Source organism: Protopterus annectens, chromosome 1.part1 (assembly GCF_019279795.1).
Source record: "Protopterus annectens isolate FY-2018-M chromosome 1.part1, PAN1.0, whole genome shotgun sequence".
Taxonomy (NCBI): Eukaryota; Metazoa; Chordata; order Ceratodontiformes; family Protopteridae; genus Protopterus; species Protopterus annectens.
In genome coordinates, this window is record NC_056726.1 from 1,813,985,640 (window position 1) to 1,814,057,728 (window position 72,089).

Genomic DNA, 72,089 nt, shown 5'->3' on the forward strand with positions numbered 1-72,089 from the left:
TAATCAATGGGGCGGCAAAAGCCGACACACTTTGGCTAGGCTTATAAATAACCTAGTACCTACCTATGAACCTATGAACCTATTCATTTGCAAATAGCAGCATTATACCTACAGTGTAAGCTAACTGCAAAGATACAGCACTGAGATAACATATTAGGATGTGAATCACACTTACCAGGTGGGACATCACTCTGCCCAGGCCATACACCCATATGGGGCTACTACCTTATTGAAATAATGACTGTGAAAACATTTGTATATCAACAGGGCATGTTTCATGACAAACCATAGTTCCATTTAGTTCCAATATTTTTCTGGTAATTATATGCTTTTTTAAATAAATAGAAACTTTCCTATAGTATGATATCAGGACAGACCATTTTAGCATACATTTTTTTTTCATCTCGATATTTTTAAGTAAATAGTAGACTTCACTGAATGTGACATCATAGTTGTGTTTTGCATATCTTCAAACTGTTGTGATATTCTGAAACTGATTCCTGCAAGACTAAGTTGTGGGAAGGACATGCCAAATGTCCACTGTGGTAGGGAATTTACAGGAGAGATAAGCTGAGGTCTAAAGACAACAGCCTGATACACTTGGGTTTGCCCTTAGACAATGTTATAAATGTGTACTTGCTATACATAAAGTGTAACATACTGGAGTGGGACTGAAGTGTGAATGGAGCTAATGACTGTTCATAAGCCAAGCGCGGCTTTTACACAGCAATCCAAATATATTTATACCTGTATGAGGGAATACCTGTGTGCACTATGATGCAATATATGCAACTGAACCTCATTTGCATACAAAGTTCTCAGGTCAGTCCCATCTTACACCAACCAGCCTCAGTCTGGCATTTTGAGCTTTGCTGTGCTCTGCAGTTCCATAAAAGTCCATGGAAAGCGTGAACAAACTAAAATCATTTATTAACACCAGGGATAACTACAAATTATTAGAAAAATGAAGCTATTAAAATAATTTACTGTGAGCTCTTCAGGAGTGGCCTATACTTAGTGGTAAGGCAAAGCATTTTATAGCATTTGTTTGATTAGTAATGAAATGGATTGGGATGTGTAAGGTGCCATTTTCAGTGTGCACATGAGTCAAGTGGCTTACTAGAGACATTGGTCTCTAATATGGGTAATGACCAGGACCAGACTACAGGTCTTCTTAATTTAATTAAGTACTGATATACACAATATACTATATGATATACTGAGTACCATAGCATCCCAACAAAAACATAAAGGTATATGTACTACTAATGCAATACAGGATTACAAAATACAGACAGTATTTGTAGCCAAACTCAAATTTATGACTCAGAGTTAATGTTTCAATATGATTATCACCCTTTCTCTTCATTTTTTTTAATACAGTGGCTTGCATGATCTGTATTCAATTAAAGTATCATATAAAGCAAGCTCTGGTCACTTTTCACAATATGTTATTGCAGGTTATAACATGATACAACAACTGGAAACAACACAGGCGAGACGACTTCAGTCCTGAGGAAAATCATATCTCCATGGATGCTCTGTGAAGATATGGGGAAGTGCCTTTTTGGAAAAGAGGAACCAAAACAGATACCTAAGGTGTGAATCAAGTAGTGGTTAACATTAATGTAGTCAGGGAAAGAAACTGCACCCCAGCACAGTGCAAAAAAGAGCCAATGACATGCTGAGATATGCTAGGACAAAACACCCCAACATTTAATAACAGATGTGAGGTACCATCTATCTAGGAGAGATGATGATTTGGATGCAGATGAGGATGCTACTGGAATCATTAGAGATGGTGTTGAAACTGCTTCTTTCAGACCCTTGCAACAACCACAGTCAGACAGTGCAGAGGATTAATGTGTAGCTTATTTTAATTTATTATGCTAAACTGTTTTTGGTATAGTACAGGTGAACATATCACCCTTCCATGTTTCATCAGCAGGTATGTCATCAAAATCAGATGCAGGTACAGAGTCTATAGACAATGCATGATAAGTTTGGTTATCCTAAGTATATGTAAGCATAATTCCACCTGTGGCATGTTACATAAGCTACATCTTGTCATGTTTCTATATAGGTTCAACACAAGAAACAACCTCATCATGTGCATTAACACTGTAGGCTGATGTTGTTAGCAGAATGGCTGTTAATGATGATGATGCTATAACATTTGTACTCATGACATAGCCTGAGGACAGTGGTACATAGCTCCAAAGTGTACTGATAGGGCCTCCTACATCACAGCAGATGAATAACTCTATAGTCAGTGGCACATGCTCACACACAGCACAATGAAGACACATCATTAGAGCATGGGGGAAGAGAGGCATCAAGTAGCTGAACACCTGCTTCTTGTACAGTTGGAATCTCTGGAAAATGAGACTACCATTTCTGTAGGTAGCAGTACCTACTGCCATATGTCCACACAGCCATCCCATGCAAAGACATATTTCACAATTAGCTTCAGAAACTCAAAAGGATTGACATCCAAGCACTACAGGTACTGGAACATATTTCAAGGTCAGTCTACTGCCACTAAGAGTCAGGTAGAGATAGTTATGGTATTGCAGGGAACAATTGAGAAATGTCACCAGTATGTGAAAATGGTGGAGGCCAGGGAGAATCATTTTCATGCACAGAACGGTTGCACACACAGCATCCATATCAGTCTCCATGTGTGCACTTGTGTTGTACAGAATGCAGCAGGCCATGAACATTCTGCATACAGTAGCAGATTTATACTGAAGTGGATTCCTAGACTCATTAAGGCAATGGAAACAAGCTTAAAGCAAGTGATGCACTCACTCTATGACTATCCCTGTCTGATTCAGAAAGGTATAAAAGCAGTTCACTGCATCTCCCAGGGAGCTTGTATCATTAACTACAGTTTAAGTAAGTAATTTGTGTCACCTACAAAACAAACCAGGAGAGGACATTTAACAAAAAGAGGGATGATTACAGACTGCATATACAACTCTACATTTACTGAAATATCTCTGGTTAGAAAGAGAAAAATGTTTTTGCACTTACCAACAAGATAAGTATGAGGAATCCTACCATGGAGTACGATGTGGCAGTGGCAGTGTGTTTGTCAGATTTGGGAATTGTGGACACTGCCAGGATGCTGGGCTGTGATGTACCAACATCCATCATGCATTACCTGGCAGTTGATGGAATGGTAGCCCTTACTGTTCAGGTACCACTTTTCCTGTGGTCCAGATGTGGCCATAATGACAACATTAGTGCAATCTGCTGGATCAAGCACCTCAGGAAAGCATGCCATTCCATAGAAGGCACACATGGCGCTGCTCAGTCCTGACTTGACACTGGGAAAAAGATGTACTGATCTGCTTGTGTCAAGAGTATGTCAAGGAACTGATGCAGTATCCCTGAGGCAGAAGCCTGGGAAATATCCAACATATCCCCACTTTGTCTGTAGAAGGTTCTTGTGGCAAATATACTGAGGGCTATACATACCTTAGTATCCATTGATATAGGAAGGCCACATATCTCCGAAATCCTCATCGGTGAGTCATACAAATTCACCAAATCACATACTATGAACCTGTCCATTCTAAATCTGTCCAAGAGCTCATGATCAGAAAGTCCATACTATGAACCTGCCCACTCTAAATCTGTCCAAGAGCTCATGATCAGCTAAGTTTTTTGCCTGTATTGTCTTCTTCTTCTTTTTGGTCAGTGAGTGCCAGTAAATGTTCCTGCTTTTGTCCCAGCTGAGACTAGTAGCTCAGAATGGGAAAAAACTAAGCTGGCAGGAAACATAAGCATCTCCACATATTAGAAAATAGATGAAAAAGCAGGAAATTTGCTTTTTATAAGCCTTATCTGCATGGAGCAGATGCACATAAAAAAGTGACTATGAATAACACAAAGAAGGGAAAAGCTCCTAATTTACATAACATAGTTACAAAGACATGCATCTGGAGCATTTCTCCCCAGGCCTTCACTGAAAATTGGCCTTGTTCCAAGTCAGACTTTCCCGGTAAACATGTTAAATAAAATAAAAATAAAATAAATAAATAGTCGCAGATTACTTTCTCAGACTGGCTGACTCAACCTCAGTACATAATCGCTTCTTAGTTGCACTCAGGCATAGCCAATGCAAATTTCTGCTATACCTAAATGCAATGCCTATAATTATTGCCCAAATTTTTATATCTTCCCTGCTCATAAAACCCATATTATACATTTAATACCTTTCCCAATTTTTAATTTATTCTTGTCAGTTTGAAAGCTATAAAAACTGTGTCTTGGTCAGAATAACCCTCTTCTTTGCTCGGCGTACTAGTACCCACCCAACAACTTTCTATACAGTATGTAATCATTTAGTAGGTAAGTATACATTTTAACTCCCTCTTTTGTTTACTTATTTCCAACCTTCTTGGTCATCTTTCCTAACTTATTACTACTGTTTTAGTATTTTTCCTTCTTACGATCAGCTGAACAAGTAGAACAAGAACACATATCCATCTACCTACTTAACTGAATAAACTACTGGAAACTTCAACAAGGTGTCTTTATTCTTCCCACAGGGAGAGTATCAGAGAGAGAGAGTCTCCTAGAAATGCTAGCGTAAGCGATTTTATCTGGACTAATCCTTTGTACTCTGTTTCTTGTTAGTCCTGTCACAGGCGGGATACCAGAATTCACTTAAGCCCTTTGTAATACCTCTATTTCGTGTTTTACAACTTTCTGATAGAGAATATACCTCTAAAATACAAAATCTGACCTAGCAAAATACAAATGCATTTACCAGACCTATTTTCTGCAAGATTTGAGTATCTGCTGTGTATAACAGAGATGGCATGCATTATAACTGATTGTAACTATAAAATAACAGATTTTTTTCAGTTTTAACATGAAATGTAAATAGCCTTGCAAGCAGAAAAAATCAAAGAGTACTGTACTGCTTTAAGAAATACTTTGTGCAGATCATAATTTTGCAGGAAATGTACTTAGATACATATGAACATATGTGTTTGATAAAAGATGATTTCAGTGTGGGTATTTGGCAGACTGTCAGGAAGAAAGGGGTGCTATTATATTCATAGAAAGGGGTGATCCGATTGCAGTAGAACGGGAAAAAAGACAGTAATGGGATGTTTGTGGCACTGAGGAGATAGTGACAGAGAACGACCTATGATTCTCCTAAAATTGCAGTTAGAGCACTTAGAAATATGTTTGAGAGAACAATGTGTTTTTAGCAGAAGCCCTAAAAGGGAAGCTAACTAGAGAAGGGAGATTTTTAAAGTATTTAGAAGTATTTGAAAATGGGCTGTTACTTCACTAGAAACAGTTCAGAGAAAGTTTATATATTATTGTCCTAGAACGAATAACTGGGCTGGTCTGGACAGAAACTATATATCACTGGAGAATGTGGATTTATTTGAAAGTGATGAGACTGAAAGAAGATATCTGACCATGCGCCTATAAGAGCTAAGAAAAGTACACAAGGAACTAAAATTAGAAAAAGGCATTGATATTTTCCTACATATTTGTTATCATTGGGTAATAAGTAAAGTTCAAGAGTTATTAGGGCAGAGACAAATCTTTCAAGAGGGTCTGGTTATGACGTGGGCTAAAATGAAGATGGATGTTAAATATATAGTGCAATTAAGTGAAAAGGAGATGCAAAGCAAAAGTAACAAAATTTATTTAGCAGGATTGGCACAGGTCAAAATTTGACAGAAAAGGGTAGATTATAAGTCAAGAACAGAAGCTGTTCTTGAGTGCTAAAAATAAAATAAGTGAGCATTCAGACAATCTGCATGAGTTTAGGAAATTTGTGGTTAGAGAATTTTACCCAGAGCATGCATCAAAATTTTAGAGCAACAGAAAATGGGAAGACCTGTGGCAAAACTCAGGTACCCTGTGACAAGAATGTTAACTAAATATCCTAAAGAAATAATGGAGATATTTTAACAGTTTTATGAATATCTTTATAGAGTACAGGACTAGAAAAATTATGAAAAGACACATTTGGTAGCATTTATGGACATATAACAAATTTCAAAGCTTAGTGAAAGGAAGCCTATCAATTAAAAGTTACAATAGATAAAGGAGAAGTATAAGTTTGATATATAACCAAGCAACTGGGAAATCTGCAGAATACATAGAGTTACTGTAGAAATTTGAAATTAGGAGAAAGAAGGTAGTTGAAAATGTGAAAATGTGAGAGGCGCTGTTCAGTAATGTTTTAACGGGAGGATACCTACATCACTGAAGACAGCAGTGGTAGTGGCAGTACTGCCAAAGAAGGGCAATAATTAATCCAGCTCATCTTTGTGTCATGTAGACCACTTTTAGTTCTAAATCATGATTTCAAAGTGTTTACGTCTAGATTAGTCTAACAGAATGACAACAATGTTACAAAGCCCATATATGTAGCTTAATGTGGTTTTCTGGAAGAAAGACAAACAGTTGATAAATGTATTAGAACAATGATGGTTCATAGGAAATTGAAACAAAAAGAACTCTGCTATTGTTGATTTGTTTAGGCGCTGTGTTTCATGAATAGGATAATGTTAGCCTTTTCATTTTCAAAGAATATAACAAAGTTAATAAGTAAATGATCTCATGGAAAAGTGACAAAAAATAAAGCTGGGAGGCATAATTTCTGACAAACTGAGTTTGAAAAGAGGGAGCAGGCAAGGATGTCCTCTTCCTCTCTCCTATTTGCTGCATACTCAGAGCGTTTAGCTTTGTGTGAGGATTATATGATTTTGCACTTGACAAACCTTCAATTTGGAGTTAGTGTTGTAGGATATTTTAAGGCAAAATAAAGGTAAAACAAAGATTAATACAGTAAACCATGTCCCTATGCATACATTAGTTCAACAATACCTGTATTTATGGGGAAATGAAAATATGAAGTGTTTAAGCTTATGGATTAAAAATAACCCTGCTATGGCAGTTAAGGATATGTGGGAAGAGACCAAGCAAAAAACTATTAAAAAAATAAGAGATTGGAAACTAATGCCCATAGGCATGGATACTAAGATATGGGTAGTGAAAATATTTTTTGGCTCCCTTGATCCTGTACTTTGGTCAAGAATAGTTTTATTAGCCAATGGAAAAGTGCTGTATGATAATTAATAAAGAGCTAAAGAAATTTATTTGGGATTAAAAGAGGGCAAGAGTAAAGTAGGAAATGATATAGAGCACCTATTAAACAAAAAGAGAACCTTTGAAAATACTGGGAGGGAAGATAAGAAAGACAATTTGCAAAAGTAAAAATGAGAGGAAATTTGTATGGCTTTTTATCATACTAAGAAACCCAGAAGATTTGGGATGTTTACATGAAAGTGTTTAAACAGGTACTTTTATAGTTAGACAAAGATGCTTCTTGTTAAAAAAAGTAGACTTCAGAGGATTTTCCCCTCAAGCTGATAGCAGATGTGGGAGATGTGAATGCAATGAGACAGGAAATAGGGAGCACATTTTCTGGATATGTGTAAAATTAATTACATTTAAGGGCACCCTGCAGAGTGCCCTGACATAGTTGTTGGAGAAACATATTAACAATGGAGATAATGCTGTTGTTTGATGTATTGGTTTAGAATTACATGCCTTTGATGTCTTGCTTTAGAACTGAATGGAGTAAGGCCTTATTAAGGCTAATGTGACTAGCAGCCAAAAAAAAAAATATGAAGGTGGCAATCAAAGATAAAACTCTTTGTAAATGAAGCGCTGAATATTGCAATGGAAATAAAACATCTAGAGCTCGAATCATTAAATGAGAGACGAAGTAATTTATATAAAAATAAATGGTGCACTTGGGAACGATATTGCAATCTAATATTCAAATGAATAAATAAAATAAGTAGGATGGTGGAAAATGAAAAGTATATCAATATGTTCTAATAATCAAGAGTAAAAGAACAGAGCAATGACTGAGCTATAATCAAAACTGCATGGATGCTGTAAGTATGGAATAATGGATGTGTCTAAGTTACTAACTGATAACTAAAATTGATTCACTGCTTGTAAATGCTGCATAAGGAGATGAGCTGTGGACTACTATATAATGTGGTATAGGTTTATGTTTCACTTTCTCTACAGCTGTACAACTGTAAATTAACTAGGGTGTGTGGAGCAGTCACCACCATATTGGGTGGTCCAGAAGAACAAAGCCACCCCTAACTAATGTACATTTTTAGATTTCTGTTTAATTGTGTTTTGCTAAAGCTACAGAAACCCTAATCTGTTTAACTGTTAGGGCTGAGTTTTCTTATGTTTGCTTGTTTTAGTGCAATGGTTTACATTGTGCTCACTTGAGATTTTGTCGCCTGCACAAATCACACACACACACACACACACACACACACACACACACACACACACACACACACACACACACACACACACACACACACACACACAGACATGCATTCCATCTTCTATCTTAGGACAATAGCATCTACATCAGTTATACTATTCAACAATAGAGCATGCAGTTTCTTATATCTATTTTTTTTCAGTTCATCCTTATAACTATTAATATGCAGTTTATTTGTTTTTTTTTTAGCTGATCCAAAATCATAGTGAATCAGGAAGATAAAATAGGCCAGGAGGGGTGGGTGAGAGAAAGGTGACTTTTGTCAGTGTACTTTTTGGGAGGGGGGGCTGTGGGTGGCTTCTCCTGCAGTGTTGACCTGGTGCTCTAAGGGAGTAAGGGAGTGCCAAAGGCTGTTCCCCACAGAACAGACCAAAACGGGAGAGGGACATTAGTGGATCTGCTAAATCCACTGTGGTAGCCCTAGTGGAAGCATGTCAAAGAGTAGTCACCTCTGTCTCATAGGCATAAAACAGAGCCCATCTCACCACCAGGTTGTGGATGCATTCAGAAAGTGCCCTAACAGCTCTCAGGATGATGGATCTATGATTGTCTCTCATCTCACAGGGAATGAATGGCTGGGAATAAGTCTTACACTATGAGGAATGAATAGCCCAATAGATTGCAGTCAGCTGAAGGTCAGCAGGCACAGGGGGTGCCAAAAAGTATAATTAACATAAAAAACAAGTATAGTGTATTCTTTGGATTTAGAGGATATAACGTCATAAAACTCAACCCTTTACTTTTTGGGAAATGTCAAATTCCATGGGATCTTAAGGATCATAATTGTTAAACCATGCCAACTATAGTTACTTTTATGGATGTACATTATGTACGATATGTTCTAATGGTAGAAGAAACAAGTTACACGAATGTAGGATATTTTCATTTTAGTGACTTTTGAAAAAATACAAAATGATGTTTTATGCATCCTGCCTGTATGCCTGACTGCGTATTATGTGTCCTGTATAGTTGTTTACTTGTAGATATTTAGTATGATTCCAGATTTAAGATGATAGGCTTTTTGTCTTACATTTTGCTAATAACTATAATGCTAAAAGACTGTTCATTAGATGACTGAGTATACTGAGTATGATTGAGTATAATTATGCTGATGATGTCAGGTTAATGACTGCTGCTTTTTAAGGAAATAAATATAAACATTTTAAAAATACTTGCCAAATGAATACATAAAATTTTAGTCAAACTCCTTTTCATATTTTTAATATATATAACAAAACTAAATCAAATGTATAAAGAAATGCAAAATTTCACTAAGAAAGTCAGAGTTTTAAATATTTTAAAAGATTCTTAGTGTAAAACAAATGAGTAGCAAAAAACATGATTACTACAAGCTATTTGGATAACCATTTTTCTACTGTGGTAGTGCAATTTATTTCAAATAAATGCATAATTTGTCACAAAGTTTTTACATATACACATATTTTCTGAAATGCATTGCTTTCTTTGAAAGTCCATGATGTTACATTTCAGAGCAGTATATTTATTTCTGTTAAAAGGGCGGCCACGGTGGTGCAGTGGTTAGCATTGCTGCCTCACAGCAAGAGGTTCTCCGGTTCGATCCTCACCTGGGGTGCCTTCTGTGTGGAGTCTGCATGTCCTCCCTGTGGTCGCGTGGGTTTCCTCCGGGTGCTCCGGTTTCCTCCCAAAGGCATGCTGCAGGTGGATTGGACACTCTAAATTGGCCCTAGGTGTGCGTGTGAGTGTGCCTTCTGTGGAAGGTTGGGCTCCGGGCTGGCAACTCGACACCGTAAAACTCCACTGCCATTCAATGTGCGGACAAGGTGATCCGCTGTGGCGACCCCTAACCGGGAAAAAGCCGAAAGAAGAAGATATTTATTTCTGTTAAACTGCAGACACTGCTAAGCATTGCATCTGAGCTACTAATGTATCTGTGGCAGTAAAACACATGGATTTATTTACTTGCATTGGGTAACTAGTTAGGTACACTGGATCTTGAAGCTTATTTTCAGTTAGTCAGGCAAAACAATTTCAAGTCACTTACATTTAATGGAATGCAAACAATACAAGAGGCACAGACATCAGAAAAGCATCAGAAACATCCTTGAGTGCTGCAGAAATTAACTTTCATCTAATGTAGCTGGAGATATTTGTAACTTCCTAGAGTTTGGGTGTTAACCTTGGAGTTTTACGATCATTTTTGATAAAACAACAAGCTTTGCAAGAATGTTAAAGTGAGAAATTGTTAATGATTGAAAAACATTTCTTAACACTTCTCATGCCAGAACACTCCTTAGTTCGCTATGTAGTTATGAAGAGCCCTCGGGATGCTGGATACCGCCTGATTTAATTTTCCTTATCTGAGAGACAGACTCTTCAATATGTGGTAGTGGTTTGATGGGCTGAGGTATAAGCTAAAGCAGAAGCAAAAAGAGTCACACAGCACAAGTGTCACTAATTCACTGCATAATGAGAAGTATTTCTCAGCATTCTTGCTTAATGATGGGAGGGTTATTGGAATCTTTGAGTAGCTCAGAGAGGATATTTTTTACCAAGATCAGCATCTATAAATATGTATACAGACTTTAAAATCATTATGTTCACAAACTACTACAAATCAACCCTGTTGTAACATGCTTTAGGTTACTGCATGCATTTTGTTTTGATTCTTGTAGAGAACAAGACTTGCCATATGTAATAAGATGTGTTGCTCTTAAATGAAGCAATATTAAAAAAATATTTAGAAAGGCATGAAAAACTGCCCGCATGCATTAGAAAGGAATAACAAAATATTAGTGTCAATTTCCCCACAGAGACACTTAACCGAACCAACTTATCTCTGATGGAATCAAGACACCAGCCATCATGAAAGAGCATGTGATGAAGTTACTCTTCAAAACAAAGAATTCTAAATCCGCGGGGCCTGGCAAAATCTGTGGAAATTTAATTCACAGTGCTAGGGAAGCACTAGCAGACCTACTCCTCAACTTCCTCATCATAAGCCTAGCAACTGACATTGTCCCATGGGAGGAGAATACAGCTGTTGTGATGCCACTCCACAAGGGTGGCCCTACCACAGACCCTAGGAGTTACAGACCAATCAGCCTAACAATATACAAAGCCATGGTATGCAGCATAACTGACATAATCAAATATGATATCAAAAATCTTATCAGACTCAACTCTCAGCGATTTGGCTTTGTCAGATATAGACACTGTATAATGAATCTTGTGAACATCTTTGATGGGGTTATTCAGGCTCTCGACTGTGGACAAGCCATCCACAAAGCGTATTCCGCATTCAATACAATATCACATGCAAATATAATAGGTAAGTTGAAGGGATCCCTATCACAACACCGACACTCCACAAAGCCGGCACCCAAAACACCGACACCAAAAGACCGAAAACGCACAAAACCGGCAACTCACAAAACCGAACACCATAACACCAACACCCAAAACACCGACACACAAAACGTAAACTACACATTACACACAACTATACATGCACTAACCATAACTCAAACCCTAACCCTAAGGTCCGACACTACTGCACACTTAGCCTACCCGCACCCTAACCCTAACTCACTTAACCCGCCACTAAACCTGCAGTCCGTCACTATCGCACACTTACCCTACCCACACTCTAACCCTAACTCACTTAACCCGCCACTAAACCTAAAGTCCGTCACTATCGCACACTTACCCTACCCACACCCTAACCCTAACTCACTTAACCCGCCCTTAAACCTAAACTCCGTCACTATCGCACACGTACCTTACCCGCACCCTAAGTCCGACACTATTGCACACTCACCTTTCCTGCACCCTAACCCTAAATCCCTCACTATCACACACTTACCTGCCCGCTCCCTAATGCTAAATCTCTAACTATTGCACACTTACCGAGTCGCACTCACACGTTGCCCATGTCGGTGTTTCGGCTGTCGGGATTTCACCTTGTCGATCATCTGTCTCGTCGGTCTTCTGGAGTCGGTCTTCTGAGCGTCTGTGTTTTGGCGTGTCGATCAAGTCAAGGGGAACCAGTTGAAGTGACTCCAAACTGACCTGTATGTGGTTATGTGGATATCCAACTGGCTTATGAACAGGATTCACACAGTAAGAGTAAGGAATGCATCCTTGAAGAGCAGGAAGGTGACCAGTGAAGTTCTGCAGGGATCTCTGTTGGGACCACTGCTGTTGAGCATATACTTCTATGATCTCCACTTATCAAATGAGGATCTTTGGTTAACAAAGTCTGCAGATTATTGTACGCTGGGAGTCATCCTCAAGTCTCCCTCTGACATACATGTACTCTAACAGGAGCTTACATTTTTCAATGGCTGGTGTAATAATAATGAAATCAAGCTCAGTGCAAAAAAGTGCAGTATTGTAACATTTGGTAAGCACCTCCAATTCCATCTTATAGCATATATAACACACCACTTGAAAATGAAAAGGTTGTGAGTGACCTGTGTACATGGGTAGACAATTATCTTAACATTTGTCCATAATTTTGGAACAGTGCCTAGAAAATTATTTTACTTTTTCACAGCTCATAACAAAAGATATTTTATTTAGATCATAAGAAGTTCTCACCTTCTTGTACTCTGCATCGATCAGAACCATCATGGATTGCAATGTCCCATTTGGGATGTACCTTACTAAGCATATCAAACAATCAGAAGGACCCCAGAAGTCTGTAACTAAAAAGGTAAGATTGGAGATTTTATCCCTATACTCACTTTCATATAGTCTCATTATGACTGACCTCTGTCATAAACATCCAGTTGTCCAAGAACTCCTAAATCTAACAGTCCAGCTAACAGTAGGGACAGAAATAATAAATCTACTTCAACATATAAATAAGACAGAGAAGGTGTCGATTTGTCACACAGTGCCTAATCCTTCACTGGAACAAGAGTTAAGCAGTGTGAAACACAGTCTACTTTTTAAAATGAGCTGGACAATGGATACATTTTCATAAACTCACACACAGTATGACTATCCTGGCCCTCCTTGAAATGAGTGGCAAGGCCAATGGGTGAGTACTAGCAAGGTGAAAATGGCCTTGACACTCAGTTGTCCTGCAACTCATATGAGCCTGTGAATGAACACACACACAGACACACACACACACACACACACACACACACACACACACACACACACACACACACACACACACACACGCACACATGAATGTGGCAAGACTGCAACTGAAGACAAAGATATTTTTCATTTACAGTTATATTTTTTATGAGAATAGACAGCCAGCACAATGCTATGTACTTAAGTAATCCAGTTAAAAAACTTAAATGTGGGTTATGCTTTCCATACATATTTCGACAAACAACAAGATTTTAATAATGATGTGTTTATGCTTTATCTTTTACGATTTGATCATTTGTTCTGTAAGCCTTTCTGCCAAGTCTCATAGTAAGACATTTACTGACACTAATGATGAGGTCATTGGTACTACGCCAGGTGTGTATTTTTCTTGATCATCATGGAAAACTTGGCACTTTTACTGAAGTAGTTATGCTGCCTAGTTTGCAATTGTCAGTATCTTTGTTTACCCATACCGTAGCTCATTTTCACTTTTACATCTGAGAATATTCTAAAAAGTAGTACTAAAACAGATCCCTATGGTACATTTAAATTAATATGGCAAAAACGAGATTCCTTTGAGGGTAGGTTGATTCACTCGCCATAAAAGATTGAGGAGATTGGTAATCTGTTAGGATCTCAGAGTGTAGCTACTTGTCTTTCATGTTGAGAGGAGTCAGTTAAAGTTGTTTGGGCACCTTGTGAGGATAATCCATGAAGTTAGACCTGACATGGCCACCCTAGAAGGATATCCTGGGGCATATCCCTGAAATGGTGAAGACATTTTATTTTTCATCTTGTCTGGGAATATCTATGGATCCCAAAGGATGGGGTAGTCACTGCTACTGGGGCTTGGGAAAATCATTTTAATTTGCTGTGCTTGGTACTGCAATGTCCTTCACCCAAACAAGTTATTTAAAAAAGGAATGCATGGAATGTGTGGATAAATGGATAAATGAAATACATGAAGGTGGATCTCGTGTCTAGGGAGTTTTCAGTTTTAAGGTACAAAGGTTGCATCTTTACTACTTGCATATGATATTGTCCTCTTTGTCTCAAGGGACTTTTATTTTGAAAGTTCATTGTTGAGTGTAAAGCAGCACATCAAATTCAGATGTCATGGTCCTACTGTAGTAGGAAATGCAGGAAAACATCTTGCCAAAGTGGAGGAGGTTAAGTGTTTTGGGAACATATGCACAAGTGAAGGTAGAGGAGCAGTGGGAGACTGACCAGATGACAGGTTCAGTGGCAGCAGCACTGGAGGTGTTGTACAGGACTGTGGCTGCAAAAGGGGACCTAAGACAAGAAAGATCTCAATTTGCAGGTGTCCTCATCCTCACCTGTGGTTATGAGCTTTGGCCAGTGACTGAAATGATAAGACTGCAGGTACAAGCGGCAGAAATTACATTCTTTATTAGAGGACTAGACTCACTTGTTAATAAATTGGGGAGTCTGGTGCTCTAAAAGGATCTCTAGCTGATAACACTGCTCCTCTGAGAGAGGCAGAGTTAGTTGATGTGGCTTGAGCACCTATATAATGATGGCAACTAGTTGCCTTGCAGGTCTGGCCTAGAGGAAAAACCATAAGATGCTAATGTTATTATATTTAAAAGCTTTCTTGGGAATGCCTAAAAAAACTTGCAAGACAGATTGGAATCTGTTGCAGTAGTTAAGTCTATCTTTCTCATCTTGACAGTGCTGTGAATCTTGTTACTTAAATGATGGACATATGGATGTATGGATGGATGAATGCATGCATTCATGGATTTAACATGATTTGTCAAATGTTTTGTCAAAATTCAATGTCCCTCCAAACCCGAAGAACACAGCAGCCTATTCTGAATGGCTCTCAGAAACTCTATACAACCATGTCAGTTCTGTAGCTACCAGATGTAAGTGCATAAATAACCCCCAAAACAAACCACCCTGGTGGCATCCCAAATTAAAAAGGATTTTCATCAAAAGGAAAACATTATGAAAAAAATCAGGAAAGGAAATTGCCATTATGATAAAAAAACTCTCTCATCGAACTAAATAGGCTACTAAGAGGGAAAATTAGGCCAACAAGGCCAACACTAAGGTTAAGATAGCCTCGCGGGTGAAAGATAATCAGAAGGCCTTGTTCAGCTATGTCAGAAACTTAACAGCAACACATAGCAATGTGCATAACTGGTACTTAATGGTGCCACATTCAGCAAGCCTGAATAGATTGCAAACCTGTTAGTAGACAAATTCAATTTCAACTTTACCTCCCTCTCACGCAAACAAATCCCCCAACAATTCCTCAAACATAACCCCTCTAGCTATAACTAGACAGTATGCACTGGCTGCCAAAAACACAGCTGCATTGGGCCTTGAAAACATCCTGGATGCTTTCAGAGCAGTCATAAACATGACTTATCAGGACCCCTGGAGGCATTACTTAACTATAGTCCTAAAACAGACTTTGTGCCACATGGATGGGGGACTGCAACAGTCATTCCCCTTCATAAGAGAGGACCTTCAACAGATCCTGGATACTTCATACCCATTAATCTGACTAGTCTTATCTGCAAAACCATGGAAAGAACTATCATGGGAATTATCAGCAGGACATAAGAGACCTCCAGACACTGCATCCATCCCAATTTGGCTTTGTCATAGGAATGCCATACTTACTGAATCTGGTGGGCTTCTTTGAAGAGGTCAGTAAAGCAAGGGATGAGGGGAAAACTGTGCATACAGCCTACCTAGATCTAGTTAAAACATTTGATACAATACCCCACTCCAACATTTTCAACAAACTTATGGAACTTGGTATAAACACCTTTATAACACACAGGATGGCTAGCTGGTTCACTGATAGGACCCGGGAGGTGAGACTCTGTGAGGCCATCTGCACAAAGAGGTCAGTCAGTGAAGTCCCCCAACGCTCTGTATTAGGTGCATTCCTGTTTGGCATCTACTTCTCGACTGTCAACGCCAATGTTAAAGGCCTCTGGCTAACAAAGTTCACAGATGATTGCAAATTGGGAACAGTCACTGAATACCCCAAGATGAGAACTCCCTTCAGGAAGGTCTAACCCAGACAAACGCTTTGTGCCAAAGCCATGGCTTAAAACTAAATACCAAGAAATGCATTGTATTACCTTTCAGGAAGTTGGCCACCCTGAGTAACTATGTTATCAATAAAACACCCGTAAAAGTTGATTATTTAGTCAGGGACATGGGAACTTGTGGATAGCAACCTAGTCTTCAACCAACATGTGTCCAAAGCAGTAAGAAAATCCTTATATTTTGCTCAATCTATAAGTAAGGGCATGGCATCTAGGTCCAGAAAGGTCATCATACCACTGTACTCGGTTATCATCAGACTGATCATAGAGTATAATGTCCCCTTTGGTATGCAGTAACTGGAATGTCCACAATAGTTCCTTACAAAAAATATACAAGGAGTAAACACAATGTCTTGTGCTGATCACTTGAAACCCTGTCCCTTTACTCAGTATAATACAGACTTCTAAGAGGGGATCTTTTGCCTGGCATACAATACATCACTGAACCCTGTTTTGATGAACCTTTTGCACATCCACAAAACAAACAGCATCAGAACTAAAAGACTAAAATACCTGAATTTTGTTTGTGACATAAATAGGACATGTAGGAGAGACAGATATGTTTCCCAGATAATTCCCATGGTCTGAAGCAGGCTGTCCATACATTTGAAGCATTGCACATCCTTAGCCCTATTTAAGTGCAACCTGGACCAATGGATGGGTAATCAGAACTTTACCCCTGGTCTGGTACTTGTGTCTGTGATGGACTGAGGCAGTCAGTAAATTACCCCTATAAAAATCAAATTTGCAGGTCACATTTAGGTTGCACAGCTAGGCTTAATAGGGCACTAGTGGTCCATAGCCACGTATACATCTGTAAACCTGTGACAATTGGGGAGAGATGGGTGTAGGTTGCCAGCCTAGTCAAATAGAATTTGATATATAATTCTGGCATTTGTAAATAAATGTAAAAATATAGGCATGTTTTCTTCAGTGCAAAAGAATACTGTGAAATGTAGAACTGCAAAATGTGACAACATTGCATTCTACTGGCCCAGTGAAACATGTTGTGGCCCTTTCATGTTAGAATTTGGCTCCAGTGAGTCTGGATGAAGGTTTCATGCCCATTGTTTTAAGGCTAAAGTTTATAACCAGAATTTATATGTAGAATGTGCTTTATTGCTCTGATTTCTGTTAAGAGTATAAATGTGAAATTACTTTTATTGTTGTAAGTTTCTGAGCAGGTGTTAGATTACTAAATAATGCAGTTTGTTTGCCTGGGAAAACCTAAGTGTCAACATGATGTAATTTGGTAGGGACCAAGCAGACATGTTTGTTAGTAATGGTTAAATTCTATTTCTCACAAGAGACAGAGAGCATTTTGATCTTGGATATATAACTCAGCACTCATGCTCACATGTAAGTTTTAGCACTGTGATTTCTTGTAGGAATAGTTAAAGCTAGTAAAGATTAATTAGGTATTTTTCTTTGAAATCATACCTGTACTACTGTATTATTTTAAGTTTCTGTGTGATCTCTGAACTCTTAGATATCTCTGTGATGTAGTAGTTTTGTCTTGTGTTTCAATTATTTATTATTAAATATTTGTAAAACCTTCTACCTGTGGCTGGTTTATGTAGAGATAAATTATGCTTTAGAGTACATTATATATTTATAGAGTTTACTGTCTAAGCCCTTCCAGTAAGCCTAGACTGAATAGTCACACTACCATTGGATTATAATATTGCATAGTCATAATTGGACACCCTTTTAAGGGCCTTTTAGTAGCTGATATTATTAGCTGGGTGGTGGCAAGGATTATTACCATATGGTCTGGGTAAAGGGGCACAGCTGGAGAATCTGTGTCAGCCTTTCCCAGGAGTGTCTGTGAAGTTGTATAAATACTTATCTCAAAGTGAGTGTGTTGTGTCAGCTTCTTGGCAGGGCCACGAAGCACTGGTTGGACAGAGAGGGTACTGGAGGTTTTAGCTTGCCCAGCTAGGCTGAGACCTGGATCCTATAGCTGTGCCAGAGGGGAGTCTTATTGGGGACCTGTTGAGCAAAAGAGCAACCAGCCCCAGACTGACTGTGATCTCTGGGTGCACTTAAGGAAATTTACTTTACTGTGTGTATTAGTTATCCTTTCCTCTCTTCTATGAGATGAGTTCCCTGGTGTTAGTGGTGAGGATTGAGGCTCCTTGATTGCTGGATCAGGGCATGGTCATCACAAGTGGTGGCAGTGGTGGGATCGAGGCTCCTTGATTGCTAGACCAGGACATGGTTGTCACAAGTGTTTGGCAGTGGTGGGATCTACTTCACATACTAATTGGCTTGTAATGGTGTAGGTAGTGCGAATTCCTGTAGCTTATGTACAGTGATCTGTAAAAGTGTTTTGTACTCTACAGCAGCCATGCAGTGTATACTCAGAGTTCAGATCACAATAGTTTTATTTCTTTTGTTAGCTTAGTGTTAGTCAGGGTGAGCAGGCAGCATGTCAGCAGAAGAGTATGGAAAGCTGACAAGGAGCCAGCTGGCAGAGATATGCCAGGCTAGGGGACTGGTGCATGAAAACCTGACTAAAGCAGACCTGATTGCAGCCTTGGTTACAGCTGCATCAAAAAACAGCAACCTGGAGGACAATCAGACTGACAGTGGAGATACAATATCCTCGGAGAATGGACAGCTCAACCTTTCTGCAGTGGACTTAAAAATCCAGCTGAAGCTAAAGAGACTTGATTTGGAGGCCAGACGTATGGAACTAGAAGCAGTCAAGAAAATGAGGTGTGTACATGCTGAGGAAAATGAACTGCAGAGGAGGCATGAGAGGGAAATGCTGACTCTTCGCCAGAGTCATGGAGGTAATGGGGAAGGGAGTAACTAACGCCCTTACTCCATGGTAAAGCTGTAACTTCTTTAGAAAAAATGCATGACACTGACTATTTTGATTATACTGCTGTAAAAAGACATTTATTAGAATGTTTTAAGCTAACACCTGAAATGTATAGGAAAACGTTTCATGAGCATAGACGCAAGGCAGATGAAAATGTATGTGAATATGTTGTTGAGCTGAGCACTTATTTTCATAGCTGAGTGAGTGGATGTCAGGTCACCACTTTTGAAGGTCTGGCAGACCTTTTCATAAGGGAACAAGCCCTTAGCACTTTGCCTGAGGACATGAGGATCTGGTTAGCTGATAAAGAGTGTGCTACTTCAGAGGAGTTGGGGAAGAAGGGAGACCTATACCTAGCAAGCAGGGCAGCCCTGCACAGGAAAGACACCCGCAGTACTGCTCATGGGACTAAAGGAACCCTTGGTGGGCAGCACAGACTGCCCCAACAGAATCTGCCAGTAGCAGGGGAAGCCACTAATCCAGGTACATGTCCAGGAGCTAGGTTTAACTGTTTTAAATGCAACCAGTGGGGCCATGTGGCATACAGGTGTCCATGGAAGCAAGGTGGGGAACCAAAGGTGAGGAGCCAGTAAGCGGGAAAGACAAAATGCCAACAGTGGGTTGTCTTGAGACAACAGGGGTATGGAACTACCATCCTGCAAATGTCCTGTGAGGGAAGGATTTGGATAGTGCAGTACCCTGCACTTATGCAGTTACATGCAGTGAGGCTAGGAGACAAGCATGTGGGTCTGGTAGCCTGGGGCAGACCCAGACAGACTGCATACTTGCAGCCGGGACTGCTGATGTGGTTACTTCAGAGAGTGACCTATGCTGTAGCAGTTAGATTGAATGTGAGCCACAGCTGCTTGTGGGTACTGATGTTCCCTTGGACAGGGTAACTGCAAAGGTAGAGGTGAGTAGTAGTACCCAAGCTGACAGTCAGGCACCGCTGTCAGAGGATGCCAGACTTCCAGTGGAAGGGGAGCTGGGAAGGGTTACAAGGAGGGAGTTGAGACAGGCTCAGCTCTCAGACCCTACATTGCAAGGCCTGAGGCAGGTAGCTAGAGAGGCATCTGATTCTCAAGGGAAGGGGAAATCTGTACACTGGAACAAAGGGTTACTGTATAGAGAGTGGACCCCTGAGGGAGGACTAGAAGGTGAGAGCGTACAGCAGTTGGTAGTGCCTAGAGTTGACAATCTGGTGCTTCTAGCCATAGCCCATAATATTCCCTTTGCAGGTCATGTGGGCATAAAATGTACAAAGAGGCATATTATGCAAAACTTCTTTTGGCCTGGAATTTCCAGAGATGTAACAGGGTACTGCAGGACCTGTGAGCAGTACCAAAAGGTAGGCAAGGCAGGAGACAAGGTGAGAGCTCTTTTGATGCATTTGCCTGTGATTGAGGAGCCATTTCAGAGGGTAGCTATGGATATTGTGGGTCCTCTGAATACCCCAAGTTCCACATGGAAAAAGGATATCCTAGTGATTGTAGATTATGCTACACGATACCCTGATGCAGTTGCTTTGTCCTCCATTGAGGCTGAGAAGGTGGCAAATGCTTTGCTAGAGATTTTCATCAGGGTAGGTTTCCCAAAGGAAATACTGTCTGACTGAGGTGCCAATTTTATGTCAGACCTGTTGGCTTGCCTGTGGAAGTCCTGTAGGGTAAAGCACATGAAGACCACCCCCTACCATCCTCAGACTAATGGTCTTGTTGAGAGGTTAAACTCTACAATCAAGTCCATGCTACAGGCATTTGCAGATCAGTTTAAGAGGGAGTGAGACAAATATTTGACCCATCTGTTGTTTGCATACAGAGAGGTTCCCCAGGAATCCAGAGGTTTTTCACCCTTTGAGTTGCTGTACGGGCATAGAGTGAGGGGACCTCTAGATTTAACTTGAGATGAGTGGGAAGGTGAGTGTGAGTCTCACAAGGAGTCTGTTGTGGCATATGTCCTGAAGCTCAGGACAAGGCTCAGGGAACTCATGTGCCTGGCCCAGGAGAACCTGGCAGAAGCCCAACAACAGAAAAAGGTGTGGTATGACAGGAATGCTCGAGCTAGAGAGTATGCTGTAGGGCAGCAGGTGATGGTTCTCATTCCTGTCAGACACAACAAGCTGCAAGCAGCTTGGAGGGACCCTACAAGGCGGTAAGAAAGGTAAGTGATGTTAACTACATGGTGGAAGTGCTAGGCAGATGGCAGGGGCACAAATTGTACCATGTTAACATGATGAAACCTTACCATGATAGGGAGGCCCTTGTGCTGAGCATTTGCAGTGGATTGCAGGAGGAGTCTGAGAGAAATCTTGTGACTGATCTCCTCAGTGAGGCTCAGGCTGACACCTCGGTGAAAGGTGTAGCAATGTCCCAGCAGCTATCTCCTACCCAGGTTCAAGAAACCCGAGCAGTGTTGTAGGAGTTTGGGGGCATGTTCACCAGGAAACCAGGGAGCACCCACCTGGTGCAGCACCAGGTGGATACATGACCCCAAAGGCCTATCAGGCAGGCCCCTTATAGGGTGCCTGAGAGAGTCAAACAGACTCTGAGGGAGGAGGTACAAGAGATGTTGGAACCAGGGGTGATCCAAGAGTCCAACACTCCCTGGGCTTCACCAGTGATGTTGGTGCCAAAGAAGGATGGCAGCAACATGTTCTGTGTGGATTACAGGAAATTAAATAGTCACACAGAGGCAGATGCTTACCCCATGCCTAGGACACATGCGGCCCTGGAGCAGCTGGGTGGTGCTAATTATCTTATAACCATTGATCTTACCAAGGGTTACTGGCAGGTGCCCTTGACTCCCAGTGCTAGAGAGAAGTCAGCCTTTGTGACTCCTTTTGGCTTGTATGAGTTCACAAAGGTTCATAGGTTCATAGGTTCATACTAGGCTAACCTACGATCCCCCATCCACTCATCAAGATTCTTCTTGAAGAGAGTCAGTGAGGTGCTCTGCCTAACATGAATTGGAATTCTATTCAAGAGCGAAGGGAGCATCTGGGTTATGAATCTGTCCCTCCAGCATGTTCTATTTATTTCTGTGCTGAGGCTCAAGTCCCTCGAGTGTGTGGCTCTAAGGGATTTAGATTTACTGAGGTGGAGCATGTCCATTAATTCTGGGTTGGACATAGCTTTATATGTCAAGCATAGATCGCCTCGAAGTAGTAGGTATGCAACTGAATAGAGCTGGAGTTTTTTTTTAACCGAGCAGCATATGGCATCTGTTTTAGTCCCTTGATCCTCCTGGTGAGGTACTTTTGGGGTCTATCTAATTGCTGCAGGTGTCGGGTAAGGTACATCCCAAAGGGGGCATTGTATTCTATGATGGGCCTGATGAGGGATGAATAAAGGGGCACGATTACCTCTCTTGATCTAGATGTGAATCCTTTCATGATGAGGTGGGCTATGTAGAAGGTCTTTCTAACCACTTTGGCAATGTGGTTGTCAAAGGAGAGATTGCTACCAACATGGGTCCCCAGATCCCTAATTACTTTCTCTGTACTTAATGGGTTACCACCTATGTGATAATTTGTGGGCACATTGTTTTTTCCAAATGGTATGACTATACACTTTTTGGCATTTAGCTTTAGACCATGGCTCTGGCACCAGTTATCTGTCTCTGCGAGACCTTTTTGTAGGATGTTTATGTCATCTGGAGAGTTGATTATTGCGCCCAGTTTGCAGTCATCTGCGAACTTGGTGAGCCATAGTCCTCCCATGTTGGCCTGTACCTCAGAAAAGTAAATACCGAACAAGAGAGGTCCCAGGACAGAACCTTGTGGGACGCCACTTGTGACTGGTTTCAAGTCTGATATGGCTCCAGCAACTCTGACTCTGTGGGTTCTGTCTTTGAGCCAGTTTGCGACCCATCTTGTGACATAGGGGTTTATATTTAGGCTGGATAGCTTATCTATGATGCCCGAGTGGGGTATTGTGTCAAATGCCTTTGCGAGGTCCAGATAGGCTGTGTGGACTACCTTCCCTTCATCTATGGCTTTGTTGACTGTTTCGAAGAAGTCGACCAGGTTCAAAAGGCAGCATCTGCCCTTGACGAAGCCAAATTGGGTAGGATCTAGTGTCTGTAGGTCCCCAATGTCTTTGTTTATGAGTTCCATGATGGTCCTCTCTATAGTCTTGCAGACTAGGCTAGTCAGGCTTATGGGGCGATAGTTTCCAGGGTCCGTAGAGGTGCCACCTTTGTGGAGTGGGACCACTGTTGCTGTATGCCATTCTTTGGGCACATATCCTGTAGTGAGGCTGAGATTGTACAGCAGTTTTACTTGAGGGATTAGTTCTTCTTGGAGTTCATGTAGGACACAACCCGGGACGCCATCTGGTCCCATGGAAGCAGTGTTTTTTGCTTTGGAGAGGGCGACCTTCACCTGAGCATCAGAGATGTTTGGGAGGCTGCACTCTACCGGGATAGATACTTGCTCTTTTAGGGTGCCCTTTGGAATGAAGAATGCCCCAGTGACTTTCCAGAGGCTGATAGATCATATCTTAGCAGGAGCAGGAGGGTTTGCCCTTGCTTATATGGATGATATTGCTATCTACAGCCATTCCTGACAGTGACACCTTCAGCATGTTAGGGAGGTGCTGGACAGACTACAGAGGTCCGGGTTAACCATTAAGCCGAGCAAATGTCAGGTGGGTATGGCAGAGGTCTCCTACCTAGGACATAGAGTGGGGAGTGTTAAGATAATGCCAGAACCTGCCAAAATGGAAGCTATTCAGGCATGGCCTGCACCTGTTACCAAAAAGCAGGTGAGGGCATTTTTGGGGACAGCAGGGTACTACAAAAAGTTAATTCCCAATTATAGTACCATAGCTGCTCTCCTCACAGACCTGACAAGGAAGAACAGGCCAGGCAAGGTAGTGTGGATCCCAGCATGTGAGCAGGCATTTCAGAAACGTAAGGAAGCATTGGGAGGACCCCCTGCATTAGCCAGTCCAGACTACAGCAAATATTTTTTTGTGCAGGTGGATGCTTCAAACTATGGGGTGGGGGCTATACTTAGCCATATTTCTTCAGAGGGAGAAGAGCACACAGCGGTTTATCTCAGTCGTAGGCTCCAACCCAGGGAGGACTGCTATGCAGCGGTATAAAAGGAATGTCTAGCCATAGTGGGGGCACTACAAAAACTTCAACCTTATCTGTATGGAAGAAAATTCACTGTGATGGCAGATCACAACCCTCTAACATGGTTAAACAGAGCCAGTCATCAAAATGCCAAGTTGCTAAGATGGAGTCTGGGGTTGCAAGCATATGATATGTCAGTGCAGTACTGCAGTGGGAGTAGCAATGCCAATGCAGATGGGCTCTCAAGACAGGGAATGGGGTGAGGTACACCCAGATAGTCCTGACACTCTCAAGCGATGTTTCTCAAGGGGCACTTGAAAAACTTGCTTGAGTTCCCCGGGGGAAGAGATGTGAAGATTGGGGAGAGATGGGTGAAGGCTGCCAGCCTAGTCAAATAGAATTTGATATATAATTCTGGCATTTATTAATAAATGTAAAACTACAGGCATGTTTTCTTGAGTGTAAAAGAATACTGTGAAATGTGGAACTGCAAAATATGTGACAACACAGCACTCTACTGGCCCAGTGAAGTATGTTGTGATCCTTTCATGTTAGAATTCGGCTCCAGTGAGTCTGGATGAAGGTTTCATGGTGGAAAGTTGGCATAATGGTTAAGGTGTTTACCTTACAAACATAAGGTGCAAGGTGTGATTCTCACATGGGGTAATTGGCTAGGCTGAAAATGGCCCACAAAGGCAGTTAGCCTAGTACTTCCTATGAAGGACCTTCAACAGATCCTGGATACTACAGACCCATTAATCTGACTAGTCTTATCTGCAAAACCATGGAAAGAATTATCATGGGAATTATCAGCAGGACATAAGAGACCTCCAGACACTGCATCCATCCCAATTTGGCTTTGTCATAGGAATGCCATACTTACTGAATCTGGTGGGCTTCTTTGAAGAGGTCAGTAAAGCAAGGGATGAGGGGAAAACTGTGCATACAGCCTACCTAGATCTAGTTAAAACATTTGATAGAATACCCCACTCCAACATTTTCAACAAACTTATGGAACTTGGTATAAACACCTTTATAACACACAGGATAGCTAGCTGAGTCACTGGTAGGACCCGGGAGGTGAGACTCTGTGAGGCCATCTGCACAAAGAGGTCAGTCAGTGGAGTCCCGCAACGTTCTGTATTAGGTGCATTCCTGTTTGGCATCTACTTCTCAACTGTCAATGCCAATGTTAATGGCCTCTGGCTAACAAAGTTCACAGATGATTGCAAATTGGGAACAGTCACTGAATACCCCAAGATGAGAACTCCCTTCAGGAAGGTCTAACCCAGACAAACGCTTTGTGCCAAAGCCATGGCTTAAAACTAAATACCAAGAAATGCATTGTATTACCTTTCAGGAAGTTGACCACCCTGAGTAACTATGTCATCAATAAAACACCCGTAAAAGTTGAATATTTAGTCAAGGATATGGGAACTTGTGGATAGCAACCTAGTCTTCAACCAACATGTGTCCAAAGCAGTAAGAAAATCCTTATATTTTGCTCAATCTATAAGTAAGGGCATGGCATCTAGGTCCAGAAAGGTCATCATACCACTGTACTTGGTTATCATCAGACTGATCATAGAGTATAATGTCCCCTTTGGTATGCAGTAACTGGAATGTCCACAATAGTTCCTTACAAAAAAATATACAGGAAATAAACACAATGTCTTGTGCTGATCACTTGAAACCCTGTCCCTTTACTCAGTATAATACAGACTTCTAAGAGGTGATCTTTTGCCTTGCATACAAGACATATCTGGACCCTGTTTTGATAAACTTTTTGCACATCCACAAAACAAACAGCATCAGAACTAAAAGACTAAAATGCCTGAATTTTGTTTGTGACATAAATAGGACATGTAGGAGAGACAGATATGTTTCCCAGATAATTCCCATGGTCTGAAACAGGCTGCCCATACATTTGAAGCAATGCACCTCCTTAGCCCTATTTAAGTGCAACCTGGACCAATGGATGGGTAATCAGAAATTCACCCCTGGTCTGGTACTTGTGTCTGTGATGGACTGAGGCAGTCAGTAAATTACCCCTATAAAAATCAAATTTGCAGGTCACATTTAGGTTGCACAGCTAGGCTTAATAGGGCACTAGTGTTCCATAGCCAAGTATACATCTGTAAACCTGTGACAATTGGGGAGAGATGGGTGTAGGTTGCCAGCCTAGTCAAATAGAATTTGATATATAATTCTGGCATTTGTAAATAAATGTAAAAATATAGGCATGTTTTCTTCAGTGCAAAAGAATACTGTGAAATGTAGAACTGCAAATTATGTGACAACATTGCACTCTACTGTCCCAGTGAAACATGTTGTGACCCTTTCATTTTAGAATTTGGCTCCAGTGAGTCTGGATGAAGGTTTCATGCCCATTGTTTTAAGGCTAAAGTTTATAACCAGAATTTAGATGTAGAATGTGATTTATTGCTCTGGTTTCTGTTAGAGTATAAATGTGAATTGACTTTTATTGTTGTAAGTTTCTGAGCAGGTGTTAGATTGCTAAATAATGCAGTTTGTTTGCCTGGGAAAACCTAAGTGTCAACATGATGTAATTTGGTAGGGATCAAGCAGACATGTTTGTTAGTAATGGTTAAATTCTATTTCTCACAAGAGACGGAGAGCATTTTGATCTTGGATATATAACTCAGCACTCATGCTCACATGTAAGTTTTAGCACTGTGATTTCTTATAGGAATAGTTAAAGCTAGTAAAGATTAATTACGTATTTTTCTTTGAAATCCGACCTGCACTACTGTATTATTTTAAGTTTCTGTGTGATCTCTGAACTCTTAGATATCTCTGTGGTGTAGTAGTTTTGTCTTGTGTTTTAATTATTTATTATTAAATATGTGTAAAACCTTCTACCTGTGGCTGGTTTATGTAGAGATAAATTATGCTTTAGAGTACATTATATATTTATAGAGTTTACTGTCTAAGCCATTCCAGTAGGCCTAGACTGAATAGTCACACTACCATTGGATTATAATATTGCACAGTCATAATTGGACACCCTTTTAAGGGCCTTTTAGTAGCTGATATTATTGTACATTGTTTTGCCTTATTGGCTGTGGTTGAGTGGCACACTGAGTCTGTGGGCTATGTGTCATTTGGGTTGTGTTGGGGGATGGAGGTTGTTTGTGTTTCTGCTTTGGAGGTCTCTGTTGCTTAGACAGATTATTATTGAGAGCCTCCGCGAATGTTTTTGTGTTACTATGTGTGGATTTTGGTGGTGTAGATTTAGTGAAACTATGTGATGAGTGTGGTGTGGTGCAAGTGTTTACCTTCTTCTCTTGACTGCCAAGTTCAGTCTTGATTTGAGAGAGCTTTACTTCCAGTTTGGCTAGGTAAGTGCATCTCTCACAGGTTGTAGTGTTGGGTGGTAGGAGGAGAGGGTTGTCTGTGTACATAAGGCAATTTCTACATTGCCCCAAGATGCCCAGATTCATCAGATAGACAGGAGAGAACACTGGGAGCTGACCCTTGGACATGCCTGAATAAAGAATTATTTTCGTCTAGATAAATGAGGAAAGTGAGTACAAGAGCTGTTTTTCTCTAAGCAAGTGAGGAAAGTAAGTACCATGGTAATCAAGAATAGAAAGATTTAAGGATCTTCAATAAAGATTGATACTTTTGAAAAAATATTACTTATAAATCACTACAGTAGGTGTTACAGAAGTCCTAACTACTGCTCTGTGACTGAAATCATTTTTCAGTGTTAATCACTGTGATCAGCATATAAAGAGAAAGAAAGAAGCCTGGTGATGATATTGTGCACAGAATCTGAAAATCAGTAACATAATCACATGCAGAGTTCCACACCTCCACCCTTTAACCTAACTAAGGAATAAACAAATGCAGCAGATTTCCTGTGTGCTAACAGAAGGAAATCACTGACCTGAAAAACAGGCAAGCGACCCTTATAGTCTCCAAATAGCAATAATACACAGAGGATTTTAAATAAAGAAAGAAAATGCATCTAATATGAAAGACTCTGTCCATGAATTTATGCAGACTTTTAATAACTGAGCCTACACATATGTGCTTGTGTGTGTGATGGCTGGCATTTATATTACAAGGGAATACAATTTAAAACAGACTAAATGTACAGGGTAAAACGAGCATGTTCCATTATGGAATTCAGCAGCTGTTATACTCAGAAATGTATCTGACCCAAATTAAGTGAGTATATCCTAGATGTCATAATTCAGTAATTACATGAAATGTTGCTTCCACATTCCAAAAACAGCTGCGACTACCAAATATTTTGTTAAACACCTGGGTGTGCAGATGGCCAAATAGCTATGGTTGAAATGGTAGTAATTTTTCTAAACTGTAAATTCTTTCTCCAACTGCACTACAAACAAAAAAAGTTGCTAATGGCTATTGACACTCTATAGATTGCATTATCTCACAGGCCTGTACACACTAGCTAAAATAATAAAGTAAAACCTGGTGAAGTATATCTCAGGAAAATATTGCAGTGCACCTTGAATGAAAATATAATTCATATATAAATGACCTAGGCATAACTAAAGATGCCCTAATGAGTGTTCAAGCACAAAATACACTTCTCATGTTAAGCATAGGGCCTATCATAGAGATTTAGCATGCAAAGAAATTGTTTAACAGTAGCCTGTCTGAATGCAAAGTTTCAGACCTCCACAGGACATGTCTGAATATACTATAATAACCCTTTTTTGTTCTGTTTTCTAGAACCCCTTCTCCTAAAGGAATAACAAACTATGGCAGATCTCATTGTGTGTAAATCAAATAACTTCACTGACATGCAAAGAGTACAAATAACACTTAAGCCCCCAAACAAAAATACAACAAATAGGCAAACAAATAAAAAGAAAATGTGTGCCTTAAGAGAACAAGTCTCTGATAGACAGAGGCAGACAGTAATGCACAGACTGACATATCAACCACCTACATAACCTTTAGAAAACTTCCTAGCTAACATACTAACATACTCCTCTTAATAAATGGCCATGGTACATAGGAGCACAATTGGAATGGGTTGCATATCGAGAATTATAAAGGTCATGGTCGTCATCAGCCTTTTATGAACAAATAACACTTACGTTCCCCAACAATAACACAGCAAATAGGCAAATAAATAGATAAAAAGAAAATGCATGCAGTAGGAGTACAAATAACACTTCAGCTCCTAAACAATAATGTAAGCAAATAGACAAACAAATAAATACATATAAAGAAAATGCATGCCGTAAGAGTACAAATAACACTTCAGCTCCTAAACAATAATGTAAGCAAATAGACAAACAAATAAATAGGTAAAAAGAAAATGCATGCCGTAAGAGTACAAAGAACATTTAACCTCCTAATCAATAATACAAGCAAATAGGCAATAAATAAATAAAAAAGAAAGAATCTTTCCCTGTGCATCGATCCCTGAATTCAAAAGTTGAAACTACAGAAGTGTTTATGAGTTTGGTGGTACTTGTCTTATCATTTTAGAAAGGGGGTGTTACCCATTCTCTTTCCATTTTTTACATGTTGGTGATCAATTTCTTTCCTCTGAAATGTTTTGCAGCTGGAAAAAAATTTCTCATTGTGCACTTTCAGCATTCCACTATTTTTGTTCTTCTTTCGGCTTTTCCTGGTTAGGGGTAACCACAGCGGAACTCCGGTCCACTAATGATTGACAGTAGATTTTTACAGTGCTGAGGTGCCAGCTCAATGCCCAACCTTCAACGAAGTCACACCCATTCTACGCATGTCTTTCGAACGCCACTCGACTGTGGGGAGGACATGCAGACTCCACATAGAAGGCGCTCCAGCCGAGAATTCAGCATTCCACTATCTCATACTAATAATCTTTAAACACAGACTACAATGCCTTCAGACTGATTAAGGAAATGTGACAATTGTTAATGAGAAATGTAGTGCTCACAGTGTTCTGGCAAATGAAAAAGCCTTTTCCAGTACAGCAGTTCTAGATACAGTCTGGAAAGATTCCTTGAAAGAGTGTCTGAAGCAAGCAATAATGACAACAGTGTGTCTGTTAATGTATAATTAATGCCCGCCCAGGGGTGTGGAGTCAGGCCTCTACATCCCTGAAAGGGCATTAATTACACATTAACACACACTTTTGTTTTTTAGTTTTCTTTCTTTTGTTTATATATTTTACCCTCACTAAACTGCAGAAGTGCTGCTTAGTGAGGGTAAAATAATTGTAGCTAATGGATTTTTTTCAGTCAAAGCTCCAGAGCAGCTTGATATGCTGCTGTGAAGTGGTGGACTCATTTTTTCAGCGGGCATTACTTGTACATTAATACCCTGCTGGAGAACGTTCATTCTTCAATTAGGGTGCTGCTGTACAGTTTGCCCATTGACTAAGATAAGTTATTACACCATTTATGGCCTACATGTGAATACCTCCAGTACTGCATGTTTCCTCTTTAAAGGTTTGTATGCAATTACCTATAACAATCAGCACAAGTGTTAAAAATTAGGTACACGTTTTTAGGATATGAACAAGTGTACAGCCAGCAGAACAATAGGTGCAATGCTTCTTCCTTACTTTGATGGCAGTCAGCATGTGATATTGAGCTGGACTGGGTTAAAAACTGTATCAGAGTGTGTACAGCACCTGCCCAAGTTTTATCTTAAGAAAAAGATAGCATTATAAATTGAGTAACGTATAGGCCTGTAGTGAATATTATTTGGAATCTGGTATAACAGTACAGAAGTTAAAGATAACATTTTATGCAGTTTTGTCATTCTCATTCAGCTACTGCAGCCAGGAGCTACATTTTATTGTGAAAAGTTATGGCTTATTCCCAGCAGCAAAAATAACATCTGTCACTTGAAAATTCCTAGGGCTACCTAGATCATCACACAAAGCAGTAATCAAGAGACTCTTTGCATTCGTTAGAAAGCTTTACAAACAGGAAACAGACTGCAGTCAAATACAATGCAGTGCAGGGTAGATGGTGTCATCATCTGAAAAAAGCCTGTTTTAACATTGTACGTATGGTGAAACTATCCATTCTTGTAATTTTTTATATATTTTGCAGCTATTACACTGATTCTGAATGGAACATTCTGATTCTGTGGAATCTCTTCTGAGAAAACCTCAAAAATGTGCTGTTTCAGCTTTCAGAACCTCAAAAATGTATTGTTTTCAAACAGCAACAACTAATTCCAGCACGTGAAATTGCCCAATAGTTGAACCCACCCACACACTATGCATACTTTTCTTGCTGGGATGCTGCTGTACTTTATTCTAGGACCATGACCACAGTTACTAGAACATCCTGTCCCAGAGTACGTTGACAGCATCAAGATTAATATGGTAGCAGTCAATGTGTCCTGTGGCAGTGGTTAAGCCGCAGACAAAATACATTGGGTATTTGTACATGCGATGACAATGAAGGGTCTCTGAGTGCTGGCAATGTGAGTGCACTTGCATTTAATGAGATGTGCTTGGTCTGTCTATAAACATTGTGCTGACTGAAGTCCACCAAGATCTCAATGCACTTTTCTCAGAAACTATGGCATCTGCTGATAATAGTAAGTTAGATTCTAAAAGAAAGAACTCTGCTTGGATCTCTCTTTTATAGCATCTTGGTTTTTCTGTTCATACCAAGAAATAACTTTAAATGCAGCTGACTGTGATCCATGACAAATGTTTTGAGTTTTGCCCACCTGGTATGAGTTAACCAATGTGCTTACTCTTATTATAAAAAAAATACCAAAATAAGTTAATTATCAATTGATCTTTTATATACATAAATATTTTTAAAGATGTCTATTAAGCACGGTATTCAGTACTTACGTATTAACGCAACCAGGAGCCCAGTAATAAAAGAACGTATCAACTAATCATGCAAACATAAACAGATATTCACATTTTTTCTGTACACATTTATTTTGTAAATGCACATTTATTAAATATCTAAGCCTCTTTAGTGCAAAATAACAAAATTACCCTGCACCATAATACTAAGTTGATCAAAAGAAGCAGATATAATGCAGCACAACCCGTCGTTTCCACGGTTTTGCTTAACTGCAATGAATAAATGAAGTACTGTACATTCAGTTGCAGTGGCTCAGGAGTGCCTAACCCCTACCCACTTTCAATTAAGGATGAGAAATACATTTAATATAACTCCCTTAAGTGCAATGTATTTCCACATGAGCAGCTGCGGAAGGTGAAATCCATACTGGAAACAGTCACACAAAATTCTCAGACTGAGCAACTCTCTAAAGACAGTTACTCTTTCTCAAATACAGTAACTAGCCTCAAAAGTTACTCAAATAGCCGCAGTGGTACAGCAGTAGCTTTGTTGCCTCACAGCAAGAGGTTCTCCTGTTCGATTCTCGGCTGGAGTGCCTTCTGTGTAGAATCTGCATGTCCTCCCCATGGTTGAGTGGCCTCTGAAAGACATATGTGAATGGGTGTGCCTTTGCTGAAGGTTGGGCGTCAGGCTGGCAACTCGGCACCATCAAAATTGACTGCCAATCATTAGCGGACCAGTGTTCCGCTGTGGTGACCCCTAACCAGGAAAAGCCAAATAGGCAACCAGCCTCAGAAGTTACTTGTCAAGAACTTGTAAGTATCCACATTTTTAAACATAGTAATAAAAAAAGGCAGTCAGTTAAGATATGTTTTTAGTAGAATGACATTACTTGGCAAATTCTGAAACATTTCGCTCTGAGTACCCAATATTCTGCATCTTTGAAAAGAGGAATTTAGCACAATCTTCCTTTGCTGAAATACACATTTGTTAACAGGTTAACCCCACTGAGCACATAGTTTCTTCACAGGGGAGAGCCAAGAGCAATGTATGTTTAAGTAACTTGCTCAGAGTGATACAGTTTGAGTTCAACTCAGGGTAGCTCTAGCAGCCTATCACAGCTTCCTCCATCCAGTCTGCTAGGTTAAAATCACCTGCAATCCTCTTTTTCTTAGCATGTATAGTTAATTATTAACTACCCAGTGCACCATTGACTCTTCAGATGTCTCAAGTTAATGGATGACTGATGTAGTCACCCAGCTTAATATCCCCAAAATTAAGACCGGTCTTTCTCCATTCTGTAGGCTGCTCTATCAATCAACATTTCCACAGATAGAGTTACTGTGGCTTATCAGAAGACTTCTGATGTCTGTCCATAGCAAAGAATCATGTAGAGTACATATAATCAGGTGAACTCTGGAGTGAAAAAAGCATTATTTTGAGGTTATTACACCAAGGAAATAAACAGATGGTTGCTCTGTAAATGTTAAGCAGATATGCAGTTTTACTTACAGCAGCTGTGTGTATGGTTCAGTAGCTTTTTTGTCTTTGATGCACTTTGTACCCTGTCCTTTGTTTAAAATTAAGGGTGTTATTCATAGTCATTATGCTTGAGTACAGTCAGTAAGTACACTGCTTGCACACCAGTATAAACAAGGTGCAATAGAGAAGCATAAACCACTCATACACAGCTGTTGGAAAGTGTTATGCAAATGAGGAGCAATAAGATAAAAATAAAAAATGTGTGGAAAATGTGTGACTTACTTGTGTAAATGAGGCCCACTTCCTGCCTTTTGAAATTCATAGTCATTTTTGATGTGCAACTGTGCTGTTTGCAGTTCTGTTATAAAAAGCAAATCTCCACATTTTCCATTTACTTTGTAGGTGGTAAAAATGCTCAGTTTTGCTGCAAGCCTTAATGTTTCCCACATTTAGGTACTTGTCTCTGCTGTACTAAAACTGGTGTGCACAGTGGCACTCTCTGGTCCAAGGAAAGGAGGTACAGGCAGTGAATGACTCTCTCTTGAACTTTGCTGAACAGCAGTTACTTGATAGATTTAGAATAGACAAGAATATACTAAGGGCATTGGTGAACATGTATGGCCTACAAACAGGAACTGGGGAAATGCGTCACCTCCTATACCTGTAAATACAGGGGTACATATAGCCCTCACTATGCTTGCCACATGGACCTTTCAGAGACAAACTGGGGACATATTGGGTATCTTACAGACTTTTACATTGAGGATACTGAAAGATTTCCTCTAGACACTCTTGGCACATGTGGATGAGCATATCTATTTTCACTGTTATCACAGGACCGAGTCAATGTGAAGCGTGCTTCTATAGAATGGTAAGCACACTTTCCTGAGGTGCTTGGTGTGATAGATTGCACCCGTGTTGCTATAAGGGCTCCATTTGGATCTCCATATGAGAGGTAGTATAACAGAAAGGGCTACCATTCTATCAACTACCATGTAGTGTGTGATGCATGGGGGGATATCCCCAACACATTGGCTCAGGAACCTGGCAGTACCCATTATTTTCACCTCTGGCACACATGTTCACTATACTGCCACTTCCTACTTGGTGGGATTCCTCATGGTCACTTAGTTTGTAAGTGCTGACTGTTTAATGTTGTTAACCATAGTAATTTCTCTTTCTATATAGTGGCATATAAGCAATAGTGGATAATTATCTGTCTTTATGTGCCCCCTCCCTGTTATGCTTTCTAGGCAATGCAAGATTCCCACTCAAACCATGGATAATGATACTAGTCTATAACCCACGGGGAGCTGCTGAGGAGCCCTTGAACACTGTCTTATCTCAAACACTGATAGGCCTTGAGCATGTGTTCGCCTGCTCAAAGCTCATTTCACTGCCTGGAAGAGTCACTGAGGGGTGGGCCTTAAATACAACCCAGTGCCTGGATGCAGAATATTTACAGCCTGGTGCATTCTGCGTAACATGATCATGCATTGGTCTGGTGCACAACTGCTGCATCGTCATCTATAATTTCTTCCACCATGGATGATAGCAGTAGTAATCAGGCTATGGCAGCAGAATGATCACTCCTCAAGTAGGCTTGTGCAAGGTACATGGCTGCATAGGTGCTGTGGGCAATGACATTCACTACATAACTGTAAAATTACCAATATAATAGTGCCTTCAGTGTCACTTGTGGGTTATGCCAAGTAGCGCATAGTCAACTTACACTGTTAACATTTGGATCTCCATATGAGAGGTAGTATAACAGAAAGGGCTTACATCATTCATATCATACACAATGCATTTACTCATATGTTGGTAGCCATTATCATTTATACAGTATTCAGTGGTCAGTGATATAAGTGTTAGTTAGCTTGGCAGAGTCTGAATGAACTTTAAGGTAGTGTGTAGTGCAAAAGACATTAAGTGTGCACTATGAGCAACTGAAGCTGTATTTAGTTGCTAATGCAGATGCATTTTGTTTTCCCGCTTTAATTTCTCCAGGTCTTTTGGGTTTCTAATACCATGACAGGAATGGACTCTGTTCCTAATGAAATGTTTCATGTTAAGGCAGTTTTTTTTTTTTTTTTTTTTTTTCAGGAGCATGAAGGTAAGTGGGGCATTTCTCATTTGCAGCAGAAGTGATGTGATGTCATCTATACCACTCTGCAAAATATTTTCCTGATGACTAACATCTGTGCTGCAGCACTTGGAAAATGTGAGTTATATTTTGAAAATTCATACATAATGTCCCCTAAAAGATAGTGTTAGTGATGGTTCCAAAGATTTTGAGCAAGTGCTAGCATGTGAGCTTGATGCTGAGTTGCTCTGATGAAAGGAGCTGTTGGATGCAGGGACACTGTTGCACCTCTTGACTTTGACTTAACAGTGCTGTGAGACCTGTACCTTGATCATGAGGTCCTACTCTGTAATATGGAAGTTTGATGAGGACTAACTGTCTTCTTCCTGGGAGAATCCACATGAATGCCCACAGCACTTTGTTAGAACATTCATGGTATCCAGCCTACTTATCAACCATGCACGCAGATGCTACCTTGTCCGCATCCAGTAGTGTTTCCAATGTGTGTTGGGTAACCCTTCACTAGTGTCCATATACAGGCTGATACAGATGCTAGGTGTGCAACCACAATGTGCATGAAGATCATCATACCATTGTCTTTGGCCTCCAGAATTCCCGCAAACTGGTGAATTTCTTCAGGCATACTCTGTATCACTCTAACCATCTCCACCTGACTCTCCGTGGTAGTAGCCTGGGCATAAACTACATCATGGCACGTCTACTGCTAGACAGACAAGGCCTTGCATGTTTCTAGAGTTAACCATGAAATATATCTTCTCCTGGCACCTCTCTGTATGGTATGACAGAGGATACTTCTACCTTAAAGGGGGTTGTCACTTCATCAAGGGGTTCAGACTGTGCACAGGAAAGAAGGAGCTCAGTTATGTGGTGTCCCCCATTGTAATGTCATTTTCTGAATACGGTGACTATGTCTCTATCTACCAGCTGTGGGGTAGAATCCCTGACAGTACACTTTATAACTGTGTGCCACTATGCTGAGGTTGCTACAAGATAATGAGAGTTGTGGCATCATCGTCAACAGCCATTCTGCTGTCAACATCAGTCTGTTTCTGGTACTGACTCTTGATGTGATTAATGTGACCTATAATAGACACAAGATCGTATGCTACATTTATGATGGCCACTCTTACAATATGCTGTCCACTGAGGTAGTACTACAGCTGATGTTGATGTTTCTCATGAGGAAACATCCCTGGGCTATTTTTTCTTTTGTTATTATTTGCTATTTAAATGTGATTTTTTATGCTGTATTATCCACTAATGAAACTGACCTGTTTTTCAGCCTAGCGTTATATGTGGCAATCAAAGATATGCTAATTTAATGTGGGTTTGTCCTTTTTTTATTTTTGGTATAATTTGAACCATGCAGTTTTGATATCTGTGAGTAATTTGGCATATCATTAAACTATGTATTGTTCATTAGGTTTACATTCAGGCCTGCTGCAATGCTTAAGCCCATGAGCAATGCCGTACTTTTGCAGGCATATCCACTGATGAAAATATCATTGCAAAAAACATATAAAAAGTAGCAATGCAACATGCACATATTTCAAAGGGAGCAGTAATGGAAGTAATTCAGTTCAGATTACTGATAACACTTGAGGCTTGTTTTTAACTACAGCAACACCTGCAAGACTCTGGCCTTCCTAAAATGATTACAGAGTTGCCATACCAGCAAACATTTCATCAATATGTAAATCAATACTTCAGTCACCCTCCCCCATCTATGGTATTTAATAGATTTGTATGTATCCACTGCAGGGATTCAGTGCTCCTTATAGTAATTTGCTTTCAGTTGTATAACATTCTTTCTTTTTTCTATAGGCCTACACAGGGCTGGCCTTAGCTGAAATGACACCCTAGGTGAAGTAGTGCTCTGGCGCCCCTTAAGCCCCACCCACACCATACTCAAGGAATACCCCTATGTGAGCCACACCCACAGGTAGGTCACTCCCAGATCTTTCATTTTTTTTTAAATGCATGGAAAATCAATGAATGCTTTGTCATACTGTAACAAAGATACCTTGTAATGTAGTTAACCTGCAAGTGAATTCTCCTTAATAAACCTGCTTGATCTGTTCCTGTAAGTGAATTCTCCTTAATAAACCTGCTTGATCTGTTGCTCCTTAAAGATTTTATCTACAGTTATGACACAGTAATAAAACTGCTTTTTACAAATTTCATTGATGTTTATGCATAAAACTCGTGTCATTTACTCTGGTGTAGCATCAACTCTGCAGTGTGCATGACTTTGCTTAAAATGTTACATATTAATTACTACACACCCTGATGTGTGCTTCATGCTCTTCACAGGTCAAGTCAACATACTTAAATGTCAGCAACATAGGTTCATAGATTCATAGATTAGTACTAGGCTAACAGCCCTTCTGGTCCATTTTAAGCCTAGACAATTACCCCATGTGAGAATCAAACCCTGTACCTGTAAGGTAAATACCTTAAACATTATGCCAACCTCCCACCCCACCTCTCATCACATTGTGATCTGACAAAAAATAAGGCAAAAATCTGGACATTGTGGAAATATCAACACCAGATACAGGCCGGTTGCAAAATGGCTATAGCGTGACGCAGTCACTGAGCACTGCATGATTCATTGTCTTGTTACCTAGCTTGAACTGGTCAAATTAAGTAGCAATTTCCACAAAAGTCTGTCATACCTCTTCCGCTTCAATACAATTACACTACTGAGAATGCAAGCTGGCAATATTCAATGAGTTTGCCTAGAATTTTCTTACAGAAACTAGTTTTGCATCTATCAAACCTGCATTAATTTACCTACACATGCAATGGATGCAAGCAACCCAAACATGACATTTTGTGCATCCATTCCGAGCAGACTGCTTGGTTCTGCCTCACTACATCTTTTTTTTGCAAATTCAGTCACAGCAGATGCATTACACGTATCAGTCATCTGGTTATTTTCGTTCACATTCCCCCCATAACTAAGATGCATGTTGTTTGATATATTAATTACCATTCTGTACTTTTTACAGTATAGTATTTTCTATACCTCAGACTCATGAGGAACCTTTGAAGATGTACTCCTTGTTCAGAAAGTACTGCTTCCATCTATAATAAATAAAATTGTTTACATATTGCCTTGTCCAGAATGTTTTAGGCACAGCATTCTTCAAGATCACGTTTCCTGACCCACCACTCATTTAAAGACTGATCTGAACAGAATCCTAACATGGTCATACTTTCCAAGTTATATTCTTAAATTTCAAACCATGTGCTTATTTTCAAAAATGTCATTTACTACACCCTAACATATTCCCTCTTATAAAGTGTATTCTCCACCCTAAAAATGAAAACTATCACATAAATAACACAAGACTCAGCTGTGTTCCTCTTCTGTGACATTTCTATACCATTTAACTTTCTCACTGTACCAGTGTTGGGTTTGAATGAAATCTCACACTTTAGATTTTTTTCTTCCTAGCTGTTTATATAATGTAATGCATCTTATTTAAAGTTTTCTGGCCAAGGAAAAAGCCCTAAAAGACAATCTAGCTACATTTAAATGGGAAAAAGGGGAGAGCCAGAAACAGTACTAGCTACAAACGGACCATATGAAGGTACTACCCATCTTAGATACACTCAATTAGAAAGAAAACATCACGATTTCATATATAGCTATCTCATTTTCTTTACCTAAACAGACTGCTTGGTATAAGAAAATACAAATGTATTATTTCTTTTCAGTGTCCCAGGGCAGTAAATCCTGCTCTACCCTAAGTCACTGACAATTTCTGTTTGGGCTTTTCCTTCGTATACAAACGCAATCAACCTATGTGTTATTTAATCAAGAAGTATGCCAAAACAGCCCTGTATGACCAAAAGTGTCAGCAAGATTATACCTTTTATTGGAATGTATTTAGCTCCCTGACTTCACTTACTTTAAGCACTCAAATAAAAATCCCAAATAAAACCACTCTTTGTCCATCCACGTGGTCGAGAACCAAGTCGCCGATTCACGCACATCGAACATCTAGGGGAAATAAAAAATCCAAAAGATCCACCTACCTCTATCTCATTAATGAAAAAAGGGATGAGAGGCGGGCATGATCAAACTTTTATTCTATCAATTGGAGCAACAGCCAGGGATGTCAGTGGTATGAAAGTATCACTGATTGGATGCTTTAATACTGACTGATCACATAGATGCAGGGGGAGGGAATGGAAGAACACAGCAGGGGATGGTGGTATCTGCTATGTGCGAATTATGCTTTGGACTGAGGAAGTGGGGGGAGGGTGCAAATGCTACAGTACAGAACAAAGAGGTGGAGAAGAACAGAAATTTAAGTAAAGTAAGTAAACTAAACTTGCGCCCTTTTTGAGGCCGGCCTGTATGGCGCCCTAGGTGGTTGCCTAGTTCGCCTATGCCTAAGGCCGGCCATGGGCCTACATAGCATTTATTTTTGTTGTCTAGATACCTTACTTACTGACTAGGAAGACAGTAAACATGACTATTTTCCACTGCCACGTTTTAGAAACTTGCTGACACTTATAGAGACATTTTGTTACCTGTTACCACATGAATTTTTGAGAACAAAAAAGAGTGGGGTTTCAAACTAGAAAATTTATAGCTATTTGCTCAGTCTACCCACACATATGTGGGGAAAGACTATGCAAATTATAGCTGACAGTATTAGAATTGCACTTATTTAAACTGCACTACACAGACAGCAATGTCAGTCTCAGCAATACATTTTTATTCTCATAGCTTCCAATGAAGTGGTTACCAGCTGTGCACTCAACCTGAGAAGGCAGTTGAGGGTGGTCCACCAACCCCATAAATATAGTTCAACATCAACAAGAATAGAAAAATATCAATAAAATAAAATGGAAAGTTATTTAACATAAAATTCTCCTGGTATATTGTTTAGGTTTTATAGTCACATCAAGAAAAAGTAGTTAGGAAATACATTATTAAGGTTTCATAGTTACAGTAAGAAAAAGTGGTGAGGAAGGGGGTCATGTCATTTTTTTCCAGAAATTCATAAAGTTATTCAATGAGGGTAAAGGAATGCAGTATTACAAACTTTTCAGATTTTGAAGTGCAAACTGATTTGAAAATGAACCTGCAGTTGTCAAAATTTGCACATATAAATTTAATTTCTTCCAAGCTATGACCCATGAATAAAATATCACTATCTCACTTATCTTTGTGAAATAAAGGCATTTGATGAAGTTATTTTGTTTTCACTGTCACCTATGTTTTTTATCCTTAGAACCTGGGGAACCTTAACAATAATCGACCCAGGTGCAGGACAGATTTCAACCATTCCCTTTTTGTCCAGGAAATGATATATAGGTTTAGAGTTCCTGGGCAAACAGGGAATGGTTATAATCTGTCCTGCACCTGGGATCGCCAAGGTTTTTCAGCATGGGAAGCTACCATCCTGAGCTTCAGAGTCTGCTGGAGGCTGCAGTTGAAAGGGTGGATAAAAGGTCATGGTGCCCATATGAGAATCTTCTTCAGTGGGTGTCTGTACTGGTCAGCTCTGTTCACTAATCCACTGGAGGTCTGAACCTTCACATCATTAGGGACCCCCTCCCAGCAACATCTGGGATGGGAAATCCTTGAAGCTCTCTGTACGGGGATGGTATGGGATATGAGGATCTCATCAACATCTTCTTTGTATCTTTCCTAAATTTATACAACTGTCAGCCCTTCCACTTGTCAGCCAGAAATAGTGTTCCTGTATGTCTTGTCTATCTTTTACTTTTTTATATATGTATATATTTATATCTTTATTAGATGGCTAATGATTATATATGTCTTTTTAAATGTCTCGGTGTTTGGAGTCACATGATATTCTGTAGCCTTTAAATGGAGTGTTTCACCTAAAGTGATTGTCTGAAGAGGTTTTGTACCTCACGAAAGTGCTTACCATTTCTTTTTCTTCTATTAAACCTATTTTTGGAGCTTATTGGGGACCATTTGCTTTGCTTGTTTTTTAATATCTATAACATATCAGAACAAAATGCTGTCCAACTATGCTAACATTTAATTAGAACTATTACGCTATGCCAAATAATGAGATACATATGCTCACAAACAAACTGTAAGTTGATAGTATTTAAAACATAGGTTTATAGATTCATAGGTGTGTACTAGGCTAATGGCCCTGGGGCCTTTACAAGCCTACCCATAGGATTACCCTGGCATCATGCCACCTGACCTTAGTTTCCAGTGCCTCTGTCGAGTAGAGCCACTGGAGTTATCCCTGGAGTGAATTTTATATTTCCCATCCACTCATCAAGATTTCTTTTGAAGAGGGTCAGTGAGGTGCTCTGCTTGGCATGTATGGGATGTCTCTGAGTTATGAACCTGTCCCTTCAGTACATTCTGTTGATTGTGGTAATGAGGTTGAGGTCTCTGAGGTGCTTCAACAAAGTATTAGTTTAAGGGTGTGCACACACAGCAAAGTGTTAGTTTAAGGGTGTGCACACTTATGAAATCAGCATATTGTTTATTTTTTATTTTTTTATATTTTCCCCCTAACAGATGTTTGTTTTTCAATTGTATTGTACAGGTTATAGGCAGTGGTGGCTCGTCCCATCTGACTGCAGGACTGCAGCCCCTTCAGCAAGAAAGAAAAATAAAAGAACATTTTTAAAAAATAAAATATTAATTTTTTGTATATATATATATATATATATATATATATATATATATATATATATGTATATACAGTATACTACTACTGTATACTGTTGGCTGGCCGCTTACTTAGATATGAGTCTGACTTGTTGAAGTCCGGAACTGCGCATGCTCGACCAGTTCTGGGTTTAAAAATAAAAGTAGTTTCTGTAAATCTGGACTGCTGTAAAAGCAGTCTGGATTAAGGAGAGAAGGCATCATTATGATGCCTAGAAGTTTATGCAGTTTGTAACCGCATAGAAGTGGAAGGGGCTCGGACTACCACTTCTGCAGTCACATACATGACGTGGATGGGCTGAATGCCTACTGATTGGTTCTTGCTCTCTTCCTACACTTTGCATGCTGGAAAAAGAGAGAGAAACCATCAGTAGTAGACAGTTATTTGGTTTACAGCTTTACAGACATTATTATCCTACCTTTGTTCGATCTGACACCAATGAAAGCAAGGCACTAAGCTGATGGCTGACTGACTTGCATTTTTACTCTTTTCTTGGTATGTAAGTTAACATTATTCAAGTTTTGCAATGCAAACTGAAATGTGTGAAACTGTGACTGCATAAATAACTGTAATACTGCACCAGTAGTACCTCAGCTCAATGGGAGGCAGTCGAACTGCTGGACTTTAAAACTCATCAAGTCTTTACACCAGGACATGGGATTACCAAAACAAGCTCTTCCTCTGTCCAGTGGCCTTTTCAGTCAGGCATTCCTATAACTGCAAGGTTACTGTTTCACTGACACTGGGGGATCTCACTGTAAGTTACATAAAACGAGAGGTGCTGCAGGCATGACTTTTTTGATGTTGGACATGGGAATGCTTTGCTTCAGTGCATAGCTCCACATCTTCATTCTGATTTTGAAGCCGATGTATACATTCCAGATTTCAGTACCATAAAATACTATCTGCATCTGAAACTTGAGAGTCAACAGTCCAGAAATGCCATCATCACTTAGTTACAAAAGACCATATGCATATATGCATATATGCATGGATACCTCATTTCTCTTGGAAGATGCCCTTCAATTGCAGTGCATTTTGCTGTAGTTAATGGCAGTGTGCAAAGTCTACCTAGCAGTAAATATATATACATAGTGTCCTCTGAGTTTACTACTGTAATGAAGTTACATTGCTATAGCAAATATGCAAGCATTCTAACAGTTTTCTTTATTTATTTTGTCACATGTAGATTGTCTGGTTCACGATGGTCCATTTTTCAACCATAGTATCATTATAAAAGACAAAACTAAGAGGTCACTTATGTATGAAAATTTAAGTGCAGTTTGAATCTAGGGTCCAGTTTGTCAGCTATGGTCAAGCTGTATCATATTTATAACAATATACAATATTCTGCTTCACAATAAAAAAGCAATTAAATGATTGTAGGGGACACGTTTGTGTTTATAATACTGCATAAACAAAACATGATTTCTTACTGGGGATTAGAATGAATATCATGGGGAATTCTGTGTCAGTGTTGTGGGAGAACATTTTTGGTCAGGGAGACTGCTTGTCTGAATAAAGAGACCTTTTGTTTTTGTTTATTTATTTTTAATGAGAGTAACATGCCCGTATAAGTAATGTTATATGGCAATGAGTTCTGTAGTTTAATGCTAACCTACAATGATGATTTTGGAATGGATTATGAGATGGAAATACAAGCTATATGGGAGGATGGAAATACTGTGGAAGTGTAGAAGAGTATGAACCAGTACTTGGGGCGTGGGCTTCAGTTAGGGGAGGTCACTCTCTGTGGTCAGATGATCTGAAAATTAATTAGCATGTACTTTGGATCCTGACTGATAATGTGTTTGCTTTTGGCAGACTGAGATGGTAATGTTAGTTTTCATAGAAATGACAGACAAAGCCCAAGGTCCACTTTAGGAACGTATGGAACTTTTCAGCACTTTCAGGATATTTCAGAATTGGTAGCGAGTATTTTAAGACAGGAATTACTGTACTCCAAATAAGTTCTTCTTTTGGAATCTTTGAGAAGCTGATTTTTAAAATCTGCATAGCATTTTGTTTTCTGTTGATTTTAAAGGATTGGCTACTGTTTATCCAAACACCCTGTTATTTGTATTAGAAAATACAGCCATGGGAGTACCTGATGAGGAAGGGATTTGTGGGATTGGGTTTGTGGGCACTAACTTCTTCTGAGTACTAAGAGTCTTTTAACTGTGTTTATAAAAAGTACATTTTTAAATCTGACAGCTGAAGCCAGGTATGGAGAGCATTTAATTTTTTTCTGTGATGTTGCTGTCTATGCAAATCTTATTTTATCAGAAACACTAGACAACTAAGTCCTAATCATAGAGTAGACAGCTGTTAGAGAGTGTAACACAGGAAATGTCAGTGAAGAATGAGAACAGCAATGGTTTGAGTGAGACACAGGGGCTGGAAAGAGAGATGGCTACTTATCAAGCTACTCAGACTGAGAAGTCTTATTCATATTGTTGGAAATAGTAATTATCAAGGACAAATATGGCTGGATCTTTGACAACTAGAGATGAGATACAATGTCAAAAGATTTTAATGAATCTTCCAATACATTATCTGTTTGTTTTTCAATGTTCACATGATTATTGTTGTTTTTTTGTTGTTGTTGTTGTTGTTTGTTTTGCATCTGTCTTCTTTTTTCTCCCCTTCCTTTATTCTGACAGCCATCCCAGTGCCTTACACCCATCCGTGGGTCAGCCAGCACTCCAATCAATCCCAGTCCAATGTCCAAATTTTGAGCCAGTGAGAATCTTAAGGGCATCCTGTCGGGAGACAATGCTGTCCCATGTCAAGTCATTTTTGTTTTGTTTCTTATTTTTGACTTACCCTGTTTCATCCCCCACCCAAACTCCGTGGATCCCATGGTTGTATCAGAGGAACAGGTATGCAATGGAAACATGTAGTGCATCACCCCACCTCCATGACAGCACAACCATGTAGCACAGGCATAGCCATCCCTAGGAGGCAGCGTGGTCCTGTGGGCATCTCCTGTAATGATCCCTAGTGGAGGCTGGGGATGTTGTGCTGGGAAGTGGAAACTCATTACATTTGTTGGAGACTTGCAGTCATCTTTGCAGCTTTACCTAAAAACTAAACAGGATGCTAATCTATCGTGTGTGGTCTGTAACCTGTGCAGTAATCCTTTAAGCAAATTATCTTGAGCTTGTTTCTTGTTTGCTGTTCACTTTTTATTTTGATCATGTTTTCCCCATGAAACAAGTAGATAGCTGTTGTCAGGCAGCAGGTCTTTTTGAGTATAAGAAACATTTTTACAAGTGGGGTATCACAGAGATTGCTACTTTCAGCATGTTACTTGGTACTTTTATAAAGTTGAATATAAATTATAATTAGAACTGCGGTGCAATGAGAAGTAGTTTGAGTTGAGTGCTGTGTTTTTTTATACTTGATTTTTACTGACATTCCAGTACTGTATTTAAAAAGTATTTTTTTCATACCTCACAACCTTTTTATTTCCATCTAGATATTAAGTAAGCTGTCATGTAGCCAATGCATTGAAATATTTGTTTTCTTCTCCACTTCATTTTGTCTTGATTGGACTCTCATAATGACGGGTTGGCACCCAGGGCAGCATATGTAATTGAAGTTCCAGTTTTTGTGGTTTTTGAGCATAGCTCAGCACCTTTATAGTTGGCCAAACCCCTTCCCATTGCCTCCACCCATTCAGCTGTTTCCTGCAGCCCCCCTTTGATTTGAAGTCACCAGTTGCCACTGGTTATAGGTCACATTAAAGGTGGGAAAAGTTTTGAAATTATTTATTGTGGTCTCATTTTTTATATCACAAAAAGCTGACATTTTAACAGGGGTGTGTAAACTTTTGATATCTACTATATTTAACAACAAGCATAAACATGAATGTATATTCATTTATTTGGTTTCATGCATTTCCTAATCAAGGAAAGCAAATACTTAAGAATTATTTGATGATTTAAGTCACAATAACAGCTTGCAAAAAAGCAAATGTAAACCTACAAGAAAAGTAAAAGAAAAATGATTGTAAGATATGCATATTGCACATAATTCATTTTAAATCATAAACTAATTGAAATATACACAAATGTGATGAAAAATGCAGAATTAGGTTTGCCTTTCTTTACAAATTACATGCTGTAGCTATTATGATAGTGGAGTACACACCTTTCAACCACTCAGTTTTTTTTGTAGAATGTCCCTTATCTTCCTTCATGTTTTGTTATGCCCTCATATTCTTTTCTGGTGAATTACTGAGGATTATAATCAGACAGTAATGCTAAGCATTAGAGTTTCATCCTTCTAATTGTTCAGAAAATTCTAAGAAATTGTTCAGAAAAGACATTCTAGAAGTCATAGATTCCTATGTCAAAAAAGACTTCCTCAACTTCTAGCACTTTCTAACCTACAAACAATATCAGTGATGCCAGACCAGGAAATGATCAGGCAGAGGCTCTCTATGTACAAAAATAATCTAAACCTAAAAGTCATTGCTTAGGGAAACTGCTCCTCAGACTCAGGTCCCAACTGGATTCTCCTAAAATTTCCAACTCACAAAAACAAACCACTAGAGATTGCTACAACCTGTCTTCCACTCCCTGTTTCCCTAAATAAACTTAAATCACTCATCACTAACACACTTAATAACTATCCCAAAAATAATAATTTAATTATGCTAGGTGACTTCAACCTTAGTTATCATGGCCTTCTTTCAACTGACATGGGTACTTTCCTAGCAGTTCTGGTTCTCCTTCAACTCATAAAAGAATTAACAAAACCTAACCTCAGGTCTTCCAAATACTCCACATTCAACCCAATTATTCTGATTATTATAAACATACCAAACTCCATCTCCAACATAAACATTCTGCCACCATCACTAAGTGACCACTGTCTAATCACCTTTGTCAACCATTCTATAAAACTATGACCAATATTAAAAGCCTTCAGAGACTAGAGTAGCAGAAATATGCACAAACTCAGAACCTTTGTCACAGCCCTCAACTGGAATCATATACTCTCTTTGTTTGACCATAATATAAGCTTAACCAACTTTCTACTCCAGCTGCAACACAAATTCTTCCCACTTTTCTGCAGGGTTTACAAACCCATCAAAACGGAATGGCTATCTGACAACATAAATCCCTCAATCACATATTACTACAGAGAGCATCTATGTCTTCCTTTCACCCAAATATATAATCTATGTCTACCAAAAAATCATGCCCCATATTTGAAAAACTGCTCTAATTAAACCCCTCCCAAAGCAAACCAACCCAAAGATACCTTTCACTTCTGTCCAATATCCATCCTCCAATTTGGGGCAAACTTCTTGAAAAGATAGTCTACACATTGCTCTCTCTATATATCTAGTAGCACCACCTGCTCTCCTCCAAATAACATGGACTCTGGCCTGGTCAAAGTATTATGACAGCACCTTGGTGCTTAACTGATGAGGTCCTGCTAATCTCTGATAGTGTCTTCCTTACAGGCACCCTATTTATAGGTTCATAGGTATTTACTAGGCTAATGACCATAAGGACCATTTTAAGCCTAGCCATGCATCACAAATCTCTGACAAGTTCAGATACCCTTGATAAGTGTAAGCATGGGCCTGAGAGATTAAACATTTACAGGTTGCCTGTGTCCATTAGAGACATAGCTGCCAAACAGAGGATGAATTTTCTGTTGCGCATCCAATTTTCCAAGTTGCACTTGAGGGAGGAACTCAGCTTCACATGTATGCGGAGCCTGTTCCATAGATGGGGTTGTCTCTGGGATACATACCTGTCTCTCCAGCAAGTCCTATTTCTGTCACAGAAAAGGTTTAAATATCAAAAATGAATAACTCTGGTGCTGTTTATTTTGTGGATATGCAGGAGATCCATCAGAGTGGGGTCTGACAATGCTCTGTATGCCAGGCATAGATCTCCCTCAAAAGCCTGTAGGAGACAGAATACAGGGATAGGTCCTTGAGGCAGTCTGCATAGGACAGTTTACTTAATCCCTGTATTCTTTTAGTGAGGAACCTCTGTGGACATTCCAATTGTTAGATATACTTGGTTAAGTACATAACAAAGGGGTCATTGTACTCAATGATAGGTCTGATGAATGCTCAGTAAAGTGAAACACATACAGTGGAGCAATGACTTCCTTGGACTTAGATTCCACAACTTTGTTTATAAGCTGTGCAACATAGAATGATTTTCTTACTATTGTAGACACATGATGGTCAAAGGCTAGATTACTACCTATGTGTGTCCCTAAGTCCCTGACTACTGTATCAACTCTAAGGGGTGTGTTGTCAATATGATAGTTACCAGGGGTGGATGACTGCCCAAAGGATACTATTATCCATTTTTCTTGGCATTTAGTTTTAGTCCATGGCTCTACTACAAATTGTTTGACTGCGTCAGTCCCTCCTGGAGAACACTTGTGTCAGTATGAAATTAAATGATGGCTCCTTATTTGCAATCATCTGCAAATTTAGTCAGCCAGAGACCATTAACACTGGGTTTGACTTCAGAAAAGTAAATGCCAAAATGGAGCGGTCCAAGGACTGATCCCTGAGGGACGTCACTTGTGAATGGCCTCTTTGCAGAGGTGGACTCCACAGTTCTAACTTCCTGGGTCTTGTCTGTGAGCCAGGTGACTATCTACTAGGTGACATATGAATTTGTACCTAACCTCTTAAGTTTATCAACAATGCCCAAATAGGGCATTGCATCAAATTCCTCGGCCATGTCATGGTAGGCAGTGTGAACCATTTTGCTCTCATCCATTGTTTTGACTACCTTCTCAAAGAAGTCCACTAGATTGAGTATGCATGATCTGCCCTTGACGAAACCAGACTGGGTTGGGTCCAGTCTCTGGAGGTTTACTATATCACTATTGATCACTTCCATGATAATTCTTTCCATGACTTTACATATAAGACTAGTGAGACTTATGGGTCTGTAGTTTCCAGGGTCTGTAGATGTCCCACCTTTGTGCAGAGGGATGACTGTTGCTGTTATCCATTCATGAGGCATGAAACCTTTTTGGAGGCTACAGTTAAATAGTAATTCTAGAAGCAATGTTTCATGCTATTTAGAAGGCCTCCTGCGATTTTGTCTGGGCCCATTGATGCAGTGTTCTTTGTCTTAGAGAGAGCATTAAGGACCTGTTCCGTAGTTATAGCAGGGGAGTTATATTTGATGGTATTTTCTGAGGGAAAGTTGAGGGGGAGTAGGGGTAAAGTTGAAGCTGAATTTATTGGCCAGTAGGTTTGCTATATCTTCTGGCTCAATATAGGTGGCTTCATTTACAGTGAGTCAAATTTCTATAAATTATGCAAATTTTACTCCAGGTATCTGGACGATATTTTCATTTTGTGGGATGGAGATGACAACATCATTCTACAATTTCTTTTATCAATAGTACAACACCATTTTTACAATTTAGCCACCAAGTCCATGATTTCTATATAGCATATTATGATGATTTGCTTATGAAGGATAATGTAAGTAAATGTTTCACCTCTAAAATATATCATAAACAACATACTCTAACAGTTTTCTCCATTATACAAGTGCCCATCCACTTGTACAAAAGATATCTGTTGTCAAGGGGCAATTTGTCCATGCAGCTCAGATGATTACAGATGAATATAGTTTCTGGGATGAACGTAATCTGTTGAAAGATTTTTTTTTCCTTAAACATGGATATCCTGATGCATTTGTTAACAAAATAATAGTGGAAGTAATCAATAAATGAGAATGTAAACCCATTCTGGGAACAAGTACACATGGCCTAATAAATCAACCTTTCATGAACTGACAAACATCAATGCATGAAATAAACAGCCACAATAACTATAACAATTTTGTAAAAAAAACAAAATACGCCACACAGAATTTCATAAAGCAATATTTTAATCAAGTTTAAGCGCTTTAGAATGCCCCCAAGCCGTATTTTTATCAAGTTTAAGCACTTTCATTCTAAAACATACAGAACTTATTCAGAAAAAGTTATAAAGCTGGTTTACTCCATTTAAAAGGCCTCGTGGGAGCCAAATTGAGTTCTTAAAGAGCATTCTTAAAGAGACATACCACAAAAAAAGGACAAAAAGCATGTACAAATGCCAATAGCTAAAAATACATTCAAATAGCAGCCTTTCAACATGAAATTGTAAAAACCATACCAGGTTAAGTAAAAATTGTTATTAAAAAGTTAATTTGAGTGAAAATACCAAATAAATTAAACAAGTATGCATACTGCATCCAGAACAGAAAATCAGTTAATAGCAGCCTTACCTTTTAGAATGGGTTTAATGCTAACAAAATCATTAATACCTGGAACAAGTGTCACATTAAATAAGAGCTGAAAAAAAAAACTCACTTTGTTCTAATTAAAGTTCCCAGTCTCCTCCCCTAAAAGGCACTGGGACTTTTTCCAAAATTGTAAAAAACACATTTCCTAAAATCTTTGCATACTCCAGAATGCTTAGAAAGAGCAATTTTTGTGCTTTTTTCATAGCATATAAGTGTTGTTAAATTCTGGTTTTAAGAGGGCCAGTAGTTTTGCCTACATAAAATGCATGGCAGGATGAGCAGAAGGCAATACAAACAACCCCTTTTGTTTCATAATTATAGTTCCTGGTAACCGTAATCAGCTTTTGGGTATCTTGTGACCGAAAAGCGGGAGCCTTGTAAGATGAATCTGCATTGCGTCCAGGTACCACAACTTTTCATCCCCATATTTTGGGTGATTATGGTAAACACTTCTTTGTTATTTTCCAACAAAAGTTTAAATTTGTTACAATTTTTATACACAAACCTTGTTCTTTGCCCCACCTGGTTCAACAACCCAAGGGTACCAAAAACACTGTTCCAATGACTAGTTAAGTAAGAAAACATCTCTATTATATTGAATCACTATAGCTTGTGATAAGTTGTCATCTTTTGCTTCCTTGTGTTCCACAGAATGTGGGTTCCATAGGAGTGGTCCATATTTGGTAATCCTTTTCTCCAATGCCCATTTAAACCACTCATCTACCAACTCTGATGGGTAGCCATGATCTTTGAAAAGACCACAAAGCTTGAGTTCCTCCTGTTGAAATATAATATAATCCAACACTAACCAGCTTTACCTGATAAATTGACCCTTCACCATGTTTCTCTTCTACCACAAGGGATGCTGACTGTCGAAATGGCGGTATGCATTGGAAAAAGTTTCTTTCCTAAAAATGTTAGATTCATACTTCCCACAAGCATTGTTCTTAGTTATAGTAACATCAAGGAAATTGACTGAATTCATCTCAGCCTGATAGGTGAACTTCAAGAAATTCCACAGAGTGGTTAAGGAAGTCATTAAATTCCATCAATTTGTCTTTATTCCCTTTCCATCGAAAGACAATATTGTCCAGGTACCTCATATAACTTTCCACCTTATCAAAAATGGGAGAATTGAATACCATGTTAGTCTCCCAGGTCCACAGCACCATATTTGCAAAGATGGGGGCTGACTCTGCCCCCATAGCAACACCCCTATGCTGTTTGTAAAACTCACCCTTAAAATAGATGAAGTTATTGGTGAGTACAATCTCCATACACTGGTATATCAAACTGGTGTCATTATTCTCTGAGACATCATGAAATGAGATAAAAATAGCCTACCATGGCATCAATTTGATTTTGGAAGACATCTTTATCAATTTCGATCAGGGAGCTAATACAATGCCGTACTTTGTTGTCAAGAACCCAAGGATCCCTGCAATATTTGGGATCTCAGAGATCCACAAATCTGTGACTGACCCCCCCCCCCCTTAAACCTATAGTCTGCAATTGGAAGGTTTTAATTTAATTTTACTAATTAAATAATTGTTTAATGAGTACAATTAGAGGTTTGAGGAAGCTATATAAGAGTTTCATTCATTTGTGTGATTTGAACTGCTTTGAAGGCTTTTCTGCTGAGGTGCTAGAGGTGTTAAAATAAATTATTTTCAGTTTTTATCTAGTGCTTTTTTTGTTATATTTTTTATTAATTATAATTTCATCCAGATAGCCATAATATTAGGAAAATACTGAACAAAAATTGGAACATACTCATGAATTACAAACATATCAGGGAACATGGCAGGGTGGCACCGAGAGTGGTTTACAGAAAGACACAGAATTTAAAATCAATTTTTGAAACAAAAAGAGTGCAACAACTAAGACATTATGGTATGGGAAAGTGGTTCATGCCTTACTGTAAGTTTATCTTGGAAGAGATATTGTTCCATATTAATAAAATATGGCTTAGACCTAAAAAATCTTATAATTGTAATGCAGCAAGAGTTGTTTATTGTGTTTAGTGTTCAATATGTACAAGCTTTTATGTTGGAAAAACTGAAAGAAGGCTGCATGATAGCATTTATGGGGTCTATATCAGATACGTGAACATTTGAAAGTTTGACTACCATATGGTCGACACCATATGAACAAACTTGCAAAAGTTTGAATATCTAATAAAAAAAATAAACTACACAAGACACCTACCTAAACGCTCTAAGCAGGGGGCAAGCCCCCCTGCACCCTCCACACCCCCCGCTCTTTAAAAATGCCAACTCCAAGATCACACTACAGTGCAGAAAAGGGAAATCTTCCCTTTCCGCACTGTACAGAAATCTCCATTACAATGTTTGAACATTCAAAAAACCGATCATATGGTGTCAACCATATGAGATTTGGAATTTTGAATGTTCAAACATTCAATATAGAACCCATTTATGAGCACATTCATGACATCTAAAATAAAAAGGAAACTAACATATTAGAAAAACACATTATGGTATACCTGAAGCAGCCTTTTAAGTTCTTTATGCTGGACCACAATGAACTATCTGACAGACGTGGTCCATGGACATTAAATTTAGAAAAATTAGAACTATGATGGGAATTGAAATTAAATGCAATGAAATGACCAGAGTTGAATGATCAGTTATCAATTGCTTGCATACTGAAATTAAAATCTCTAGAAAGGTGAATACTGATAGAAAATTTAATAATAGGCCTTTTAAATTTCAATTCAAATCAATGAGGACCTTAACAGATACCCTGAAACTCTAACCATCAGTCAGGAAGCCACCATTTTAAGCTTAAAATAATACCACTGAAGTATGTTTGCCAGTGAATAACTACTACATGATAAGCTAATCTTTTAATTAATGCTAGGAATTATAAGCACAACAGGAATTTACAGTGTTTTTTTGCTAGTCGCCATGAAAAGCAAACGCCAGCAGCTCCTGTCCTTTCTCTTTGGTTATCCATTATCCTCATACTGTTTCTGTGTATATTCTCCTGTTCTGTACTTTACCCTTCCCTGAATTCATTTCTAGCCTTACTCATAACTGCCTTTGTTAGTGCACCTGCCCTATTTTACTGTCTTCAGACTCTTACATATTATTTTTTATTATTCTTTGCCCTGCTTTTAGCTGCTAGTAAGACTCCCCTCTCCAACGCCCATCTCTATTGTAGCTTATTTTAACCATACAGCACTGGGTTTGCTTCAAGTAAATCTACTTGTGTAGCTTGAGGCCAGTTTCCTTTTGTAAGCATACTTCTGCTCATATTTTATTACTTTTTATTTATTTATAGTGGCTATACCTTTAGAAATGTTATATCCTTGTCTCTCAAGCTAGTTTTTCACTATCTTTTTCTGATTATTTCTTTGATTTCATCTTAACCATGGTGCTAGCCCCACTCCGTTCACCCTTGTTATGCTCGAGCTCACTTCGCTCCCCTACCCTACCCCCATTCTCACCCACCCCATTACAATTACCTATATACCTAACTACCCTCCCCTTCCTGTCCAACTAGCCATTACAATTCCACTTCCTGCCTATTGCCACAACCACCTTACTAATCTGTCAATCTTGTCAGCACCACTTCCTCTATACCACTGTCTCTACCTACTCTATCTGACCATATTTTATTCCAACATGTATTATTTTTTAATATCTTCTACACTACTCCTTATTCTCTCTATCTTCACCTCTTACCACTCCAATCTCTCTGACCCACTCCTATGTTCACCAGCTTCTCACTCATACAACATAATTCCAACTACTTCATATTTTACTATCTCCCCTAATCTCTTTACTACCTCTACTTCAAGTGTCTATATAAACTATCCATAATACAGGTTTTTAAACCTTCCCACAAAGCTAAGTCAAAACTATACAAACTCCATCTAGCATCTACTACACACTCTCTCCTCACTAAAAACCTACTTTGTTCTGGAGATATCCATCCCAACCCTGGCCCCTCTTCTTCTCTCCCCATCCTCACTCTCCCCAAAACTACCTCTACACTGCCCCCATCTTACTCCTCTGTCACCAACCTCAGTCACAACAATCATCTCCATCTAAATATTTAATTATTTACTCATTGAATATTCAGAGTCTAGCAAATAAAGTTACAGAGCTGCACTCATGGATAGCTCTCAATACCCTCCACATCCTCTCCCTATCTGAAACCTGGTACAAGCCACCAATCTCAAATAGTGAAATACTCCCACCTGGTTATAATATCTTCTGATCTAATAGACCTGTAAAAAAAAGGGGGTGGCATGGCCATCCTCTACTCAAACAACCTTAACCTCTCACCTTACCCTTCCCCAGTTCCTGACTTCCTCCCAGCTGAAATCATCATCCTTAACTGCCATTTGAATCCCCACAAAAAAACTTGCAATTACCTCTATCTACCTTCCTCCTGGTAACAATCTGCCCATTCTTGAAAACATCTTATCCTGGTTCTCCCACAACATACCATATGAGACACTTATCCTTGGTGATGTCAACATTGACTGGTCCAACTCACAACTCATACCATGCTTTTCGGCCCCAAAACGTGGACCGAACCACAAAAGGAGGGGGAGTATCGATATTCATCAAAGATACCCACACCTCCAGGTTGGTGGCAAAGCACGAAGCATCAGAGACTATCCATGTGCAATTAACAGTGGGTAAAACTGCCTTCCAGTTTATAGCCTGCTACAGACCACCCTCCCAAACCCAGGAACCCCACTCGGCCTTCCTGAGAACACTGGAAAATATGAAGGTCTCTCCAAACACCATTATATTGGGCGACTTCAACTACCCAAACATAGACTGGGAGCATTACTCTAGCTCCAACACCCTTGCCCAAAGGTTCCTAGAATTTATAAACTCAAATGCTATGGAACAACTTGTTACCACTCCCACAAGAGGGGAAAACATACTCGACCTGATCATCACCAACATGGGGACTCTATGCTCCAGACCAGAAGTGTATCCCTCACTGGTAAGATCAGACCATAAACTAATCTCACTGGATATTCACATCCCGACCCCACCCCCTGCCCAGAAAACCACAGTGAAAAACTTCTCTAAAGCAAATTTTACACTCCTCAAAACTGAGGTGGAATCCTTCAAAGCCCCCGGGCCTGTGGAAAATACAGCCCAGACTGCAGAATCCTTTATAAACGCATTCTATGAACACCTTCAGGAATGAATGGATCATGCGATCCCAAATAAAATCAAGACCCAATCCTCCAAAGGCAGACGTCCTGTCTGGTGGACCCCAGCCATAAACAAACTATACAATAGAAGGAGGAAGCTACTAAATGATAAAGCAAAATCCCAAAAAGGGAAGGCATCACTGATCAGTATTAGCAAAAAACTACGGGCACACATAAAATTGTCTAAGGCCAGCTTCGAGAGAAAAATTGCACAGGACACTAAGGATAATCACAAGGCTTTCTTTAGTTATGTTAGGAACCTGGGTGGTAATTCCCAGATATGCTCAGAATTAGTCCAAAATGACAAAAAATACACCGAACCCACAGACATTGCCAACATCTTAGCTGACAGGTTCAGCGCAAACTTCTCCCCCCCCCTCCCCACCAAAAGGGCAAATATCTATCCCAGCAGAGTGCTGCCCCTGACATCTCAGATGCTCAGGTAAGAGCCGCCTCTCCAAAGCAAAAACACAGCAGCAATGGGACCAGATGGTGTCCCGGGCTGCGTCCTACATGAACTCAAAGAAGAGCTAAACCCAAACATAAAACTACTGTTCAATCTCAGCCTTACTACAGGATATGTGCCCAAAGAGTAGCGTACAGCAACAGTGGTCCCTCTCCATAAAGGTGGTGCCTCAACGGATCCTGGAAACTATCGCCCCATAAGCCTGACTAGCTTGGTCTGCAAAGCTATGGAAAGGATCATCATGGACCTCATAAATAAAGATATTGTGGACCTACAAACACTGGATCCTACCCAGTTCGGCTTTGTTAAGGGCAGATCCTGCCTCTTAAACCTGGTTGATTTCTTTGAAACAGTCACCAAGGCCATTGACGAGGGGAAGGTGGTCCACACAGCCTACCTGGACCTCGCAAAAGCCTTCGATACAATACCCCACTCAGGCATTATAGATAAGCTCACCAGCTTAAATATAAACCCCTATGTCAACAGATGGATTGCAAACTGGCTCAAGGACAGAACCCACATGGTTAGAATTGCTGGAGCCATGTCAGACTCCAAACCAGTTACAAGTGGTGTCCCACAAGGCTCAGTCCTGGGACCTCTCTTGTTCGGTATATATTTCTCGGAGGTACAGGCCAACACGGAAGGACTGTGGCTGACCAAGTTCGCAGATGACTGCAAACTGGGTGCCATAATCGACTCTCCAGCCGACACAAGCATCCTCCAAAAGGGCCTCATAGAAACAGACAACTGGTGCCAGTGCCATGGCCTCAAGCTAAATGCCAAAAGTGTATAGTCATCCCCTTTGGCAAAACAAAGTGCCCACAAATTACCACATAGGTGGAAATCCATTAAGTACAGAAGAAGTAATTAGGGACCTGGGGACACAAGTTGATAGCAATCTCTCATTTGACAACCACGTGGCCAAAGTGGTTAGAAAACATTTTATATAGCCCACCTAATCATGAAGGGATTCACATCTAGATCAGGGAGGTCATCGTGCCTCTTTACTCATCCCTCATCAGGCCCATAATTGAGTACAATGCCCTTTTGGGATGTACCTTACCAGACACCTGCAGCAACTGGAAAGACCCCAAAAGTACCTCACCAAGAGGATCAAAGGGCTCAAACAGATGCCATATTCTGCCCGGTTAAAGAAACTCCAGCTCTACTCAGTGGCATACCGCCTGTTCAGAAGCGATCTGTGCCTGACGTATAAAGCCATGTCCAACCCGGAATTAATGGACATGCTGCACCTCAGAAAATCCAAATCCCATCGAGCTATGCGCTCGAGAGACTTAAACCTCAGCACTGAAATAAATAGGACATGCTGGAGGGACAGATTCATAACCCAGAGGCTCCCTTCACTCTGGAATAAAATCCCAGTTCAGGTTAGGCAGAGTCCCTCATTGACTCTCTTCAAGAGGAATCTTGATGAGTGGATGGGAGATCGTAGGTTTACCCCGGGTATCACTTCTGTGTCCCTGTTAGATAGAGGCACAGTATACTAACCTCGAAAAAGGGCATAGCAAAATAAATTTAAAATGGGTGGTGAAAGCCAAACACATTCTGGCTAGGCTTATAAATGCCCTAGGGCAGATAGCCTAGTATGAACCTATGAACCTATGAACCTATGAACTGACTCCCACCAACTCAGTATCCACCTACACAGCTTCCAACATCTTATAACATCTCCCAATTGCTTCCATAAAATTTCCACCTCCAGCTCCATCATAGACTGGATCCCTATCAATTCCCCCCCACCAGTATCATAATCCCACCACCTTACCTAACTCCCTCAGTGATTATCTCCCTACCACCATCTTAAGACACTACTCCCATATTCCTAAACCCCACCTTACCAAAGACTGTCGAAAACTATTGACTTTCAATTCATCCCAATGTAACTTCATTCTCCACAACATAGATTGGTCCATCCAAAACACCTCCCCCTAAACGATGCTGTAAGCACTTTCAATAGCATCTTCATAAGTACTCTAAACTCCTTAGCTTCCACTAGGAAGATCAAAGTAAAATCAAATCATGCTCCCTAGCTCTCCAAGGAGACTAGGTCCCTTACGAAACAAAGAGATAGTGCTTGGAAAACCTGGACTAAAACTAAACAACCACCTCTTCTTCAAAAATACAGGCAACTGAGGAACCTTGAAAAAAAACATACAAATAATGAGAAAAAGTTATAATATAACTCTGCTCAGCTTAACAACAAATTCAATCCTCGAAAATTTTGGTCAACTTTCAACAACATCCTCTATCCTGGAAAGCCCTCTAATCCCTCCCCATACCCTAACTCTTCCTCTCAGGAAACAGCTACCCTCCTGAATAAACACTTTATCTCTTCCATCCAAAATCTGGTAACCTCTAAGCCAAACTCTACTTCGACACCCACCCCTCCAAGTCCCACTAACACAACGTTGTTTTCATTTGAGCCAGTTCCCATTACTTACCTCAAATCTCTACTGCTCAAGCTAAAACCTTGCTCTCCTTCCACTGACAATCTGTCTCCTACATTCCTCAAACTTGCTTCTGACTCAATTGCCTATCCTATATCTATACTAATTAATTGATCTATTCTGGAATTTACTGTCCCCACCCTTTGGAAATCTTTCTTTACTATCCCTCTTCATAAAGGTGGAAACTCCACTGGCCCCTCAAACTACTGACCCATTGCCATTCTGTCCCCCCTCTCCAAGATATTGGAAATATGTATTCACTCGCAGCTTCTAAATCACCTCTTCACGTACCACTTACTTACCCCCTACCCAACATGGATTTCGTCCTCACCACAGCACCACCAATGCCCTCCTCTCCTTCACTCATATAATTGCAGAGGCCCTAGACTACAATAAACTCATTTCCTGTCTCTTCATAGATCTCTCCAAAGCCTTCAATACTGTCTCTTATCCTCTACTACTATCCAAACTCGCAAATCTCCACCTATCCCCCTCCGCATGTGCCTGGTTTAATAGTTACATATCTGGCAGGGAACAATCTGTCAAATGGCTCTCATCCTCCTCACCTATCCTTCCCATCTCCACTGGTGTTCCAAAAGGCTCCATCTTGGGATCCCTTTTGTTTAACATCTTCACCAATGATCTTTACGCCTCATGCAAGAAATCCTCCCTTATTCAGTATGTCGATGACTCTACACTGATATTCATCTCAAATAACATTCCTGAACTATACTCCCTGACCCAACAGGCCCTACTACCCACTGAACAATGGCTCTCTCACATCCTATTGATCCTAAATCCCAAAAAGACCAAACTCCTACTTTTCCTTCCCTGTTCTCTTTCTCATCACAAAACCTCATTTTTTATTACATCTTCTAACAATACAACTATCCAACCTGACACCCACACAAAACTCCTAGGGGTCATTATCGATGATGAACTAAAGTTCAACCTACACGTACTCCAGTGTATAAAAAAAAAAACAGAAACTAGGTCTGCTATATCAGAACAAAAAATTCCTAAAATCTAGACTTACCCTGGGCCAGGCACTCTTCCTCCTCTCCCTCTTATACACCACCCCTGTTCTTACCAATATCCAGGCCTCCACTCTAAACAAACTCCAATCGACTTACCATAAAATAACCAGATTCATTACTTACTCCCCATACAACTCACACCACTGCATTTCTTTAAACTCTCTTCAATGGCTTGAACTTCCCCAATGTCTGTTATCTTATCAGTTTCATATGCTACGCTCTAATCTTTATAAAACCTCCTTCTGTCCATCTCTGTCTTACTTGGGCTCCATCTACATCCCATCCCGGACCCTCCATACTTCTAACCAACAATTACTTGATGTTTCCACCCGAAAAAGTCAGTAGGCAAACTACTATACAAACACTCCCTTGCCCATGCTTGGAACAAACTTCCCCTTGACTTACATTCAATCTCCCACACCTCACACTTCATGAACTAAAAGCTTATTTTTTCAGTTCCAGGACCTGCCCTTGCCATGACCCCACCTAGTCTTCCTTCCCTTTATATACCCTCTAAAGGTCCATACTTAGTACCTCATTACATCTCTCTCTCTCCAATGTGTCTACTATGCATTTGCATAATTTTATACAAACCAAAAAAATTTATTGTTAACCTATTGAACTATATTAATGTAAAATTATGTTACTAAGCTTCTTTTTAATGCAACTTTAACTTTATGCATGTAACCCAACACATGTGAATCTTTTTGCTATAACTGCTATTATCAATATTGTTTAAAGTTGTACTTGTTTAAAAATGTACTACTGGAGCTTTTCTCCTCGGGTCTCCACTGAAAATGGGCCACTAGCCCAGTTGGACAAACCCGGTTAACAAATGTCAATAAATAAATAAAAATAAATAAATAATTATTTGGCAGTATTACATCATCATAGGCTGGCTGTCATGTAATTCTATAAGAATATGTGATTGGTTTATAAATGTACCTGCATTTTAAATCTTAATTATCTGATGAAGTTTTCAATGAAAAACAAAAACTCTCATCTTTACTCAGTTTTAACAGTTTGGTGATATTAAACCGCATTTTTAATGGTTCTTGTGTTCTCCGGGTGTGCTGTGTTTGGCTTTGGAGTTTCTGCAGCATCACTGTATCAACCTAAAAAAGCCAAATGGCCACCCATGAAACAAAGATCTAACCTACTTTTAAGATCCCAACTCTACAAACTACTCCAGCTCCACACATTTACTCCCCTTACAGCTAGACTTCATGAAAAAAAAAATCGTCATACAACTTGAGACACTACTCACAAGCCACTCCCATGCCCACTCTCATTGTCTGTAGTACCATACTCCACAGCCATACACATGCAGACATCTACTCTTTGGCAAGCTCTCCCCATTAACATTAAGGAATTCAACACTTATTCCAAATTCAGAATGCAACTCAAAAAACATTTCTTCATCCAAATCAATGTTCCTGCTTCAACATATTTCACATAACTTATCTCCTTTCCAAATCCCTTCTCCTTTCTCATGATCCACTGAAAATTGACCTACTTTAGAAACTAGTGCATATATTGTACATTATGCTTAGCTACTCTGTTATTGTTTACATTTCTGTATTCTTTGTTTGTGAAATGTTTTGTATTTCACCTGGGCTGAGCCTGAAATTGGTTTGTATTGATCAGCGCATTACCCCAGAAACAAATATAAATAAATAAATAAAATGCAAGTTGATATAAAACCTGTTGTTCTACTAGCTTCTTAAGTAGATTATAGGAATATTTAAAAATTGTCCCTGATTTGGGGCTATTATTCAACATAATTTTTTTGTCTTTATTCAGATTTCTTAAATAAAGAAATTGAGAGGCAAGATAGGGCAAAACGTCATTCAACTTAAGTAAAACACAAGAACAAGCACGTAGTGTACAGCAGCAACACTAGGATAAAGAATGGGCGAAAAAATAGTAAGAAAGGCTAGAATGAAACAGAGCAGGAGGCTGCAGACCAGAGGTGTGCGCTATAACATGGAGAAATGACTAAAAGTAGAGGATTTAGGGAAAGAATAGTGATTTGAACCAGTATCAACATACAAGTAAGAAGGCAAAATAGGGATAATTTCTGAGATAGTGGAAAGATGCTCCAAATTCTCTGCCCAAAAATAACAAAATGTTTATTTACTTCAGACTGATTTTCATTCAGTCATAAAGTAACCAGTTTGAAAATTCTAAGATAGAAGAAAAGGTATGACACCGTAACAAATATGCGAACATACTGATAAAAGAAGGCATATACTCTACAAATTATTATTACTGATGGCCACTGTGCAGTTGCCTTTAACCTACATTTGTGCCCATCCGTTCTTCCTCATGTTTTAGGAATTCTTAAACCTCTTCATTGATTTAGTCACCTATGCCTCTTGCACTGCCATGCCAGGATCCTTCTTCCCTCTCAGCTTTCCTTTATCAGTTTTGAATTATCCTCTTTTCATCTCATACCCATGTTTCCTACTGCTCTTTCCATGCTTCCATTTCAACTCACACCTCTCTCTTCTAGATTTACATTGCATTACAACCATAGTATAACTTCCTTTCCTTTCTCTTTTTTTTCCTTTCTATCTTCCACTTAATGCAAGCAATCTCTGGCAGAATCATTCCTCATAATCCAACTGCTAGGCTTCCTCTAGTACCATTGTAATTTAGAAAATTGTCCAGTGAACAAAATTCATTGCACGGTCTCCTCAGTCTTTAATGTTTATTTCTATTTGACCACTAAAGCTGGAAAAAGGCATACCCTATCTACCACTGCAACTGTCTTTTATAGTGGTAAGGTGAACTTAGTATCAAATAATCCCTTTAGTCCTGATGACTTTGCTGAAGTAAATATCCACATGTGACAACCGTGCCTTGGCCCAGCAATTAAGGAGTCTCAATCCTCACCACTAACACCAGGGAGGTCATCTCCTAGAAGAGGAAAGGATAGCTAATACACACAGTAAAGTACAATTTCCCTTAAGTGCACACAGAGAACATGGTCAGTCTGGGGCTGGTTGTTTCCTTGCTCACCAGGTCCCCAATAAGACTCCCCACTGGCACAGCTATAGGATCCAGGTCTCAGCCTAACTGGGCAAGCTAAAACCTCCAGTACCCTCTTTGTCCAACCAGTGCTTTGTCTCCCTGCCAAGTAGCTGACACAACACACACACACTTTGAGATAAATATTTATACAACTTCACAGACACTCTTGGGAAAGGCTGACACAGATTCTCCAACTGTGCCCCTTTACCCAGACTATACGGTAGTAATTACTGCCACCACCCAGTTAATAATATCAGCTACTAAAAGGCCATTAAAGGGTGTCCAATTATTACTGTGCAATATTAATATCCAATGGTAGTATGACTAACAGTCAAGGCTTACTTTAGAGTGGCCTATTACAATAACCTCTATAAATATGCAATATACTCTAGAGCTTATCTCTACACAAATCAGCCACAGGTAAAAAGTTTTAAAAACATTTAATAATAAATAATTAAAATGCAAGACAAAACTACTACACCACAGAGATATCTAAGAGTTCAGAGATCACACAGAAACTTAAAATAATACAGTAGTACAGGTCAAAGAAAAATACCTAATTAATATTTACTAGCTTTAACTTTTCCTACAAGAAATCACAGTGCTAAGACTTACATGTGAGCACAAGGCAGAGTGCTGATAAGCTAGATGCTCAAAGTCAAATGCTTTTAGTCTCTTGTGAGAAATAGTATTTAAACATTACTCACAAACATGTTTCTAAGGCCCTCCCAAAATTATATCATTTTTAACACTTAGGTTTTCCCAGTATTCATATTGCATCCTCTTAACATCTGGCCTGAGTTCTCAGGCCACAAACTGCATTATTTAGCAATCTAACACCTCCTCAGAAACTTATAACAATACAAGACATTTCACATGTATATGCTAGCAGAAACCAGAGCAATAAAGCACCTTCCACATCTAAATTCTAGTCATAAACTTTAGCCTTAAAACAATGGCCATGAAATCTTCATCCAGCCACCCTGGAACCGAATTCTAACATGAAAGGGTACAACATGTTTCACTGGGCCAGTAGAGTGCAATGTTGTCACATATTTTGCAGTTCCACATTTCACCTTTTTCTTTACATTCAAGAAACATGTCTGTATTTTACATTTATTTACAAATGCTAGAATTATATAGCAAATTCAATTTGACTAGGCTGTCAGCCTTGGCCATCTCTCCCCAATTGCCACACCACATTCTTGACTATTCTGGCTATTTTTGCTCACTGCATATAAAGAGTGTTATTTCCAAAATTATTTTTGCTATTTTGATGACATTTTCAAGATATGATACTGAGGTGGTCAGTTATGAAACTTCATTTTGTTTTACTCTACACCTAGTTTCAAAAGACATCCTTAGGCAGTTTCAGTATTTAGATGAGATGTTAGCACAAGCCTTCCAACACAGGAGCTCCACCTGACGATCACACTAGTTAACACAGTACTGACTAGACACTATAAGACATTCCCACAGAAGCTGAACATACAGCTGGAATTACAATGAATTGCACATGCCCTAGGAACTAGGCTATTGCCTCACTCCCAAAACTTGCAGTACACCTCCACCTATATGTGAAACTCAGTACTGCAGGCAGACTGACTTTCCAACAGGTACAATCTGCAGCATCTAGTCCCATGTACAAGGGGTGATTCTGCATAGCAAACCTTCCCATTAACTTTAATATGATTCTCCTTTAATTCAGCCTTGTTCATTAGTGAATGTTGCCAAGATACAATGTTGAATTAACATGGCATAGCAATTCTGTTTCTCAAGGCTTGGCAATCTGTATTAGTGTACACTTAATGAGTACTGGCAGAGCTCTATCTTTTGGACTCAGGTAGGGAGTGACTGCTCAGTGTAACATGCGACTCCACATTGAAGTCCTTTTGAAATCCAGCCCCTAGTGTGACTTATTCATAAGAAGAGAGTTTATTTTCCATGACAAACTTGACAGCTGACCCTTGTAGAAGCTGAGCATATGTTCAACTCATTAGGCATTTTTGCATTTCAGTCTTGAACTGCTGAAATTCATTTTCCAATAAAATCTCCATTAATGATAAAAGCTTAGGCTATTCCTAATGTAATTGAAATGTATAATAATGCATTGAAATTAACACTAATATCAATAAACTAAATAGAGACAAATTATGTAAGTACATAAGTGCAGCTGCTAAAGCTTATATACTAGCACGTAATTTGAAAAACTTGTTTAGGAAGACTAGAACAGAAGATTTAGGATTTGTACATGTATGCATCTATACTTTGTATCTACTTATTTTTTTTGTATTTTTATATTTTTTTCTCTTACATATGTCTCTTAAATAAACATAAATTGTGGTCTATTTCCCATAGCATTCTTGCCCACACTGAGATTATCTGAATACTGTATGTATTAATGTCATATATCTGAGGTACTTTCCTGTAAACACAGTATAAAGATAATTTAATACAGATTTCTGATATACCATGCAACAGACTTTCCAGACAGCTGAGTGTGATTATTCCAAAGAATACTTAAATTCTATAAATATACTTCTTCCCCAGGATTCAATAAAATATGTGTAGGCTCTGTGTAGAGCCTATATGGAATGTACCCATGTACACGACCACGGTTCCCCCTTGGGAGTGCACCATGCATATTATTTATTTTATTTATTTAACATTTTTTTACCGAAAAGTCTGACTTGGAATGAAGCCAATCTTCAGTGGAGGCCCGGGAAAAAATGCTCCAGATGGAATCATGATGCGCTGCTGAGGGAGAGCATAGTAACAGCGATATTAAATCCATGTAGGCAGAATTGTTGATGCTGGTCAGATGTTATGTCCATGGTGAAGCTCACTGTAATGTTCTGTGCTGCTGTTGAAATGTGCTGAGAATTAATAGTTTGTGTTTTAAATGTCTAATTTTTGTTGAATTATTTTTTTTTATTTAATGCCGATTTGCACAGTGTGAAGCACATTAATGCCAAGCTGTGCTTATACATACAGAGCTGACACCTGCCAAACATCCAAAAATAGAAACCAGATGTAATAAATTATATCTGTTTTTTTATTTTTTTTTTTTTTGTTTTTTGTTTTTTTATTTTTTTTTTTAAATGGCTGTTTGCTCGGTTTAGAGCACAGCAATGCCAAGCCATATTTACATGCTTACACATAGACAGCAGACACCCGCCAGACATCTAATAATCGAAACCAGATGGAATTAATTATTTCTGCTTTTGTTTAAGCCCATTTGCGTGGCATGCCAGAGTAGCTTAGTAGCATATGTGGAGGAACATTAGTTTGTGTATTATCCAAGTAACTAAATGGATAGAGTGATGGCCTAATGCTTCGTAGGTCCTGGGTTCGAGTCCATAGCAGACATACCATTTGTTTAATGTAATCTAAACATTTGTTTAATTTAAAAACATAAATTTTACATTTGGAAAAGCTGCGTGGTGCTAAGCACTGCTTAAACGTGATTAATGGCTACTACTGTTTGCACATTGCTAAGCTTCACTAAAACCTCGGTTGTGAGAGGTTTTGTGGTGCTCAGCTCCACTTTACTGGTTTGCACAATGCTAAACACCATGGCACTTTTTTGAATGTTACTGAATGATGTGCAAGGGTGGGAAAACAGCCTATATTACAGGCAATAGGTGGTAATTCTGCAGCATTTATTGGAGTCTATCCAACTGACAGTATGCCAGGTAGTGTTGGAGAGGGTGCACTTTTAGGTGCAGAGATAAGGTATGCAGGAGTCCAGTGTTTTTGTTGGGCTCTTGATACACAGTTATGAACCTAGGCTGCTGTAGGGAAATTACCAGGGCTCAGAATGTAAGGCTGTGGCCTGGGATCCATTAGCCACAGCCCTTACCAGTGTTACTGGTATCCCCCGCACTGGTGAGCAGTGTCGTCACCACTATGACGACCTGAAGCATATAAATAGGGGAACTTTAGACACCTGGGTCTAAAAAGTGAGGGCTTGGCATGCCCCAGATTTATGTGTGTATTTTTTCTAGTATTTTACTAAAATGCAAGCTGAATCTGTGCAAAACTGGTATGCATAAAGGTGTGCTTCTCTCCCAACAGCTGTACATTATAGGGCTCACAACATCCAGTCTCATGTCGAGCACCTGGACAGGTTGTACCATCAGTGTGGTAAGTATGGATATATTATGCTAACTGTAGTGCAATAAACAATAAAGAATAAAACACTGTACTGCAATAAAGAATAAACATTACAAACTGTAGAGCAATAAATGGGCAATTAGAAGTGTAGTGCAATAAATGAACAATAACAACTGTTTTGCAAAAAAACACTAAACAATACCAATAACAGTAAGCAAAAAGGGGTCTATATTAAAAGCCCGAAAGGACATAACATCGAAGCTATGTACATCGACACATAAAGGTTATATACATTGAAACACATAATCGGCGAAAATCACAATGCCGAATGTGTTACGTCAACAAAGAGTACCTCACAGGTACATTCACACTAACATTAAAAAATGAAATTAACCCACTTTTGCAGGGGGGCAAGCCCCCCTGCACCCCTCATGTGGGGGAATGTGCCCTCCACACCCATCCTACTTAAATATACCAACTCCGAGACCACACTACAGTAGGGAAAAGGATATATTTCCTTATCCCCATGATCACGCTGCTGGCTAAACAAACATGTTCGGCGTTGTGATTTTCGCCGACTATGTGTTTTGATGTTTATGTACATCGACCTTTATGTGTCGATGTACATAGCTTCAATGTTACAGCCTTTTGGGCTTTTAATATAGACCCGCAAAAAGGTGTACAGCAAGACTGTGGTGTCATTACATGATTGCACTAGAGCTCTATGCATTGTATGTGTACGGTAAGGTTGCTGCAGTCAAGTGTAAAACTGTAATAACTGTAAAATGTAAAAATAATAGCCTGAACAATGTATTTCTCAACTCATAGTATGGTTCAAGGCTGTTCCAAGGCCAATTTCAGACACATAATGCACTCTAAGGAACAAAAGGCATACAAGGCCATCTCAGACCCAGCCATGACGGAGTTGCTGCATATCCATAAGTTAAACTCCACTCAAGCAATCCACACACAAGGCCTCAACCTGGTCTCTGACATTAGTAGAACTTGTTGGAGAGATAGATTTGTGTCCCAAAGACCCCCTCCATCTGAGAAATAGACTCCTTCTCCATGTCAAGCAGCGTTCCCCTCTAGCCATCTTTAAGAGGAATCTGGACAACTGGATGGGAAAAAGAAAAGACACCCCTGGGAGTCCACCTGTGTCCATGCTGGACAGGGGAAACAGGTGCTGACTTTGTGGGAACAATATCGAAATTCTTGGCTAGGCTTATAAGGGTCTCCAGACCAATAGCCTAGTATCATCCTATGAACCTATGAACCTATATCGGTGAGGAAGCCCACTTTATGAGCAGATACCATGTGTAGGCTTCACAGATAATAAACACCAGTACCAGTAAGGTGTTAAGCAGCATTGTGTTTTCCTAAATAAATCTGTCTTAATATTTGCATTAGGGCTGTAGTCATTGTGTGTCTGTTCTAAGTTGCTGCTGTCAATTGTTACATTATTTGCAGATGTCCCCTGCAGTCACAACTTTTGGGTTCTATTTCCATGCATGCCAGCTTAGGCATGATGGTTGTCTAGTTTACTTACTGTACACAAACATACCTCTCAACTGTCATGATTTTTTGTAATGTAATTACAAATGCCTAATCTGTTTGTTCCATGATTACCACATAAAGGATTACCTGGAATGCAATGTATTTTCAAATCCATTTATAGAACACCTTGGTAGTATGTAAGTCCACATTATGTGAAACTGTTCTGTGTAGTTGTGTACCTGCATTTGTTAGTGCTTGTCCATACTGTCCCATGTTAGCAGCTTCAGAGGTATGTACATGCTACATCAGCTATAGAATAATTGTTGTCACTGTACTCACAACTGACACTGCGCACCTGTAGAAGTATGTAGTAGTACTCTGTGTATTAATATTGCCTGCGAGGTAACTAATGGTATGATTTTCTCTCACTCCCCACTCCTTATCTTCTTTAATTTATTATTATGATTTAACAATAACATATTTTGTTAAACTAACTGTTTTGTTGGTGGTATGCTTTTATTCATACTGGCTTGCTGTTAACATACTTACTGTTATGTTACTTAATGTTGTGTTACACATAATATACTTTAATATGTGTTTGGATTAATAAATATTATGCCCCATTCTGTTAATACTAACATTGGTTTGGTTATTACTAATGTCAACTTATTGTTATAACCACTTTACTGCAGAGTGTCAAGGTCAGACAGTTCCCCGTGATCTGCTTACCTTGGCTCCTCTGGCCATGGCTCCAATCCCAGCATATCTGGAACCCATCCTGGTGGTGCCTCCTCTGTTGCCCCTACACTACCAGTGGCATCAGGTAGTACCACCCCACAGGACAGGGATGGGCTCCCATCTGGGAGCAGTGGTTGAGGGGGAGTTGTCACCCATGACAAACTGCTGAGTTTGGTGTATAGGATTGTCTACCATGATTTTGGATGATGCCTACATCAGATGGAGAGCATACTGGCTACCTTGATGGGGCAGCCTTGCCCCACTGCCACCTTTGGGTCAGTGACGGAGCAGTGCTGACAGTTCCATAGGTGGGATGTGAGTCACGCTGCTACCTTGTGGAGGCACATTGGACTGAGATTCCACAACACCCTCTGCATCCAAGGTGTTCACCCACTCTCTTGTGTCACACACCACCCACATTTGTTATCTTGTCTATCTTGTCTGACTGCAACAGCTTCCTCACCTACCCAACTTACCTCCCCCACACATACCTATGTCCATTCCCCAACATTCCACGCCCACCTAAAAAAAAAAAAAAAAAGGGGCACCTGTCCCCCCCCAAAAAAAAAAAATATATTGTCCCATACATTGCTGTCCATTTCCCACACATGTCCACTGACTACACATAATTTGGTCCAACTGGCTTCACAATGCAATTATGCTGTCTTTACCCCTCTCTCTGAGAGTGAGAGTCCATAGTCACCTACAAATTCTGTCAAAGTGCACAGTTGTTGCTGTACAAGAAATGGATAGCTATGGTTCTTTCATACACCGCTCCTGTACATACCTACCTGCCTTTCACTATGTTTTTCCCCCTGCTTGCAACCCATTTCAAAACTTTCCTATCTTCCTATTTTTCTTTTCTTTATACATTTTAACAAGATGCTGCATGATGTGGCACATCGGGCAGCTTCACTAAGGTCAGCTAAATGTAGCTATATTGATATATGTGTTTTAAATGATAGCAAACATGTGCAAAGGAAACACCTGTCCCATATTTCGAACCCAAGACCCTCACACCTGTAGACCACTGCATTAATCTGCCATACTACACAGCTAATTAAAACAGGTGGTTTAAGCAAAATATAGTAATTGCAAGTTACCCTCATTAAGCATGTTTAAGCAGAGCTGCATATTGTGCTGTGTCATGCAAACTTGCTTAAAGAGTAAAGGAAAAATTGGGAGTTTACCTTGGAGTCTGGTGCAAGAGTACACCACAAGGAAGGCAAACACAGAATAATGGATGCAAGTGAGGTGTCTAATAGCAGGTTCATAGGTTCATAGGTATGTACTAGGCTATCGGCCATAGGGCCTATACAAGCCTAGCCATAACAATTCCTTGGCTATTTCTACCCACAGTATTTACTTCCCTGGACCCCTGTCTAGCAGGGCGACTGACGTGATCCCAGTGGTGAATTTCCTATCTCCCATCCAATCATCAAGGTTCCTTTTGAAGAGGTCCAAAGAGGCGCTCTGCTTGACATGTATAGGCAGCCTATTCCAGAGTCTGGGGAGTCTCTGGTTCAGGAACCTATCCCTCCAGCATGTTTTGTTCATTGTGATGACAAGGTTTAGATCCCTGGAGTGTGTGGCTCTGAGGGATTTGGATTTCTTTAAGTGTAGCATGTCCAACAGCTCTGGATTTGACATGGCCTTGTATGTTAAGCAGAGATCACCTCTGAGTAGACGATATGTGACAGAGTATAGCAAGAGTTTTTTTAGATGGTCAGCATAGGGCAAAATGGTCAGCATAGGGCATCTGCTTTAGGCCTGTGATTCTTTTAGTGAGGAATTTCTATGGACTTTCCAGTTATTGCAGATGTCTTGAGAAGTACATAACAAATGGGACATTGTATTCTATAATGGGTGTAATGAGGGATGAGTACAGTGGGACAATAACCTCCTTTTTTCTGGATGAAAAGCCCTTAGTGATAAGGTGTGCCACATAGAAGGATTTCCTGGCTGTTGTGGCGATGTGGTTATCAAAGGTGAGCCCACTGTCCACCTGTGTCCCTAAGTCACTTATCACACTTTCGGTGTTTAGTGTACTGCCACCTATGTGGTAATTCACGGGTACATGTTTTTTTCCCAAAGGGGATAAATATACATTTCTTGGCATTGAGCTTGAGCCCATGACTCTGGCACCAAGCATCTGTTTCTGTAAGGCCCTTTTGTAGAATATCCACATCATTTGGGGTTCAATAATGGCTCCCAGTTTGCAGTCATCTGTGAACTTTGTTAGACAGAGTCTCTTAGTGTTGGCCTGTACTTAAGAGAAGTAGATGCCAAACAAGAGCGGTCCCAGGACTGAACCCCGAAGTACTCCACTTGTCACTTGTCTGGAGCTGGATTTGGAGTTGGCTACTTTTACAGTGCGGGTTCTGTCAGTAAGCCAGTTGGCAACCCATCGAGTGATGTAGGGATTAATGTCCAGCTTAGTAAGTTTATCTATGATTCCAGAGTGTGGGGATGGTGTCGAAGGCCTTGGCAAGGTCCAGATAGGTTGTGTGGACTGCCTTACCCTCGTCCACAGCTCTGGTGACTGATTTGAAGATGTCAATCAGGTTCAGAAGACAAAATAGGCCCTTCACAAACCCAAACTGGATGGGATCCAGTGTTTGAAGGTTGCCAATGTCTTTATTTATAAGTTCCATGATAATGCGTTCCATGGCCTTGCAGATCAGGGTCGTCAGGCTGATG